Genomic DNA, 72,089 nt, shown 5'->3' with positions numbered 1-72,089 from the left:
GGCCTCGTTGAATAACTATCGTCCTGTCTCCAACCTTCGCTTTGTAGCGAAGGTTGTTGAGAGTGTTGTGGCGCATCAGCTTCCGCAATTCCTGGATGAAGCGGACTATCTGGACCCATACCAGTCCGGTTTCAGACCCAGTTACAGCATGGAAACGGCATTGGTCGCACTAGTAGATATATATATAGACTATGTATATATATATATAATATGAATAGTAAGAACAGGTAGCCCTCAACTTATAACCATTCATTTGTCAACCGTTCAAAGTTACAACTGCATTGGAAAAAAGTGACTTACAACCGGTCCTCACACTTATGACCATCGCAGAATCCCCAAGGTCACATAAACAAAATTTGGATGCTCAGAAGCTGGCATGTATTTACCACAGATGCAGCACCCATTTGTTCCTTTCCCAGCTGCCTTCCAACAAGCAAAGTTAATGCAGGAAACTGGATTTGCTTAATGACTGCATGATTCACTTAATAACCATGACAATTTTTTTTTATAAAATTGGGCATGATTCACTTAACAGCCACCCTGCTTAGCCCTGGAAATTCGGGTCCCAATTTGGTTATAAGTTAAGGACTACGGGTATTCTTTTACGAATTATCTCTCATTTTGCCACTGAAAATATCAAATTTACAGTCTATTGATAAAACATGGTAAATAAATATGTAAGTGCAAGCAACTATTCATTTCCTACAAATAAGCAACATACGAGACTAAAATACTTTAAGATGTAGTAAACACACACATACACCCCCATTGCTGCAGCATCTTCAGAAATCAAGATGATCAGAATTGTCTCTGACAGAATTGTTAAAAGCGCTAAGTCGTAGGCTCTTTTAAAGGAAGCCATGGTGCTAATCCAAGTTACATTCATGTTGCCTGAATGATGTGGAGGGGAATTTTTACCCAAAAAGTGGCGGAGGGGGAAGAATTACAGGTTAAATGAATAATTGGCATTCTTGAAGGGGGAAAAAAAATCTGACTTGGATTTACTACTGCTCTAGTGCCATCTGGTGGACAATGTTTTGAACCTTCAAATTTCTGGTGCCTGACTCTACCATGCCACCAGCCACTCTTTTAAGATATTCTATCTTCCAAAAGTGTCTGCATTCATATTAACGCACTCCCTGTATCAGAGATTGCACATGTAGGCTTTCTTTTCTTTAAGGCATTTGTGTCTTGGTGAAAAAAGAGATAGATTTCTGCTCTATAATGTCATGCATTAATGTCATGCATTAAAAGTTCAAAGGAACTTTTAAATTTGGGATTTTGTAGGGAAACATGAAATGGAATAGAGGTGAGTGAATGATTGCTTTTGCACAGAAAATCCAGGCATGTCTGAAAGCAGCCCTTAAACTCCTGGCCAAAGCATCAGGATAAATTGCCTTTGTCAAGAATATTATAAACATGATAGATAGATAGATAGATAGATAGATAGATAGATAGATAGATAGATAGATAGATAGATAGACAGACAGACAGACAGACAGACAGACAGACAGACAGACAGACAGACAGACAGACAGACAGACAGGATAAACCTTATTATCATTTTTAACTGTGAGCACACTGGCAATCATTAAAAATGATATTCTGTCTGCTTTCAAAAGAAAGTATATATACATACATAACACCTATGTACACATACTGTATACATACATACAGATACATACCTACACCCATGTATTAACTATTGTGTTAATGTAACTGTTATATTAATGTATATTAACATTAACTGTTAAAGATGTGAGCAGTTCCATAGGCAGAAGGCCACAAAAGCTATCAGTGGTCTCTGTAATATGGCCTTAAACAAAGCTTAGCTATATTTGCTTTACTTTAAGCAGGCTGAAGGTGACATTTAGACAGTATGCCATCTACTGTTATTTCTGGTTAATTCTTCCAATTTAATGGGATGAAAATTGCACTCAGTTTAATAGAAACAGCTATCCTGCCTGGTATGCTAGACACCTTCATGTTCACCAGCTCCTATCTTTTGGGGGAGGGGGCCACAGTTTATAAATACTCTCTGCCCCCAACTCCTTAGCAATTAAACTTTCTGGAGGAGAAATAATGAAGACCAGAATACAGAACAGTGCTTTGAATTATCTCTCTGGATAAAGATAGCTTTTTCATGATCAGCAAGGTTTGTTCGTTTGTTTTTTTTTACTGCACTGGCGAGTTTCCTTCAGTCCTTAGCCAAATAAGTTTTAAATACAAATTTAACTTTAAAAAAAAAACCACTCTTGAAATAAACAGCAAAATGACAACTAGAAAGTGGATTATGGAAAGTTAAAAATGGATTAAGGATCCGTATGGATTTGAAATAAGGTTTTGAAATGAATTATAACAATCTTTCCCACGGGAAAAAGCTGTTGTTTTGAATTCTTTTAAAAAAAGTGATAGGATGGGACTTTGAAGACTGTACACGAGAGGTAACTAGAAGGAACAAATTATATTTAAAGGAAAAGTGAATTTGACTTACTAATACAGCAATGGGGCAAACGATGGAGCAAAAGATAAAGCAAAATACTTTAATGTTGGAGAATATTTTTAAATAATGGACCCAGGAATTAATTTTAACAATGTCTGCCATTATAGGTAGATATATAATGTTTAAAAGATGATATGGAAGAGGATCAAATTTTACCAGACAAAACTGAGACTGGTTTGAATGAGGATTTAAAAATGATAAACTGCAAGAATAATATATTAAGTAAAAGATTCCACACAGAATATACAAACAAAACCAGTTGGTCTTTTCACAATTAAAAGGGATATACAAATAACAGACCAAAAGAGTGACCTGCATAACTTTCCACTATTGGATTTACAAATAAGAGCTGTAAAGTTTTGGAGAATTTCATGAGAGGGGACAAAAAAAAGAAGAAGAAAAGAAATTAAATTCTACGACATTATTTGAAGGGATTAAAAATTAAGATTATTAAAAGTAAAAGGAAAGAGACTATAACATTGGTTTATTTGATCAAAATTAAATTAAATTAGGTACTTCAAATTCCCCTTTGGTTTTTAAGTGAGTCCCTTTCGGTTGTTCAACAAAACATCACAGGACGGCCCCTTGCAATTTGACCATTAGCTCTGCTTGTTGCAAGCTGGGTGGGAAACATGCATATAACAATCACATGACCGTGGGACGTTGCAGTGCTTGTAAATATGCATTGGTTACAACAGGGGTGTAAAACTGCCGGCCCGTTGGCCGGATACGTCATCAGGAAACTGCACCCACCCCATTGCCGGCAATGGAGAAAAAGCTCCGATACGTCGTGCAACGTCACGTGACATGTCTGGATTTCAATGTGCCTGAATGATGATTATATGACCCCAGGATGCAGGAGTGGTCATAGCTGCAAGGATTGGTCACAATTTGATAACGCTGTAAGTTCAGACAGTTGCTTAATGAGGCAGTTGGTAAGTAAGGACTGCCTGTACAACTACACTCAGTACCATGTGTTGGCTAAATTAAGCCAGTTGGGCTAGAAACCAGGAGACTGTGAGTTCTAGACCCACCTCAAGTCATGAAAGCCAGCTGGGTGACTTTGGGCCAGTCCCTCCCTCTCTCTCAGCCCAACCCACCTCACAGGGTTCTTGTTGGGGGGGGGAAGTAGGAGGTAGGAATATTGAGTGTGTTTGCTGCCTTGAGTTATTTATAAAAAATAATAAATGCAGGATAAAGAAATCTGAAACAAAAAAATAAAAAATAGTGCTGCTGTGTTTATGCAGGCAGCACGAATCTCCCAAACAATTCCTGTTTTTGACCAAGGGTTGCTGTTTCAAACAAGAGACTCAGATCTTGTGCTCTAGCCCAAGGGGTCCCCCAACCTTGGCCACTTTATGACTTGTGGACTTCAACTCCCAGAATTCCTCACCAACCTTGGCCACTTTATGACTTGTGGACTTCAACTCCCAGAATTCCGCACCAACCTTGGCCACTTTATGACTTGTGAACTACAACTCCCAGAATTCCTCAGCCAGCATGGCTGGCTGAGGAATTCTGAAAGTTCAAGTCCACAAGTCATAAAGTGGCCAAGGTTACGGACTCCTGCTCTAGCCTTCTCTGGAGGCAACCCCCATAGGGGGAACTGCTTCAACTCAACAACAAAACAACAGATGCATTTACAAGGGAAGTTTGAAAATACCTCCCTTTAAGATAGTTTCCAATCCAACTGATAATCAGTTTCCTGGTCAGAGTTTCTGGCCCGGGAGATGAAAACTGCACAACTGGTAGTACAAGTAATCCTCGACCTATGACCAAAACTTGTTTTTGCTATTTAGACAGTTGTTAAGTGAGGTTTCCCCCATTTTATGAGCTTACTTAGCGCAATTGTTTAAATGAATCCCTGCATTGTTTAAATTAGTAACATGGTTGTTAAGTGACTCTGGCTTCCGCATTGACTTTGATGTCAGAAGGTCACAAAAGGCGGTACTGCGGCCGTCATAATTGAGTCGGTTGCCAAGCATCTGAATTTTGATCATGTGACCATGGGGATGGTGCAATGGACGGAAGTGTGAAAAACAAAAGTCACTTTTCTCAATGTCGTTGTAACATCGAACAGTCACTAAATGAACGGTTGTAACGGCATTCTTTACATTTAAGAATTATTGTTGCTGGGGCACCTTTGGTTTTGCAAATTTAAAGTGGCCCAAGGATTTTACTTAGGAATCCTGAAAGAGCAAATTATAATTTTTTAGAATGGAACTCTCAGGCCTGGTATAATAAATAGTCTCACTGTTATAAACATTAACAGCGGGGAGCCTTTGCGTTATTTTCGTAGTCTCTTGCGTGGAAAGGAGACAAGGCTTCTCAGGGGCTGAGTCTGGACATAAAAGGGAATGCCAAAGGCTCTCTCAATGAAGTATAGTGAGTGAAGCCTGGTCCTCTTCAGCCTGATTCCTGAGGAACAGCTGAGGTTTCTTCTGTTCTCTTTCATTATGATACATAACCTTAAGGCAGACGTGAACCAGATATTCAAAGAAGCAATTCCTTGGGTAGCAGGGTTACCTCAGTTAAGTAGGGCACATCACAACCACACACCGCAAGCTGGCAGCTATAGGATGCCTGACTGATATTCAAGTTAGGGGAGATGAAGATGCCAAGTTAATTTAAGGCTTTTGAGTGATACGCTGGAGGAGTCTGCTCTAGAAATACTGGATGGGATGATGAGAAAAACTGAACTTGATTTCATTTGCAGTCGGCAAAATTATAGTGAATACTGTTTCCCCCCCCCCCCAGTTATATATTTAGGAGTTTCTCTTGATTGTTGGATGAAAAACTACAATTTGACCATTTTTAGAGGTGCTTAGCGGGTGCACAAGAATGCCTTTTGAGGGCTACATATGTTTCTTCCAGAAAGCAATAGCATGAAATTTTCTCCTAGAGTTAATAGCTATAATCCTTTTATAGAAGATATGGTCCTCAAATTACAACATTTACTAACCATTTGACTTTACAACAGCACTGGAAAAAGTGGCTTCTGACTATTTTTCACACTTATGACCGCTGCAGCATCCCCATGATCATGTGATCAAAATTCAGATACTTGGCAACTGACTCACATTTATGATGTCGTGCAATGTCCCGGAATCATGTGATCACCTTTCTGTGACTTTCTGACAAGCAAAATCAATGGGGAAGCTAGATTTGCTTAATAACCGTGTCACTAACTTAAACAACTGCAGAGATACACTTAACAACTGAGGCAAGAAAGGTCATAAAATGGGGCAAAATTCACTTAACACTTGTCTCACTTAGCAACAGAAATGTTGGGCTCAATTGTGGTTGTAATTCGAGGATTACTTGCATTTCTCTTTTCATCTTTCCTTTTTCAACCCCAACATTTCTCCTGCTGCAAAAACACGCCGATTGGAACAGTTTGATGAATTTCCTTTGTATGTCTACCTTTCCTAATTTCAAAATGTTTCTAGATTTGTTTCTTGAAAATAATAATAAGTAATGAATCTTTGGCTATTGGAAGGGAGGTACCCTGTGCATGCACAAGAACCCTGAGTCCTTTCCCAAGAAACGGGATTCCTTTTTTTCCTGCCTCTCAGGTTTACAGCATCCGAATGGGAAAGCAATTAGCAATACTTCCTAAAGGCTGCACACGAATTCTAGAGGTCAGTGTTTTGGCAACAGCCTGTCCTTTCAGTAAAGGCAACCTATTTTTACCTGCTAGGGGCTACCCAGCATGCCTTGCTAAATACATAATTTCCACTGCCAAGAACTTGAGCCAACATGAAATCAGCAGAGTGCAATGTTCTGGACAGTTGTCAAGGGAACAACTCAGAGGCCTGACACAATGGATTCTAGTTTTCTTGCCTTCCAAAAGCCATTTCTCTAACACACACACACACACACACACGTGTGTGTGTGTGTACACACAAACACGTGTATATATACACATGTACACACACATATACATGTACATACATATACATACACAGACATATACAGTATATATACATATACATATACATATATTCATACATAGATACATATACATATATACCCCCCACACATATATACACACATACACACACACATATGCACACATACACACACATATATACACACACACATATACACACTATATATATATACACACACACATATATATATATATGTTCGTATGTGGATCTTTGGTTATTCGGGTTTTTCCCCGTGTAGAATTAAAGGTGTTGGGGCGACGTTTCGACGGAATCCCATCCGTCATCATCAGGCTGGTGGCTTCTGCTTCCTTCTTCTGGGAGAAGCATGTGGCTGTTTGTTCCTCTTTTTTAAACTGCCAGAGGGGGTGTGTTCTGTTGGTGGAGGTGTGCTCTGATTACTCCCCCACCCAATCAGAGCACACCTCCACCCACAGAACACACCCCCTCTGGCAGTTTAAAAAAGAGGAGCAAACAGCCACATGCTTCTCCCAGAAGAAGGAAGCAGAAGCCACCAGCCTGATGATGACGGATGGGATTCCGTCGAAACGTCGCCCCAACACCTTTAATTCTACGCGGGGAAAAACCCGAATAACCAAAGATCCATATATATATATATATATATATATATATATATATATATATATATATATATATATATATATTTCCTGCGTAGTTGAAGGTGTAGGAGCAACATTTTGACGGAATCCCATCCATCATCCTCAGGCTGGTGGCTTCAGCTTCCTTCTTCTGGGAGAAGCATGTATATACACACATACACATACATGATGGGATACGCAGCCTCTCTTTCATCTGATTGTAAGATGATCTTGAAGGTTTTGGTCCACGATTTTGGAGGCATACTGCGTATCCCATCAACCTGAGTATTCCAGCTGTCGGGGTCCAGGAGGAGGGCCTTCTCTGCTGTTGCTCCTGCCCTCTGGAACAACTTGCCCCCAATGTGAAGTTGGCACCAAGCCTCCTATCCTTCCATAAGGGCCTAAAGACCTGGCTCTGCCAGATGTTCTGGGGCCCCAATGGGGGACCTTTACAATGGAGGTGGTTGATCTAGTAACAATGGATCCCACCTCCCCCATTCTGCCCCTGCCCTCCCCATGTGTCCTTGATTTTTAATTCTTGCTTTCAGTGTATTTATGTTTTACTGTCTATATACCTTTTTGACTGTAAGCCACCCAGAGTTACCTTATGGTAATATGGGCGGGCAATAAATTTTATTTAGGAATGAATGAATGAATGAATGAATGAATGAATGAATGAATGAACGAACAAACAATTGGACCTGACAAAAATAAAACTGAACTTGAAATAGAATTTTCTACAAATGATGATCATAAAATAGCTAAAATGTATGAATTGTTATTGAGTTTTGAAACAGATGAAGAACAGGTTGAGGTTTGGTAAAATGAGCTGCAATTTTGGTTTTACTAAACATGGATCAATGGATGAAAATGTGGGGAAGTGGTGTTACATTTACATGGTGTTATAATTTAAGAGAAAACTTTTATTAAATGATGTAATGAAGGTATATAGTGCCAGATAACTTGTCTAAAATGTATAAAGAAATATCAGATCAGTGCTGGAAATGTGAAAAGGAAGAGGAGACTTTTTATTATGCAGGATGGACGTGAAAAAGCAAGAAAATAGGATATACAGTATATTCATGCAATGATGCAAAAATATTGTGGACTAATATCATGATGAAACTAATATTTTATTGGGTCTTATGAATAAGGTATTAGAAAATAAATATGGGAAATTAATACTGTAGATGGCTAACTGTGGCAAAACTATTGTATGGAAAAAGTTGGAAAAGCAATGAAATAATTGCAGTGGAAAACTGGATCACAACCAATCTTGCGGAAATGGCAAAAGCTGGCTAGTTTGGCCAGAGAAAAAACAATAAAGACTTCTTTTTTTAAAAAAAAAAGACTAGAATGTAGGAAAAGAGCAGGTAGAACTGGGGATGGAATTAAATGTGTCATCAGCCTAGAGTCATTATGTTGTCACAAATGGTCCAAGTCCAACCCCTCCTGAATTCCATTGACCCTTATCTGGTGCCAATTTAGTACTGAAGTTTAGTTGATAGGCTTGAGTAATAAATCTTCTGAACTGCAACTTAAATATGGTCCTGATCCTTTGTGCCTGACATGGAACCCTTATATGAAGTTTTGGCTGAAAGAAAAAAAATGAATTGATGGTTATGAGATTTGATTGAACATGAGCTGAAAAACACGAGATGTTTTTTCCCCTAATTCCTTTTTTTGTTCTTTTCTATCTTCTTGTTTGTTTTGAATAATTTTATTACATTAAAATTCCTAACTGAAAAAGTAAACTTTCAAACACAGTTGAGCACAGTCTAGGAACTGAATCAAACTGATTAAGAAATGAGTTTGTGATGCATAGATAAACAAATAAATGGATAGACTGACATCGATAGAGAATGGATGCTTTACTAAGGTGTAGGAACTGGTCCTGTTAAAAAGCAGTTACTATCCTGATCTGGAGTCAGGAGTATAATTTTAAAACAAAACAAGCCAAAAACTGGATAAAAGAAATTCTGTTGTTTGATGCTTAGGGGGAAAAACAACCATAATCTTGGCTTTGATGATTTTACTTGTAGCTGCTTTGGGCCACACAAACCATCCTTGCAGAGGTAGAAGAAGGCCTCCTTTAACGTTTCTGAATGCCAGTTGGACTAGTTCAGTCTTTCTTCCCTACCATGGCAACGAGAAGCTAGTGTGAATTTCGGGGGGTGGGGGTGGGGGAGATCAGAAAGACATAAAATGGGTGTGTATGTACATACATGAGAGAAAAGGTATTGTATGTTGAGTAGATGGGCCTATACGAGTAGCTCCCAATCACATATTCTCGGGATCAAGAAAAGCTTTGTGCCTTGAAGTCTCAATCAGTTTGGGATCTATGTTCTTAAATAAAAAACGATCTTGTAGATGCAGCTAATCACAGTCCATAAAAGAGGACAGGTTTTGAATGAGGAAAGTGAGGGCTGATCCTCTAAGCAGGGGAATGGGTGACAAGGTCTGCTGGCTTTGTTTGTGGACTATATTTTACACTGGGAATTTAAAAGCTGGCATTGTGTTGCCTGATCTTGACCAAATTGCTTCGCCTTACTCCCTTTTTCTAAAAACCAGAATAATAGAGAGTGATTTCACAGAGTCCCGAAAGCAATCCAGCAAAGAAGGAATGGGCCTATCTGAAAATTAATGTATGATCTGAAAATTAATGTGTGAAAGAATAAGTTACTTGGGCTTGAGAGGGAAAATGAATTACTCTAATTGCTACATGTTAAACTTACGTGGTTTAACATGTTTAGTTTTAATTGCTTATTGTGTGGTTTCAATGATTTGTACGTAATCAGACAACAAACTTGCATGTTACTTACATGAGCAAGAGAGCCCTTTTGAATAAAAAATTAACTTTTTTTTAAAAAAAGTCTGGAATGTAGTAAAAGATCAGGTAGTAAAATTTTGACTACTAGCTACACTGTGGGAGTGGGGTGTCTTTGTCTCCCAGCAATGCAATTTTTAAAATTTGGTTTGATTTTCATTTTATCAACTTGTGTTCTGTTTTTATAAAATCTTGACTGTTGTAAGCTGCCTTAGGTGTTGGGTGTTGACCAAGTGAAAATTGGGCAGTACAGAAGCAGGTAAATAAATACAGGTGTTGAAAGGGCCCAAGACCCTGAATTTTGTGATTTATGCATAATGTCTCAGTCCAATTTCATCAGAAACAGTGATGAATATTCCCAATATGATGCTTGAGCCAGCCCTGTACCTCCTTAACTGTCACATCATCCCATCCATACACAACGAGATGGTTAAATCAACCAGAATATTCTGGGTCATAAGCTTGGTTGAAATCAAGATATCCACAGCATTTCTCCTATCTGTTTAGGAAGTCGAGCTGATAAACCCACTGTTTAACTTTTTCAACATCAAAATGCTTCCACCCTCTGGGGAGTACTTAGGAATTGTAAGAAAGTACCAATGCAAATTAAGGCAATGGATAATCTGGTAAGACTTGTTCGCATGTTGACTTCAGTAATTATAGCTTTGTTTGCAGGATGCTACAGTCAAATCTCTTACTGATCTGCTCTAGAATCTTGCAAATCAGACTGGATTGTAGTTTCTAGATATTCCTTTTCCTTATTTCTACTGTCTTCTTGGCTCTTCTCAGATTATTCCATAATTCCTAAAAGTGTAAAACATGCAGTCCATTTGGCCCTAGTAATTTAAACTCATTCAAGGTAAATATACATTTCCTGTTCATGAATCTTTCAAGTCTTGAGCTTCAATCCTGCCCTTTCATTATTTTCTGCTGGGATGTACATCCTCTTACTGGAAATAATAAGAGTCAAAATAAGAGTTGGGAAGGTGTTTCTCTTTTATTCCTAACATCCTTTGCCAACTCCAGCTTATTCTGAATTTAAACACTCATGAATGCAGCATATTTTGTCAAAGAAGCCACAATGAATTTACACAGCCATAAACCATGGTTTACAAATTGCAGTTGCAGTGTATGCCTCCCAGCATACACAAAGGACAGCACAGCAGGAGGCTGATGGTGCAGATCAGCAGAGGGGCTGGACAGCTCTGGGTGATGACTGCTCACTCAGGATAAGCCTAATGACTTAAGCTGTTGACAGCCCCAGGCATGGTCAGCCTGATGGGAAGCCAGGATCTACACCCATTGTCACCTGCACTGGTAGGAAGCCCAGGTTTGAACTGATTGGATGCCATCCACCTGGGCAGGTACAAATAGACGCCAGGCTTCCCTGTTTCCCCAGTTCGTTCTGCTCAGAATAAACTCATCTTTACCCCAGCTCTGTGTCCGTCTCTATGTGAAGCACGCGACTTTACAGCAGTAACTGGATTTTACATAACACATTAATTCAAAACTAAGCACCTAAGCTCCCCCCTCCACCTTGTTCCCTTCCTCTCCATCTATATCAATTTTAACTAATTTAAAGTCATTACAGGTAGTCCTCAACTCATAACAGTTCATTTAGTGACCGTTCAAAGTTAAAATTGCACTGAAAAAAAAGTGACTTATAGCTATTTTTCACACTTAGAACCATTGCAACCTCCCCATGATCACATTATCAAAATTCAGGCACTTGGCAACTGACTCATATTTATGACCTCTGCAGTGTCCTGGGGATCATGTGATCACCTTTTGCGACCTTCTGACAAGCAAAGTCAGTGGGGAAGCCAGATTCACTTAACAACTGTGTTACTAACTTAACAACTGCAGTGATTGACTTAACAGCTGTGGCAAGAATGGTCGTAAAATGGGACAAAATTCACTCAACGAATGTCTCACTTAGCAACAAAAATGTTGATTATTACTTACAATTATGATTGTAAGTTGAGGACTACCTGTATTTATTGTTTTTATTGGTTTTAGTTATTGCAAGCTGCCTAAAGCCACTTCTGGGAAAAATGAGCGGCATATAAATTGAATAAATAAATAAACAACAATAAAGCTATGCAACATCTACCACCGTACTATGGGTTGGAACAACACATGAACCATGAAACAGATCTAACCCAGTTTACCCTGGCATCACATGCATAGGGATGACAGGGCGACAGTATAAGTGAGGTCATGCATGTCATAACATCATTCTAACAACTGTGACATCACAATAGCATCTATTGGATGCCCATGACTGCATAGTCTCAGAGATCAAACCAATCAATCAATCAGAATAGAGGTGAAAGGGACCTTGGAGGTCTTCTAGTCCAACGCTCGGCTCAAGCAGGGGACCCTATACCATTTCAGACAGATGGCTGTCCAGTCTTTTCTTAAAAACCTCCAGTGATGAAGTCCCTACAGCTTCTGAAGGCAAGTTGTTGCACCGGTTAATTATTCTCACTGTTACGAAGTTTCTCCTTAATTCCAGGTTGCTTCTCTCCGTGATTAGTTTCCATCCATTGTTTCTTGTCTTGCCTTCTGGTGCTTTGGAGAATAAGTTGACCCCCTCTTCTTTATGGCAGCCTCTCAAATACTGCTACCATGTCACCCCTAGTCCTTCTTTTCTCTAGACTGGCCATACCCAATTTGCTTGAGCTTGAAGCATTGTTTGGCTTACTTTTTTCATTAAGAACAAAGACTGTGTATAGTTCTTCATGAATGTGATGAATAAGGCAGAAAAAAAATAAAATGTGAGAGAAAATAAAATTAACAGAACTATCTAGGCAGATTCAGGCTACTGAATGTTTAACCTTAATAATCTAGATTTGAATCCTTAATGTATTCAACTATGTTTGTGAAGCTGAATTAAGGATGTTGATTTTCTTTCTTTTTATTTTTGAAATGGGAGAAATCTTTAATAGTTACATGACAGGTGAATAGCACTGAATTTAGCACCTGCTGTTGAGTAAAACTTTAATCGTTGTGTAATGTAAATTTACTGTTGTTTTCAAAAATGAAATGGGAAGAATATAACTTTTTTTGTTGTTAGTCAATTGTGGAAAAAATATGGCAGATCTATTCATGCCTATTTGTAACTGAGGGGTGAATGGGAGCATATGCAGGCTATGGGGCCCTCTCTTCCTGTCCAATTCATGGTTTAAAATGTGTGAAACCATCTAATAGTAGTTGAATCGGCAAACTATAGTTAACCAAACAATGACTTGCAATAGCACAATGTGTGAATCCAGTTGCTACCTGAATTTGTATGTCAAACTAACTCTAGTCTTTGAAACAACTAACAGGACAATGTACCTAGAATGGATTTTTACATTTTTTCTAAGCTACGACATTGTAGGTACAGAAAGAAAAGGCTTACTAGCTACTGTTGAGAAGTCTCTCATTCCCTTGTACAGTTGTTTACAGTTGCCTGGGCACATCATTACCCATTGGGCCACACTTGATCAGGCCTTATGGCCAAACACATCCACTCAGTTTTAATTCTACCTTTTATAAATTAATCACATTTAGACTACTTGCTTGTAATTTTCATACATCTGTTGAGCAATGTTATTTATATAACCTGGACCTTCTTGTAGTAGAGCTTGGTCTTTCACCTTTTTGCTAAGAAGGCAAATTTATCCTCTTCCACTGAGGATAAACTCGTCCACAGTGAATGAGATGGTACAGTATTTTCTAAGACAACAGGAGGAGATCCACTTCCCGATGACTAGCAAGACCAAGTAAGATCCTAAATAAATGTGAGAGGTGACTCAGAGGCCAGAGTAGACCTACTAGGGATAGGCTGTAAAAATACCTGGCAACTATAAATTAGCAGACAAGAGTCAGATTTTTCTGTCGCTCAGGAGAAATTTTCCCAGTTGATATAGAAGAGAGATTTAAATTTAAATAAATAAATGAAAAAATTACACAGCAGAATCAACCATCATTTCCACTTAGAACGCAACTCCTTCATACCAGAAACATGGCTCTAGGGAATTTACATTTAAAAGTACTTTCATTTCTTGCCTTTAATTTTTTTTAAAAAAAGCATGAGATGTACTGATCAGTCCAACTCTCACAGTCTGACTGACTCAACTGGCCTGTCTGAGCCTATTTTCTAAGCTTGTTTTGCTCAGACAGGAAATGGTTGTTTAATTTCATAGAAATTAGAAAGTTCAACCACACCATTTCTCTTTCAAGATTCAACTTTCTTTCTCAGTTGTAGAAGTTTACATAACAATATCCATTTGTGTGGTTTGACTGATTAGTTTATAATCCACCTGTCTGCTTCAGCAAGTTTAGAAAATCCTTAATTAAGAAAATACATTAATATTTCAAATCTTCCAGAGTTGACCTTCTGATAGAACTTAAAGGCAACTTGTTTATTTTATTTATCCTTATCTTTAGGAAGTTGTGTGTGCATGCAAGTTAGGCAATTTATGGAGGCAAAGTTGAAAAATAAACTTTTTTGTGCCCTGTGAATATATTACTTAGGGAAGCTACAATAGGAAAGGGCAATCTGAGACCCCATGATATCATGTGGCCCTGGAAATGCTGGGTATGGCTTCTGAAGTTCTCAACATTTATTAACTGAATTCTGATGTTTAATGTTGTAAAAGAGGGAATATACTATAGACATGACTGAAGAACAACTAGATTGTTGGGGGCAATTAAGCTGACTTTGTAATAATGCCGCTTGGGGTTTGTGTGAAAGCCCTAATAAGCAGGCATATACATAGAATGAAGGCTACTGCTAAGCTTGTAAGCCGCCCTGAGTCTTCGGAGAAGGGCGGGATATAAATGGAATTAAAATAAAAATAAAATAAATATTGTTGTTGTTAGTTGCGAAGTCGTGTCCGACCCATCGCGACCCCATGGAAAACGTTCCTCCAGGCCTTCCTGTCCTCTACCATCTTCTGGAGTCCATTTAAGCTCATTCCTACTGCTTCAGTGACTCCATCCAGCCACCTCATTCTCTGTTGTCCCCTTCTTCTCTTGCCCTCAACCTTTCCCAGCATTAGGCTCTTCTCCAGTGAGTCCTTCCTTCTCATTAGGTGGCCAAAGTATTTGAGTTTCAACTTCAGGATCTGGCCTTCTAAAGAGTCAGGGTTGATCTCCTCTAGGACTGACCGGTTTGATCGCCTTGCAGTCCAAGCACCATAGTTCAAAGGCCGCAATTCTTTGGCGTTCAGCCTTTCTTATGGTCCAACTTTCACAGCCATACATTGCAACTGGGAAAACCATGGCCTTTACTGTACGCACTTTTGCTGGCAGGGTGACATCTCTGCTTTTCAGTATGCTGTACATTTATGCTGTACATGTAGTTAATTTGACTTAAATGTACATGAGCCTTGGTGGAGCAGTGGGCTAATGCCTCCTTAAGTAACACCAGCTGCCTGCAATTAGTGCAGGTTCGCATCCCACATGGCTCAAGGTTGACTCAGCCTTCCATCCTTCCGAGGTAGGTAAAATGAGGACCCAGATTGTTGGGGGCAATTAAGCTGACTTTGTAATAATGCCGCTTGGGTGTGTGTGTGTGTGAAAGCCCTAATAAGCAGGCATATACATAGAATGAAGGCTACTGCTAAGCTTGTAAGCCGCCCTCTTGTAAGCCGCCCTGAGTCTTCGGAGAAGGGCGGGATATAAATGGAATTAAAATAAAAATAAATAAACAAATTTAAAGTAAATTAAATTTTTGTCCCAGCCTCAAGTATCACGTTTTGGAGAGTCTGGCCTTTAATACATCCCTCAAAGTCATTTGGTTTAGGAGAACATAAGAAACCCAAATGGTGGAAAATAAACTTGGGAATAATTGTGCTTAAACACTGCAGCTAAAGTAGGTTATCAATATAAGATAATATTTGTACTCAGGGTTGAACTGTGGGGTCGTTGGTGCTCTCTGAGCTTGCTTGTTTTCTTGCCAATGTTTCATTACTCAACTAGATAACATCTTCAGTGCTAGATGGGCCACTTGTATATAAATAGAGAGCAACCCCTTTTAGCACTGATGATGTCATGGTGTTTGGAAATGAAACATCTGCAAGAAAACAACCAAGCGCAGAAAGCACCAAGGGCCCTATGAAGTAGATTAACTTAACCATTTTTTATACATGTTCTAAACTAGAAAACACGTTAGGTCTGCAGATAAACTATTTCAGATGTGGCTTAAGAGATAATTTTTCTTGAAGTTTGTTTTATGGTCATCCAATTTCCCTTAGATTTTGATTCACACAGTACCACCTACCTTTCTTCAATTGCTGCTCTCCAATTCAAGCAGGACACTGAACAATCATAGGATTCTTCCCTCTGTTTTTGATATGATGTAAATAAACAAATCAGCTAGTATATTTGCATAAATTAATTGATGAAGCCAAGGAAGAAAGCAGCATTGCTCCGTTTGAAAATTAGAATGAATGAATAATATTTATATTTTGCAATCACATAGGACTTTTGATAATTTTATTGTATAGGAATTTACAGCCACTAAAGCATGCATAGTCACAATACTGAAAAAATCAAAACTTCAAAAGCATGCATTCCCTTCCCCAATTCAGTCATTGTCCTTTTGAATGGTGTGTAAATATGGTTTATTTCTATGTGTCTATTGATGGCTGATTTGTCTGAATGACAAGCTTCCAGGAATTCCCTAGCATTTTTAGTTTTAACTTGGTCTAGGCAGGGATCCCCAAGCCCCGGTTTGTGGACCAGTACCGGGCTAAGGCATGCCACCAACCGGTTCGCATAAACAAGCAAAGCCCCATCCATGGTATGCAGGCAGCACACAAAACCACACACTCTCTGGTCCGCGGAAAAACCTTTCTGCACGGAACTGGTTCCTGGTGCCCAAAAGGTTGGGGACCTCTGGTCTAGGATGCTCATAGTTTCCCAGTTGAAACTATGGTTGAGTCTGTCCCTGTGTTGTGACATTAAGGAGCTTTAATTGGGTTTGCTGACTGCTAGTTGGTCTTCATGTACATGCATAACAATAGACATTTAGAGAAAAAACATATTTACAAACCATTCAAAGAGACAATAAAAAAAACTAAGAAGAAAATGGCCAGAACACATCCTCTCCAGGAACCAATACCCAGATAAGTAAGGATTAAACAGCAGACAAACAATCTAGTAGAAAACAATATACTGATCAAAGAGGAGAAAATCATACCTCCACCAACACTGGCATGGCAAGCTACCATATATAAATAGGGAGCAAGCCCCCCCCCACTCACACCGATGATGGTACCTAGTCAGGTAATGAAATGTCTGCAAGCAAACAAATAAGCTCAGAGAGCACCAAGGACTCCACAGTTCAACCTTGAACTACATATGTTCTCTTCTATTGAGCAGCTTTTTCTGAGGGCTTGGCGACTCTCCCTGTGCTATTAGCATTTCTGATCATGCTCTGCACTTGTGGCACTCAAAAACATTCAAATCATGCAGACTAAGTCCTTTCCCTCACACATGCCCAAACTCAGTTCAAGCCTCTCTAGGCAAATCCATTCCTTCAGCTCTCCATTCTTCTATCCCTAATATCCCACCGCTCTGATGCCATCTTAAAAACATAACTGTGAATCACAGTTCAAGTGCCCATATAAAAGACGTTGATGTTCATTGGTGGTGTTTTAAGGTTGTGGAAAGGATTGTTTGGACAACATCAGAGCTGAAGGGTGGAGGACAATTTGTAATATTCAGCAGAAAAAAAACCAGTTGCAGGTGGGGAGGGGGTGGGGGCAATTATATGCTTGGGTGTGGCAAGACAGAGAAGAAATGGGTGTGAACTCAGACACGCTCCCAAAAATTTTCTTTGGCCACCTCACAAGTAAGAGTCATGCTGCAAGTCAAAACTTGAGAGCGATGCTTTTTTAGATTCAGTTCCCCCCAAAAAGCTCCATGACCATTGTAAAAGTAAATATCAAATCATGCAACAGATGAGGTAAAAGCAGACTGATCCCTGGAAGTGCTAATAATGAAATTCAAGTTTAGATATTTCAAGTACATAATATGAGGCAAGAGTAATTGGACAAGATGCTTGGAAAAATCAAAGACAATTTGAAAGACAAGATAACCAAAAGTAGTCTCCAACCTCTGATAACGTTTGTTCAGTGACCATTTGAAGTTACAGTGGTACTGAACGAATGGTGGTTATGAACTGTCCTTGGACTTCCAGCTGTCCAAGCACTCTGCACTCTGGGCCCTTGGCAACTGGTTTGCATTTACAATACTTATATACATTTTCTCCAGGATAATCTTTTTTAAAAAAATAAATCTTTATTTACATTTCGTGTTAAAAACACACCATACACCGAGAAAGACAAAAAAAACATTTACAATATACAAAAAACGAAGAAATCAAAAAATTGAAAACCATTTCAAAAATTTCACATTATATCTACTTCTAAACTAACAATTATATTCCACTCATTAAGTCTCTTATAACCATCCAACTCCAAAGCTTATTCATTAACAAAGAACTATATCACTTCATTTTTGACCAACCTCCAAGCCACCCTCATTTCTTTAATCTTTTATCCATCCAAATATACCATTTATTCCATGATAGAAATGCTGGTGTCTCTTCTTTACCCTTCAACTTCTTGGTCAATGTGTCTGCTTCCGCACAATCAAGTATTCTCCTAATTATAACTTCATCCGGCGGGGTATGATTTGCCTTCCAAAATTGAGCATACCCCATCCTTGCCGCCATTAAGATATGTAAAACCAAATACCATATTTCCTTCTTAATATTTCCAGGCCTGGAGCCAAGCAGATACGTCTCTGGTTTAAGATCAACTAAACACCCTGTGATTTCCTCTATCCATTTTTGGATCCTCATCCAATATCTAACCACTTCCGGACATGTCCACCATAAGTGATAGTATGTGCCAATCCCTTTACCACACTTCCAACAATCGGCCGACAGTCCAGGATAATCTGTTCCCAACCTGATCCTTCTGGTTTTCTTAACTTTCCACCCATTACTGTTGGTCATCCTTTTCTTTCCTTCCACCTTTCCCAGCATTATAGACTTCTCCAGAGAGTTACGTCTTTGCATAATGGGTCTAAATATGATAACTTGAGCCTAGTCATTTGTGCCTTAAAAGAGAACTTTGAGTGGATTGGCTTGATGACTGGTTGGTTTTTTCGGCCATCCACAGTATTCTTGGGAGTCTCCTTCAATAATAAAATTCGAAAGTATCAATATTGGTTCTGTCCTGCTTCCTCCATAAAGTGTCACATGAAAACCAGTGTATATCTTAAAATAATGGATCATCATCATAATTAGTTCCTGTGCTGTGGTGGTGCAGTGGTTGGAATGCAGTATTGCAGGCTAATTCTGCCGGCTGCCAGTAGTTCGATCCTGACCAGGTCAAGGTTGATTCAGCCTTCTATCCTTTCGAAGTCAGTAAAATGAGGGCCCTGATTGTTGGGGGCAATATGCTGACTCTGTAAACCACTTAGAGAGGGCTGTAAAACACTATGAAGTGGTGTATAAGTCTAAGTGCTATTGCTGTGCAGAGTTCATTGGGCAGCAAGTATTTTCCAGCAGTTCCAATCATTTGCAGCATCTTCAGACATTATCTTCTATAACTGTTTGGTGCCAAGTTTTCTGAGGCTGGCCAACATAGTGCAATTTTTGGATGCCAGTCTTTAGGCATACATAAGATATGGCCAAGAAACCACATTCAACATTCATTCCCAGTTCTCTATAGGTGTTCTAAATCTTAATATTTGCAGTACCTCTTCTTTAATGATGTGATCATGATATGTGACATGAAGGATTCTTTTCAAGCCGGGTTTTTGGAAAACATTTAACCATTTGTACACCTCCATGTTTCACAAGCATACAAGCCAGTTGGTACAACAACATTCTGGAAGAGTGTTATTTTTGTGGTAGTACCTATGGGTGCTGTAGACCAAATTGGACACAGGGGTTGAAACATGGCAGCTGCCATTCCAATTTGATAATTAATGTCCTTATCTGTACCTCCATCAATAGACATATGGCAACCAAGATAAGTATGGACAGTTGTAGGCATATTATCCTGAGCACTTCCGACTTGCATAAACTTAGTATTCTCAAAATTTATACATAAGCCAATCTTGTAATGGACACCTTTTACATTTTGGAATCAGCTATCAACAGTAAAGGAACCAGCAGTCAAGGAAAATACCATAGATTAGCACTTGGTATAGCAGCACTAAAAGGCAAAAACTAACTTTTTTCCATATATCACAGATCTTGATTTACAGGCTTTCATGTGACATTTGACAGCACAGCCCAGATGTGAGAGATTTGGGAAGGAAGCATTTTAAGAATATCATAATGAGCTTACTGTAATTCTGGGTAGAAGAAACAGACTTCCCATGTAGTGCAGCTGCTTTGGAATATGGGAAGTTTTGCTAAAAACAACTGAAGTGTTTTAGAGGGTGTGCATGAGTATTTCTAGGTTCAAGACTATGTAGATTGATTAGTGAAGCAGACCTTATAACTATAATTCAATGTGTTTCAAACTCGGCTACATTAAGTGGTGTGCGCTTCAATTCCCAGAATTCCCTAGGCAGCATGGAGAATGTGGAAGTGACCTCACAACACCAGTCTTTTATGAAAAAAGCAGGCAAGGTGTCAGCAGAGAGGGGATGGAATATGCAATATAATCAGAACTCTATCCTGTTGCCCTCTTGTGGTTAATAAATTATGGGGTGCTGAAGAGGCAGTACTGTTGAATTTAAAACTCCCCCCCCCCCAAAAAAAATATCAGGGCATAAAATTATAGATCCTCTGTTTTCAAAATTTGCTTCTTGTTTGTATTTTCCAATTTACTTCCTATTTTTTGCTGCTTAGTCTATTACTAAGCAGCTGTTGGCTCTGTTTGAAAATAGCTTGTAGCATGTCACAAAGAATTTGGCTCCTCTTTCGGTAAGGCAGCTTCTTAGGTAAGTTATGACACAGTCAGTGTACAAGCAGTAAATAAATGCTATTTTCATTCTGTGGCCATAAATAGATCCGGCAATCTTGTTTTGTAGCTGTTGAAAATGGTGGCTTCACCCAAACACTAAATAGTGATTAACGCAATAACTTTATTCTAGGGAGCCTTGGTGCTTTAGAAATTGACTGAAGGTTCTGAAGTTTTTAGCTCCAGCTTGTAAGAAAATTACTTCTTAAGACTTGTTCTCTCTTCGTGGTGCATAAGTAATTTACTAACTGTACAATAATACGAAACAGCAAGCTTATTACCACTGACTGCATAAGCCCTGGCTCTTGTACACATAACAGAAGCAATGACATGAGAAGATATCACATAGAATTTTTTTAAAAAATGGTTATGTGTTTGTGCCACATTGCTTATGCTGTTAAACATTCTTTAAGGTTTGCTAGATGCTTACTTTGCTATGAGCAGCAACTATACTATATTTACAGCTGAAGAGCTATGCCAGAGCAACAAAAGATGTATTCAGTAGTAAGTGAATTGGTAAAAAAAACCAAAACACCACTTATATTAAAGAAAAATATCATTACTGTAACTGTCAAATCGTAGCCACTTCAAAATGTATACAGGGGTTTAAAGGTAACATTCCCAAAATGGTTACTCATCTGAACTCTTGGCTAGTTCTTTCAACTCAGATCCAAAGCTCCCATGGCTGACCTCTCTTTGCAGTCATGTGACTGTGATGTATGTTTTTACAAAAAAAAAACAGTGTTTCAGATTTGGGCAAAAACTCCTCTGATAGCAAACAGTGGGTTCATTTAACAACCGTGGTATTCACTTCATGATTGCTGCACAAAATTGTAAAATTGGGTCGGTCACATGACTGCTTTAGGACCGTCATAATTTGCGATCATGATGCCAGGTTACATAAGGGTCATAGGTCAAATATTACCTGTGATGGAAGGGGGTGATGGTGAGAACAGCTATGCTAAAAAGCCTAGGAGTGAAAGAAAAAGAAAACTGACCACTAAGAACGTAAATCACAGATATGTGTATCTGCCATTGTGTATTATGAAGGTGGAAGATGGTTCTATGCTTTTGTAAAGTCGTGTGCTTCACATAGAGACGGACACAGAGCTGGGGTAAAGATGAGTTTATTCTGAACAGAACAAACTGGGGAAACAGGGAAGCCTGGTGTCTATTTGTACCTGCCCAGGTGGATGGCATCCAATCAGTTCAAACCTGGGCTTCCTGCCAGTGCAGGTGACAATGGGTGTAGATCCTGGCTTCCCACCAGGCTTCCCATGCCTGGGGCTGTCAACAGCTTAAGTCATTAGGCTTATCCTGAGTGAGCAGTTATCACCCGGAGCTGTCCAGCCCCTCTGCTGATCTGCACCATCAGCCTCCTGCTGTGCTGTCCCTTTGTGTATGCTGGGAGGCATACACTGCAGCTTTCATGCAACCTGACCACTCTATTTGTCTGAGTGGATTTTATTTTATTTTTTGCTGATATTATCTTCACTGTGTTTTATTTATTTTTTATTAACTAACATTATGTGAAGTTTGCCTTCCTTCTCATCCCCTTTAAAAAAATACAGTTGACACTAGAACCTTACAACACAATCAACAAATTGCAACAGGAACATAAAAGCAGACATTGTGCCTATCATTAAGCAGTCCTTTCTCTTTAACTTACATTTATTGATGACTGGAAGCTTCTTACAGACTTTTTGTGTAAAAATTTAAAAGGAAAAGAATTTGTGATTTATGGTTTTGATGTTTAGACAAGATAGATTACAGAACAAGAAGTAATACGATGTAACTTTAGATAGGTTAAAATGGACTTATAAGTGATGTAAAGAATATTGGAAGCTGCTTCCTTATATCTTTTTTCTTTCTCTTCTGTTTTTCTTCAACTTTTCTTCTTTTCTTTTCTTGCACTTTTTTCTTTTTTCTCTTATTTCCTTATATTAGCTTGTTAGTTTTTCTTGTTTAAAAGTTCTAATGAAAGTTATATACAAAACAATTTTTTCTTTTGCTGGAAATAAAGAGTCAAATGAGCTTTAATTTGGAGCACGTGGTCTCCAAAGAAACACATTGTGAATTTTAGTTAATACTAAACAAATGGTATTAATCCATTATAAATTTATATCACCCATAAATTTGTTTATACCTTCACATTAACTCTAATATTGTAAAAGAAATTTCCTGCTGATCAACTCACTTTATCACTATATCAGTCTTCTCCAATTTGGGGTCTTCTACAGATTTTGAACTAGAGCCTATTACACATCAGGATAGGTTCAGATTTTTGGTTTGGGAATGTTCCTTTTCATGATATTAAACCCGAGCGATTCCTAGATCATTAGAGGTGTTTTTGATGCTTGTGCTATGATTTTTGGATTGTCATGTTATAGTTGCTTGCCGGTGGACCTTCTTGGCAGCACTAACTCTGTGAAGTTCTTTCTGATATTGGGAGATATTTATGATGTCTTTTTGACACTAGTGAAAACCCATCTGTTCATCTAGATCCTCCCTGCAACAATGTCTTCTACAAATGGTTTTAATTTTACTCCTCCACCCACATTTTTCATATTCATACTGTGGATACGATTTATGTCAGATGGCTTAATTTGGTATTGTAATGTATTTTAATATAGGGAAACAATAGAAAAGCATATTAAATTAAAATGTTGATTCTAATTTTGAAAAGCCGGAGCAGAAAAACTGACAGAGAAGGTTGACTTATATGTGGATGACTTATGCACTGATTCTGTGCAAAGGACTCTGGAAAGTTAGGGTGCGAGATGCATTTGGCTCTGAGGCTGCTGATTACCTCTTCATGAATCAAGTGAATACTTGGGGTTACGCCAGTGGCATCTGATCTCAGTCACAAGTAATACCCTGAGTTCCAGGGCACATTGAAAATATGTAACATTTTTAGACAAACAATTGGATGGATCAGGAAAAGCTAGAAAACGCAGGTCTAAATAGAAGCTGTTTTTTTTCCTGCTGCAGCCGATTCCAAAAATCGGGGATGGATTACAAAGCTGACAATTCTCCCATTTTTTTTCTGATTTCTTTCTAACCATGGAAGGGGTTGAATTTAAAAATAAGGGCTTTCTTTGTTTCTTTCATTTTTCCTGCAAATTTCAGATCACATTGCTTGTGGTCACAAGGCTGGAATGTTTGAGTCCAATGCTTTCTTTTCATCCAGAAAGTGGCAGATGCTTCCCAGTGAATTAAGTATAATTAATTGAACTATATGATAGCAAAGCAAGAGCTGGCATTCATTGTGAACTTGCTGAAATGCCAGCTTTGGCCAACATCACTAACTGCCGGGGGACGGGGGGGAGGGGGAAACATCACTTCATTTCATTTTATTAAATTTGTATACCGCCCTTCTCCCGAAGGACTCAGGGCGGTGAACAGGGCATATATAAATAGCAAATACAAAAGTTAAAAGGGAATTAAACAAATAAAAAACAATAACAATATAAGAAACCCATTAAAAAACCCTAACGTCCCCCATCAGGCCAGACCAGCTTGTTCAAATAAATGGGTCTTCAAACCGCGCCGGAAGGAGCAAAGGTCCGGTGCCATCCGGAGCTCAACCGGCAGTTGGTTCCATAGAGCCGGAGCACCCACAGAGAAGGCCCTCCCCCTTTATCCATTACCTTTAACAGATACAGTGATTCATTTAACAACTGGTGGCAAGAAAGGTCATAAAAGTGAGGCAAAACTCATTTAACACCTGTCTCACCCAGCAACCGAAATTTTGGGCTTGATTGTGGTCATAAGTCAAGGACTATCTGTATTGCAGAAAGTAGTTGGGCAGCAAGTAGATACAATGCAAGCCACCTTTGGCGATTGATAGTTGAATTTCAGTCATTCTTCCAAGTCTCCAGCAATATTAAATATGTGTTGGGATGAGACTTGTCTGTTCTAGTTTGATCAGTGTTCCTTGCTAATTCTGTGACAGAGGTTTGCCAATCAATCTAATCAACCTCCTGAAGGCAGCAGAGAGTTTTGTATCTTTTGGCTCCCCTTTGGTGGTCATTCGGATTTGTGAAGCTCAGATGCAGCTACTAGATAAACACTGAACAGCCATAGTTTGGTGAGAGTGTAAGAGGGGTTTGGTCTAGTGTAGGGGTAGGCAACCTCGGCTCTTTTATGACTCATGGACTTCAACTCCCAGAATTCCTGAGTCAGCATAGCTGACTCAGGAATTCTGGGAGTTGAGGTCCATGAGTCATAAAAGAGCCAAGGTTGCCTACCCCTGGTCTAGTGGTTAAGGCACTAGACCAGTGATGGCAAACCTTTTAGAGACAGAGTGCCCAAACTGGAACCCCAAACCCACCTACGTATCATCGGGTGCCAGGTGGGTGTGGCCAATTGGGTGGGCGTGGCTGCAGTGGTAATGGCAGACTGGGTGGGACTAAAAAGTTCAATCAATCAATTCCAATTTTGCGAGAACTTTTTTTCCCCGTGAGAAGTTGAAATTGATCGATTGAACCTTTTTTTTTTGCACACGGCGGTGAAGGCCTAAAGCGAAAAGGTTTTATAAAGCCCAGCTGAAGGCCTAGCTAGGGCAACAGCGTGCGTGCCAAAGGAGAGGGCTCGGTGTGCACCTGTGGCACCCGTGCCATAGGTTCACCACCACGGCACTAGACTACCAGGAGAATGTGAGTTCTAGTCCTGCCTTAACCATGAAAGCCAGCTAGGTGACCTTGGGCCAGTCCCTGTCTCTCAGCCCAACCCACCTCATAGGGTGGCAGTTGTGGGGAAAATAGAGGAGGAAGGTGTCTCGGATATGTTTGTCGCCTTGAGTTATTTGTGAAAATAATAAAGGTGGGTTATGAATAAAAAATAAAAATAAATTGTGGGGTTCTCTTGGGTTTTTCAGGTCTCATTCTTCGGCAGTAACCTCTCTATAGCTCAATAGGTCAACATTTCTTTTAAAATATACTGATTAATATTGCTGCATTCTCCCTTGCAGCCAAAACAAACTAGATCAAGTCCATTGTTTAGGGCATATTTATCCAAACATGTGCATTATTTCCTTAATGGACCTTTAAAAAACTTTCCTGAATGTCCTGTATTTTTGTACATTATTTTTTAAAATTAATATACACTTTTCTGGGCAAACTAACTTCAGTAATTGGTGCTATAACACATTAAGAATAGAAATAAAACAATATACATATTTTTAACTGCAGAACTCAGTGGAAAAATTGGAGGGATGCAAACTTCAGAATAGTAGGGAATTTTATTTTGTGTTTTTGATTGAAAATGAAGTTCTGTTCTGCTCCTCCTTACAACCATAATCTAGATGTGCTTACTCAGAGGTGGGTAGAATCTTGCTTCTGAGGACAGAAAAACCGTGGAAAATGGAAATAATTTATCCTGTGGAATATAAATTTGCTCAGCGCTAGATAAGGTCAGGGCATTCACAAGGGGCTTTTAAGCATGCATAAATATGCAATAATGAATTTGGTGGGTTTTTTTATGTTGTCAGAAATGCCTTCATGCTTTGTGCTACAGCAGAGTAACATAATTACCTCCAGACATCTCTCCACAAATAATTCCTTTCATAGTGACTCAGTCTCACATTTCCTTTACCCACATGCTTAAAAATGGCACTGTTCTGCTTTATTATTATTATATGGTATGTTTAATGGATAGAAAAAAAGATATAAATGTGATGGTACAGTACAGACTAGTTACAAATAAATCATAGTGCCTTTGGTAACGTTCTTAAAGCACTCCATGAGCAAAGCATTGTGACTGTACAATAAAAACCTTGTCTGGAAGCGTCCCAAAACAGATAAAGAGCATGCAAAGCTACTGGAAACAGAGTAAAGCAGTTAATGAGAAGAAGGTTAATAGGACAGGAAAAGTAGCAAAAATTTTATATACGGTAGCTTGTAAACCTGATGGTTCATGCTACAAAAAACTGTAACACAAATTGCTAGCTGTTGTAAAATAAAATTGGCTAAACATCTGCATAAAAGTGGAGAAAATCAGTACCTTGGAAATAAAACAGACAAATAAAACCCAGAAGTGACAGATAATGCCTTCCACTTTTCTACAGAATTATTAAAGAGCAAAGTCTAAATTCCAATTAACTTTAGTATGTAGAGTACCATAGGGTAATAAACAGGACAATAAAACATCAGTTGTAAATATAACAATACTAATACATATATTAGATAGTAGAAAAATGGAAACATTATCTCATCTAAACTGTTTTAATAGTGTCAGAAAAGACTATAATGAAATCATACCATTATTATATAAGACTTACTAGAATGAATCTAAGTATTCACCTAGAGAATGGTCTATATTTAGTTTTTATGAGAACCATGTAACAACAAAAAATGTAAGCTAACATGTGAACTAAATTACAATTAAAAAGCAAAACTCATAAAACATTTAAGTTTTTTAAAATATAAAAAATATGCATTTTTTAAAAAGATACTTGTTCAAAGAGAGACATTATAACCCAATTCAATTTATACAATAAAAATGTAATTCCTCAATACCGTAGTCCTGTTTAGCAACCACAATTGGGACCACCAACTTGGTCATTAACTGAAATGGTTGCAAGTGAAACTATGATTGTGCTTATGATCTTTCCTTTGCTTTAATGATCTGTGAAGTTCATAAATGTAAGGATTGGTCCAAAGCTACTTTTTCATCAACACCATGAACAGTAACTAAATGAGGACCACCTGTAATTTATGCAAAGTAGCCAGAGGAAATAGTATTGATATCCAATAGCTGGGCCATATTACAAATATTATTCTTTTAGTAGAATTTATTTTCACTCTTCTTTAAACTCCCACCATACATACCTAGAGAATGCCCCAACACATGATAACAAATTTGGTAAGCTAATGGAAAAATAATCTATCATAATGGGAAATCCTTTTCTGGAAGATGAAATAGTTCTGCCTCAAGAATAGTAGCTATATTAAGCATTTGTGTTAATGCTAACTGGAAAAATACTTGGATTCATTTTCATGTCCCTCCTGCTGCACCATGCACCAGTAACCATTTTAAAGTGACATGTCCTCACAACATTGCTGTCATCTCATCTCATCTCCAGCCCAAAGCTAAAGCAGCTTAAAGTTGTCTTTCGCTGCTCCAAACTCACATTGTGTTTTCCTTCTTCCCTGAAGACAGTTTTTAGCAGAGAGAGAAACTTCTTCCTCTTGTAGATGCTGTAGTTGAAGATACATCCAGGGACTTGAATTTGCCCTTTTTCAATGCTTTTCTTTAGGTTGCTATGCATCAGTTAAGGAGATCAACTGGCAGTTGTTTTTCCCCACTCATAGGTGGGGAAAGGAATGAAACCTGGGAATCCATTAATCATCTTCTTTCTCTTGTCCCAAATGAAAATAGGACACCAACCTCTCTCAGCAACCTTGCTACAGTGGCAAAATAGGACTCAGTGGTGATGGCACCAGAATTTATGTCTGCAAACTCTTCTTCCAGCTCACAGACTAAGTTAGAGAATTTCAGCGAAGCTGTGCAGCTCTGCTTTTTGTTAGCCAACACAGTCCAAAGCAAGCTCAGGTAATTGATATCCTCTATACCAGGGGTCTTCAAACTCGGCCCTTTTATGACTCATGGACTTCAACTCCCAGCATTCCTCAGCCAGGTACGCTGGCTGAGGAATGCTGGGAGTTGAAGTCCATGAGTCATAAAAGGGCCGAGTTTGAAGACCCCTGCTCTATACATTGTGGACAAGGGACTCGTTGGCTCAGTGGGTTAGGACGCTGAGCTTGTCGATCACAAGGTCGGCAGTTTGGCAGGTCGAATCCCGAGTACCGTGTAACAGAGTGAGTGCCTATTACTCGTCCCAGCTTCTGCCAACCTAGCAGTTTGAAAGCACGTAAAAATGCAAGTAGAAAAATAGAGACCACTACAGTGGGAAGGTAAAAGCGTTCCGTGCGCCTTTGGCGTCTAGTCATGACCACGGAGACGTCCTCGGACAAGCGCTGGCTCTTCGGCTTTGAAACGGAGATGAGCACCAGCCCCTAGAGTCGGAAACGACTAGCACACATGTGCGGGGAAACCTTTACCTTTACCTTTTATACATTGTGGATTATCATTTTCAAAATATCTTCAGATTTCTGTGCAGCTGGAACAGATGGAGGCTGTAATAATCAAAAACAGTTGAAAGTCCAAGATCCTTGGAGCACATTATGTCCATTTTTATATATACTGTACTATTCAGTTTTGCATGAGGTCATTTGTCTGTTAGACTCATAAACACAGCTTCTCATCCCTCATTCCCTAGAGTGCATTTAGATTAGTGTTTTGGCATGCATTTTAAATAAAGCTTGTGCAGAACCCAACTTTTAAGAATTAATCAATTGCAATACTAGTTGTTTGACAAAATGCATAAAAGTTTTGCCGTGACCTATTTGATATTGTCCCAGACACCTCTGCACATTATGGGCAAGTCTACAAGTCTCTTGGTGTTTGGTTTGAGGATATTGTAGTTGGCTAACAAGATGCAGCCTTCTTCTCATCCCCAACATGTAGCTAAAGCCAGCTGACTTTGAATTTTTCTGAGGGTTTAGTGGAGTATGCAGTCTTCCCAACGCAAACATTTCTACAATTATGTGGTGTTTTGGCAGGATTAGAACTCACAATCTCTGGTTTGTAGTCTGGTGGCTTAACCACTGCCTATCTAGCCTGTATTGAATATGGAATACAGTACAGCCTGGCAGTTTAAGCAGAACAAATGTATGCTTGCGTAGTTTGAGCTGCCTTGTAAGATCCGTGTATCTGAATTTCTGTGGGAGCTGTTTATCTTATACAAGGCAACATAGTTGAAAACTGTGAAAAACATAAAGGATTAATTATTTGTTAATCTCAAATTGTAGTTTAAATGAGATAAAATAAACAATTTTGTTCTATGTTGAGGTCATGTGTATTTTCTAATCCATGTTACTAAGCATATTGTGGAACTTCAAAATGGTTGCAACTCTTAAGATCTTCTGGTGACAAGAATGTACTGAAAGAATATGAGGGACTACAACTGTCCTGTTTGTCAGCACACAGCATAATTTAATAGTATGAAGCTATTGGCTACAGTGCAATCTTACACACATTTACAATTGTACTGCAAACTTGGTTTCCTCATAATGCTAGTTTTACATGTCAAAAAACAGAAAAGCCCAGTGGATATGGCTAGAGAAAGGAACATTTTCCTTCTGTTTGTTCTGCATAAGAAGTACATTTGGAAATATCGGTAATATTTGTATTTATAGCTCTGAACGCAGGTGTCTTTTATATACCCATAGCAAAATCACGTGTAATGTTGCCTTAAGTATATTTTCTTAAACGAACTGAGCAGAATTCACATGCTAAACTAAAATGTAAGTGGCTAGTTTGTGACTGAGGACTGTAATTTAGATATAGCCGTTACGGTTCCTTTTAGGTTCAGAGGGTTGATGAAACCCATATAATTGGGTTAATTCAATCAGTTATGCATTAATGTGTCTATAAGCCCAAGCCTGGAATCGTTGACCTTTCAGGTTTTCAGCAAACTGGGTCTTTTACTTTGTTTTATTTAAGACAATGCACTTTAAGGAGGAAAGAAGGGAAATGAATGTCATATCTTCTCAAGTCTTTTTTTTTTTAAAAAAAACACACTTTCGCTGAACACATTCTGAGGGAAGAGATTGCCTCGGGAAACAAGACTTCATCGCCTTATTTCTCTGTTTCGTGATGCCTGCTGGGAATTGTGGTCTTTCTTTTTGCCAAGGACCGGTTCTTCTCACAGACGGGGAGTTCAGCCTTCAGTTCCCAAGATCCTCTGCGAGAGCTGGCGGCGTCTAGTTCTGTTTCCCGGATGTCGCTTTCGCCGGAAGAGAAGCGAGTTTCTGTGGGGGCCGGCCATCTTGTGTGGGCAGCAAAGAAGCACGTAGGGGGTGGGCCGGGGCCTGGGCAGCATCGGAGGAGGATCCCACCCAAAGGGGTCCATCATGCCCGGACACCTGCAGGAAGGCTTCGGTTGCGTCGTCACCAACCGCTTTGACCAGCTCTTGGACGACGAATCCGACCCTTTCGAGGTGATCCAGGCGGCCGAGAGCCGCAAGAAAGAGAGCACCGGTGGGGGCGGCGGCGGCGGCGGCCACCAAGGCAGCCGCGGAGGCGGGCCGGCGGCCCAAGCTAATTCATCCTCAGGCGGCGGCGGCGGCGGCGGCGGCGGCGGCGGCTCGGGTCAGGTGGGCTCCGGCGGAGGGAGCGGCAGCGCGGCGAAGCAGCTGCGCAGGGAATCTCAGAAGGAGCGCAGGAACCCGCTGCCGCCCTTCGCCTCTTCGACCGGGCCCGGAGGCGCTGGGGACCGGAGAGAGGATGGAGGCGGGCAGCCTGGCTCCGCGCCTCTCAGGAAGGAAGGTGAGTGGCGGGCCGCTCTCCTCTTCTGCGGGAGGCGGCGGCGGGGAGAGACGACTAGGGCTCCCCACAAGGTCAGCCTTTCTATCGGGCGGGCGGAGAGAAGCAGCCGAGCCTTCCCCACCCGTCAGGAGCAGGTCTTTCCCCTCCCCCCAGCCCCCCTTCCACCTAGCACAGGGGTCGGCAACCTTGGCTCTTTTATGACTCGCGGACTTCAATTCCCAGAATTCCTGAGCCAGCTATGCTGGCTCAGGAATTCTGGGAGTTGAAGTCCGCGAGTCATAAAAGAGCCAAGGTTGCCGACCCCTGACCTAGCACGTGGTGCTGGAGCGGGTCCCCCTCCCCTCTTTTTTTCCCGCTTGTCTGGCCGGAGGCAGAGAGGTGCCCGTCTCCCTCACGTGGAGGGCATGGCGAGCTTGCCTGCCTGCTTGCTTGCCCCGAGCTCCACCCTGTCCAGAACGGCCCCCCCCCTTCGTGTTGACCGGCCGTCGTGGGAAGCGCGCGCCTGGTGCAAGCCGCGCGAGCTCATTAGGCGAGCCTTCCACGTTCGCTGCTCGCGGGGGACGCAGCAGCAGCAGCAGCAGCCTTGCCGGAGGAGGGGGGCAGGGTGGGTGGGCGCGCGCGCGCCGACCTGAGTTTGGGTTTCTCCTCGCGGTGGGATGGCCCCGGCCAGGCCTGTGGAAAAAGGCTCGGGGGAGGCTGGGAGGCCCTTTCCAGTCTTGGAATGGTGGCTTGAGAAATGGAGGGCGATTCTGGCCCCCTTTCAAGTTTAGTCATCCTGCCGGTGACCCCCGTAGAAGAAGAAGGAAGAAGAAGAAGAGGCGGCGGCGGGGGCGACAACCCCGCTGGACACGGGTTTGGGGAGGAACGGAGTTTGAGTCTCGTTTGTACCTGGGCCACGTGCATTTATCTCCCGCATGTTGCTGGGCTGGTCGTTTTTTTTTTTTTTTGATTTCGGTTGTCTGCTGCCGCCTACTTAAAGAGGCTGAACGAATAAGACAAAATGGAACTGCTGAGGTGAAATGACTGACTTGACTGCCTCGGATTCTGGACTTGTAACTTGTTTTTTTTTTTAAAAAAAAAAGATTTTCCACGTTGCTGGCTTTTTTTTTTTAATTTATTTCTCCCGTCAAAGGTGATTGAATCTATGGTTTGTTTTCCTGATTTGACTGTGTCCATAGAATTGGGGCTTATTTTTAAGGTTGAAAGGCTGGGGAATCTGTGGACCGTTGTTTAAACATCTGGCAACAGTGTGTAAAATTGGACTAAAAAGTGTTAAATTTCACCGTGCTTTTTACTTGATAAAATACTTCTTTAAAGGAAATAAAAGGTGCTCTTTGAGAATATTAAATAGTGCTAATTATATGGTTTTAGCCTTACTTTCTGCAGGAGACTGAAGCATGGTAGTATTTCTAATGGCACCCTGCTACACCAAAAAATGTTTTGCTTATAATATATGTTAAATGATCTTAAAGATTATTTAATAGTTATCAGTCAAGTGTCCTGTGTAATGGAGCACAATTCTCAAAACCAGTCAACCTGCACTGGCAGTTGCAGAAAAGAAAGTTAGATTAGGACAGGCAATAGGAGTAGGAGGTGATTATGAGATTAGTAATTGAAATATATTGTTCTTAAATTTATTTAACAGTCTTGTATACTCCAGAGAATATTTAAATATTCAGATAGTAAAAATATTCTTCTTGAATAAAACGGTTATTAAAATACTAAACCAAGATTTGTAATGTTTTAAACTTTAATCTGGGTGTTTTTCAATGGTTATAGAAATTTGCCAGAAGCAATTTTTTTTGTAGTTCTCTGATAATATTTGAATATGAAATTGGCTACAAGACAGACAATTACAAAAGGCTCAGTTTTCAGCATATCTTTACTGCCATCTACTGGCTGTCAGGATTTTTGCAGCTATGTTGGATAGCTGTACATTCTGCTTGAAAATTTTCATGAGTAAGACATTTAATTTTGAAAAGTTGGGCTGATAACTTTGCAACAATGTGGCAGTTCAACATTAGCACTTCTGTAATTGCCTTGATTTAACATTGCTTGGAGTTTCTGCTTGTAATTTGAAGAAATAAAAGTATGTTTGTGTTTTTATCTAGATTTTTATAGAAACTCCATATACTTATGGAGATGTCTATTTTTGGAGAATTTTGGGTCAGTCTGTATAAACTTTTGAGGAATTTTTTATACAGAACTGATCTGTTTGAATCCCACTTGTTTTTAAAAGTTTGGATTATATGTTCTTTCAAAGCTTTGCCTATTTTCACATATGATAGTCTGATAGAAACCCATTTTATGACATTCCATTTTTACTTTGACAGTAACTAGTAAAAAGATTATGTTACAAAAGCTGCCTTGGTTAGATAAAAGTATACATAATGGGGACAGTCCTTATGCAGTTGGGTGAAATATAAATAGCACCTAAATAATTTCAGAAAAGATTTTTTAAAAAGAATTAGTTTTTTTTCTTTGTATATATCATCTTATAGACATCTCCAAATGGTAGAGAAGGCAAAGGACAGGCTTACATGCTGAATTCTATGGTAACTTTAAAGATGGTAGAATAGTGGCAATATATGAATGAAGAAAAATAAATCATCTTATTTTCATAATGGGTTGTATGTAAGGTTGTATACAGATACTTTGCATATATTTCTATATGAAAATTGCAGCATAATTTCTAGGCATTGTAGAAAAGAGTAGGATATTAATGGTAATATTATTTGTAATATAGTAAGTAGGTTCTGCTTACAAGCATCAAATCTATCCAATTTAATATAGATTCAATAACCTTACATGGCTCTATAAAAATTCAGTAATGATTGTTCATTAGATGAGCTATTCTAATTGAATCAGAATGCAACTATAATTTAGGCACTTGAAAGAGAAATGTTCATTTACATGAAGTTTATTTCACCTGCATATTTTTTTTATCCAATGATTGGGATTGTTCTAAACATTATTGAAAAAGTTTGGTGTATATCCAGATTTTGAGGTACCTGTTACATATGATTGGATGTGCATGATGCAGTTTACAAATGTCTAATAAGTGTTCATTAAATCTAAAATGCTCAGTTGAGCTGCATGGAAATGGTTTCCTTTATACCATCCAATAGAATATCTTTATATTACTAGCAGATATACAATATATACAAGGGACGCGGTGGCTCAGTGGGTTAGGACGCTGAGCTTGTCGATCAGAAGGTCGGCAGTTTGGCGGGTCGAATCCCGAGTGCTGCGTAACAGAGTGAGCACCTGTTACTCATCCCAGCTTCTGCCAACCTAGCAGTTCAAAAGCACGTAAAAATGCAAGTAGAAAAATAGGGACCACTACGGTGGGAAGGTAACAGAGTTCCGTGCGCCTTTGGCGTCTAGTCATGCCGGCCACATGACCACGGAGACATCCTCGGACAAGCGCTGGCTCTTCGGCTTTGAAACAGAGATGAGCACCGGCCCCTAGAGTCGGAAACGACTAGCACGCATGTGCGGGGGAACCTTTACCTTTACCTTTATACAATATATGGCAACACCATTAATAATAGGAAAGTCAAAAATACTATTTTGCTTTTATTCTGTACAACAGTTGCAGCAGTGAAAATTATAGGTTTGGCCTTGGATCCAGACTAAATTAATTCAATTTTAATCCAGCTGAGATAAAAGATAAGTTATGTCTGAAACATTAGTCAGGAACTAAAGCAAAAAGGTAACATAGTCCTTCAGAAAACTAGTATGCCTTGGCAAGGCAACTAAGAAATGCTTTCCAATTTCTTTGGATTCAAAGTGGCAAGAGAAAAGTAAACTTGGCCTGATTAAAAGTGAGGGGAAAGCCAAGGAATACTTCACACATAATGGTGACTAGATAGGTGTGAAGTTCAGTGTCAAGCATTCACTGGCGCCCTTTAATCAGAAGTAATAAATAGTATGTAGCTTCAGGACTTGGCTTGGTCTGAAATGCAGGCTTACCATATTAAAAGATATAGTCACTAATGATATCCCTGTTTCGGATTCTGGGATTCTTGGACATTTCTCTTTCAACACATCCTGTTGTGCCTCTGAGTATTAGGCATGGCTAATAGTTTTCATAAGCAATATTTTACTGATATTTCTTGTTCTCCTTCTAGCAACTTAGAATTGTTTTATATTGTGATATATGTGACAGTTTTAGAACTCCTTGGTTTAGCATTCAGCAGAACTTTTGAATCCAATTCATAATATATGAGTGGATTTATAGCCCATAATATTTTGCCAACGATAGTATTATTTGAAGCCACCATTGTTCTCAGGAAGAGGAAAAGCCAACTTTTAATATAAAAATCATTTCTGTTTCTTTGTTTGAATGAAACTTTGGCACTGTTAGCCAATTGGTTTCAAGCAGTGTGGCGGAATTATTGTGAAGGAATTACTGGCACTCTTGACAGCTCCCAGGCAAAGAATAAAATATATTGCATGCTGAGACCTAGTGCTTTCAGTTGCAGAATGTTGCATGTTGGGAGGGGATTACTGTAGCAGATTAGTGCATTACTACAGAGATAATTATTTCTATGAAGTCATATTTCCAGCTTCGTTATCACTTATAAGTGAACATCTACTTTCTGTTATAACGAACTTGATAAGTATTAAAGCAGAGGAAGAAATGGTGGCTCTCCCACTTCCTAATTGTAACTTATTCTCCACATCCTATAAAGATTTCTGAAATAGAAATTATTGATCAGATTAACTTAATTAAATCTCACTATTTTCTTAAATAAGGAAAAAATATTCTGGAATTAGACTGATCTCTCCCAAAATAAATCTTTTGCAAACTATTCCAGTATGCAAGACTGCAATTAGGGAAACAAGTAACTTGATTGTTTCACTAAAGAATACTACTTGTGAATTTTATTTAATGGAAACAAGAATGAATATTTTAATAAATATTGTTTCATATGTGTACGAGATTAATTTCAGCTTTTCCAGCTTGTAGCTTGAAGGATTATAAATACCTGTAGAGCTAGTTGACCACAATTCCTATAAGATAATAACTGTAAGAACTGCTAACAAAATCAGCTATACAATACAGTCTTCTATCAGAAAACTATTGTTTATTACATGTTAATAATACCTATATGTTAAAAGAATACCAGTTGCTTGGTGGAGATCAGTAAATAATTGACTGATGCAGATTCCCTTCTATTTTAGGGATAAGACGAATTGGCAGAAGGCCTGATCAGCAACAGCCTCAGGGAGAGGGCAAGCCTATTGAGAGGAGGCAGGAGAGACGGCCTCCTCGTGAACGACGATTTGATAAACCTGCCGAAGAAAAGGGTGAAGGAGGAGAATTTTCTGTTGATAAGTAAGGATTGTGCATTTTAAGATTGTTTAGAGGGGACGGTTGTGTGTTAGGATAATCAACATATTAACTTACTGATGAATGTAATTCAAAGTAACTTAATTAGGAAGCACAGAACATTTGCTTTTAGAAAAACAGGTTTCTTCATACATTTTAATTAAAATATTGTGAGTCACTTAATTTCAAGTAGACTGTGACAATACTTTTTAAAGCATATTAACAGTTTAAAGAGCCTCACATAGTCCCTATTCTATTTCTGCTTTTATAATAGACCCATTATTGATCGTCCTATGCGTGGTCGTGGTGGTCTTGGAAGAGGTGGTCGTGGTGGAAGAGGACGTGGAATGGGCAGAGGAGATGGCTTTGACTCTAGAGGCAAACGTGAATTTGATAGGCATAGTGGAAGCGACAGATCGTAAGTCTTAAAAACTCTGTGGCTTCTCTTTCAAAATATATTCTATACAAATATTTTGCAAATTTGCCTTTGAATTTCTGTATCCCAGCACTATTGTGTTAACTCAGTTTTGTTAGTTCTCATTCACATTTCAGTGGTCTAAAGCACGAAGACAAGCGTGGTGGGAGTGGATCACACAACTGGGGAACTGTCAAAGATGAACTGACGTTAGTATTTTATTTTAAGCTTATATTTAGAATAAATTCTAAGCAAAATTATACATAGCTTTAAGATTACAAGATGACATAATGAAAATACAGAAATTATGTTTAATGTTCCACATCCTTAGCTAGAAAGCAGTAGTCACGATGAAAGGAGCATAAATCTTTTTTTGAAAACCTAATATTATGCAATAGGATAGAAATTATCATTTTGAGGCTGATGCCAACTGTATGTCTGCTAAACTTCATAATCTCACCTGTATTTTATTAGGGCATACATTTTTTAGAAAACAAAGGAATATATTTATTTGGGGAAAATTTGAACCTTGAGAAGGACCTTACAATTTTTCATAAATTTAAACTTTGTTTTGGCAAGTATGTTAGAAGTACTAATTGGAGTCAATAACTTATTTTAAACTCTATAGTGACTTGGATCAATCGCATGCGACAGAGGAAACACCAGAAGGAGAGGAACATCCCCCTGCTGACTCAGAAAATAAGTAAATATTAAATTGTCACGTTTTCTTTTATTACCTAAACAAAATTAAGTTAGTGATGATTTCTTTGTGCTGACCTTGGAATGCATGAATCTTGGGGAAAGAGATGCTGCCTAGGAAACAAGAGAAACGAGAAGGGGAGTCCCCAATGGCTTAATAGCCAAAGGAAGAAACTAGGAATGGTCTAATTCAGGGGTCTTCAAACTCGACCCTTTTATGACTTGTGGACTTCAACTCCCAGTATTCTTTAGTCAGGCACGCTGGCTGAGGAATTCTGAGAGTTGAAGTCCACAAGTCATAAAAGGGCCAGGTTTGAAGACTCCTGGACTAATTGATCAGATGGTGGTTAAAAGTTAAAAGATAGCAGTGGGAAGTTTGTACCTTTAAACTTGCAAGATTGTGTTGATGTAGCTTTTGACTTTGGTTGTTGGAAGCCAGCATTGAAGATTGCAAATGGTGATTATGTGACCGTAGAATGCTGTGATGTTAAGTGCAGACCAGTTGCAAGAACCATAACTGAGGATCGCTTTTAAGTCCCTCTCAGTCAGCACCATTGTAACTCCCAAAGGTTATTGAATAAGTAGTTGTAAAATGGGGACTATCTGTATTTAAACTGTCTTATATAAGTTGATCATATCTAGTGTTTTTGACGTTTACGTTGGGGGGAAAAATAGAACCCTCATTTATGGTACAGACCTATTTCAGGGTGACAATCCCATATGGCAGCAAACAACCAAAACACAACTCTCCATTTCTAAGTAAGCAATAAAAAGATTCATTAAGCACGAATACTACTGTTTTAATATGTGAAGAATCAAGGAAAAAGAGTCTGAAAATGCATTTCTAAGTGGCTGAAGAGGGGAAAAATAGTGTTGCCACTATCCTAAACAGGTTGTTCACTCTGCTGTATATGTATTACAATTATGTGTGCTATAATCAGTTCCCAAAATGTCCGTGAGTAGCATTTAAATTGATGAGCAGATAATCTTGACCTATGACCATTTGTTCTGCGACCACCCAAAGCTATCGTACCACTGAACAAATGTTTATAACTGCTCCTTGGAGTTCCAGCTGTATTGACACCCCACGGCCACGTGATTATGATCTGCGCACTTGCAACCAGCTCACACTTACAACCAATTGCAGGCCCTGTGACCGTGTGATCACCATTTGCAATCTTCCCTGCCTGTCAGAAAGAAAATGGGGAAGCCAGCAGGGAAGCTGCCAGGTTGCTGGAGTAAATCTCCTCCGCCTGCGGACCTTTCCCCATCCTCTCTGTGCTGTGCCTCCCTGGCAGCCTTTCCTGGACCCCTTCCTCCCCTGCTCAGCAATAGCTACTTATCCCTTTGTTGGCCTGAGATTTTCTGCAGGCTTCCCCATTGATTTTGGTTATGGGGAAACTGGCAGGAAACTGCCTTGTCTAATGCCATGGCTGTTGGTTAACAAGTGGGACTGCCAGGTGATTGCTGTTGTTAAATAATGCACTGTGCTTTTACTACTACATCATTTAGCGACAGAAATTCCGGTCCTAATTGCCATAATAAGTCAAGACTACCTGTAGTTTTGACTGAAATCTTCTGCCAAATTAGAAATTGGCAGTTTTAAAAAGGGTTGTAAAACTTAGCCTTGCTACTATTGTGCATAGTCTCACTGTTTAGCGTGTCTCTGTTATTAATGTGGATGTACGTACAAATCACAAAATGCTCCACTGAAAGCAGTTTTAGTGCCCTTAATTAGTTATCGCTTTAATACATAGAAAAAAGAAGAAAACATTTAAAAAATGCAAGACATATTACATATAGAGGAAATCATTCACCTGATATTTAAATACATCATGAAATCTTATATGGAGCCAGGTCATTGGCAGAAAGTTAACACGTGCTTTTTGTTCAATATTAGTTACACTGCCTTGGATAACAAATTTCATAATCTGTAAGATTTTGTTATTAGTGGCTTTTGATGTTCATAAATCATGGAGTTATAGCAGGTACAGTGTAACAACTATTTCAGCCAAAAGGCTAGTAATGTACCATACTTTGGCTTTCTATGATTTAGTGAATACTCTGTTTCAAGGGCATAGAGCAGAAATTAGTACACATAAAATGGGAAGAACTTGGGGTGTGTCTGTGTCTGTGTGAATAAAATATACCTCTACTTCAAAAGAATACTTATTTCTGGACTTGTATATAAAGGATTTAATGGAAATTAAGAATGATTGTGGGCAATTCTTCAATTTGTACTTCAATAGTATGGAACTTCTAGTTTGTAGCTAATGGTCAGCACTGTATTTATCTGTAATGAGTAAATCAGGATGCTACATATCAAGCATTCCAAGAGAATATCTGTAGCTCAGGATTGAACTGTGGAGTCCTTGGTGCTCTCTAAGCTTGGTTGTTTGCTTGCAGTCATTTTATTACTCAATGCACTAGTTGGGTAATGAAATATTTGCAAGCAAACAACCAAGCTCAGAAAACACCAAAGTCTCCATAGTATCAACCATTGTTTTTGAACTTGAAAGGTATGGCTGATAATAAAATTGAAAGTAATAGCAACATTTCATCATCAGAATAAAATTTTGTGGTAAAAATATATTCAGGCTGTATGTGCTGTTTTTAGGTGTTTTTCAATTTTTTTTCTTGTGTTTCGATTTCACCCCTTAGAAACTCTTGTGTTTGTGTTAAGTGCTTGACATTCATATTTATCATAGGGAAAATGAAGTAGAAGAAGTTAAGGAAGAAGGTCCTAAAGAAATGACTCTTGATGAATGGAAAGCTATTCAGAATAAGGATCGTGCAAAAGTCGAATTCAACATCCGTAAACCAAATGAAGGTGCTGATGGACAATGGAAAAAAGGCTTTGTTCTGCACAAGTCAAAGAGTGAGGAGGTAGGTACAAATTATTTTTATTGTATATTTATACATATAAGAATAATTGGCTTAAGACAATGTAGCCATATATTTTCTAAATCTGATTTCAGAAAGAACAGATATTTGGTTAACTATTGTCCATTTTACTTTGAAACACAATTTTGTATCTTTTGCAGTTGAAAAATTAAAAAACCCAATGAACAAAATCTTGCATTGTAATACTCCAGTGTTTAGCCTTGTGTGTAGCCCTCATAGACTTTCTAAAAAAATCATTTTGGGCTCGATTATGGTCATAAGTCAAGCACTACTCGTATCTTGCATCCTGGGCTTTTGCCTGGTTAATTGTAGAATAGTTTCTCATGTATACATATTCACATGTGGGAGTCATTATCTTCCTTTTGTTTTTATTCCTTGCCCATTGACGTACAACTTGCTTCAGACAAAGGGGATGACAGAAATGCAGGGGAGTCAGCTGGAGTCTAATGAGGTACTTTATGGCTTATCTTTACCTAATGGATAAGGAACTCTCTATGTTCAAATTTGAAGATATTTTTAAAGAAAACCATTGAAAATGTTAATAAAGCTCTTGATGAATTCATTAATACCTTTTTTGTAACTAGTTTGATTGCTGACCAATCAGGATTTGTTCCTTTTTGTGCCAGCCTGCTTGCCCACAAGTTCAAATAATGTTAGTTTCTCAAGCCCATATTTTTATCATGATGACTGTATACATCCATGGCAATACTCCGATTCTCTAATTTTTTTTCCTGAAGAACAAAATTCTGACGGGATTTCAGTATTTGATTCCAGTTATTGGTAGGTTGATCTATGTTCCTTTTTCATTATTAGATGTATTCAGTAATAGCTGCTAAGGAATAGTACTAGGTAACATTGTCACAGCATCTGCTTTTCCTGTTCAAGTAGTTTGCTGTGGCTTATGTAGCTGAAACCATTTCAACCCAATGCATATTGCCAGACTGTGTTCTCCCATTCACAGAATAGGATGCTTCAAGTTCTAAATGATACTGTTATTGGACAAGGGATAATAGCGGTTTTTGCACTCCTCTGATTATAAGGCTCCCATTTTATTTGAATTTTAACTGTATAATTTTCTTGGTTATGGTTTGCTTGTATATTATGTATATATAAATGTGCTCTGGGCAATCTCATCATAGTGCGCTGGAATGGGATTTTGCCCAGAAGTATGGACAAGATGGTTTCCATCAAGTCAACTATTTTAAAGTATGCTTGGTATCAGTTGATATTGAGATCTGGCATTTTCTTTTAACTATGTTTGATCTCTAGAAGATAGGACAATTTTTAATCAAGTGTATAGTTTTTTGTGTTCTGATTCATTTGCTTTATAGCTAGGTAATTGAATCTTCTCTGCAAATCCAGAGCTCTAGGCTGGAGTTCTGGCATAATATTTCAGAGTATAATAATTATAGGGTTTCATAACTTCACCTGTTAAAAATGCAGTTTTGACACACAGTTTTGTGTACATTCAAATGTGGTTCACGTTCCATTCTAATGTTGATTTGTCTGGTTTGCAGCCTACTAGTGTAAGTAATATGAATGAAGTGCTATATAATTTTAAGCCATACCAGTTAAACCTGAATTACTTGATTTTGTTATAGACTCATGCTGAGGAGTCTGTAATGGATCACCATTTCCGCAAGCCAGCAAATGATATCACGTCCCAACTGGAGATCAATTTTGGGGATCTTGGTCGTCCTGGGCGTGGTGGTAGAGGTGGAAGAGGTGGTCGTGGACGTGGGGGAAGGGCTAACCGTGGAAGCAGAACTGACAAGGTAATAACTGATTTCAATGAATGAAATGTCAACTTACTGAGGCCAATGTTTTATGGAACTGAAGTGCTTCTAAAATGGTGCACAACGTTGCAAGTCTAGCTTTGCACAACTTTGTAAAAACAAAGTTATATCTGAAGGAGTAAGAAGCTACTTTTGGGCAGATGATTATGTAATAGTTTTATGACTGAAATGTCAAATACATTACCTTTTCCTCAGTTTCGCTTAAGAGATTGGAATAGGGTATGAGAACTCGATAACTCCTTAAGTGCTAGAGGGCTTAATTATTTCTTTTCCACTTAAGTTGCAGCCGACACCCCTTCCTCCAAAATTGTAGCAAGAGGAGGGAGGAAGTTAAGCCCTTTTGCATGCACTAAAGCTGCTTCTTTTTTTTATATTTCCATGATATGTATTACATGATCTCAGAGTTACAGATAACAGTACTTTCTTTCAAATATAAATTTTCTCATTCATGAAATTAATTTCTTTATTCCATTCGGTTATGCATTCTTTGAAATTAAAAAAAAATGTTATCGCAGATAACAATAAAATGTCTTAGTTCCAGATTTGTATATCCCAAGCAGGAAAGAGATTATGTTACATTGTATGCATTTTTCTCTTTGTTTCTTCTTAATTTTGGGTTTGGGTTTCAAATCTGCGCCAGAATTTCCACTAGCTATTCAGAGCAATTTGAGATTTGGGGGATGGAAGATGGGCACTGCATTGAAAAAGTGCCAACTACCCTGATTTCATCAACAAACAAGTGTTTAATGTTCTCACTTCAGCAACATATATACTAACAAAAGAATGCTTAATAAATAATTGTGCTTGTTCTCTTTTAGCTGGTTAAAGAGTTTGATGTGATCCACACACCCAACCAGGTTGGTGGCTTGATAATTTTATAACATCTTATGAGTACAGTAATGCTAGGGCTAGTGCTCTTCCTACATTTCCTTCCCTCGAGTATAGTGTATTCTTTTAAGCAGCAAATCATTTTGAGATCTCTGCTCCTCTGACTTTGGAATTATTTTGCCAAGGATTCTTTTACTATCCCTTGTGACTAATCTTCACAGAGTTGAAGTATGTATCACTGCACCTTGTAATGTTAAGTGTCAACGTTTTAGTTAAATGCTACATTCTTTCTGTCTCCTGCCCTTCATCTTCATTAATCATAGTCTCTTGTTATTTTGAGGGTCAAGAAAACCTTTTCTTTATGTAGGTCATTCACACTGTGATAATTTTATACCCATGTATACCCATGGTTGGTTAACCCTTGCAACTGTTTACGATAGCAAAATGGGTACTTGATGATTTCCCCTATAGAAAGGATATTGCATAGAACAGACACCATTACTAAAAGGGGATTATGTTAATAAGTAATTCACGTACAGCAATATGTGCAACTTACTTGTGTAACTTTACTACTTTCTGTATGTTTTGTTTGTTATACATATTCAAATGTCTTAAATACTAGAGCTAAAGAAAGTGCTATATTTACTATCAGAATGATGGACCCCCTTTTTCCTTTCAGTCAAGTGCTTCTGCTCCTGATGTTGATGATCCAGAAGCTTTCCCGGCTTTGTCCTAAACTGGATGCCCTAAGCCAACCCTGCCTCTTGTTGGGCCCTTCTCTACAAGGCTTGCATGCTTAAGGATCCTAAAACCAACTTAAGATATTAAAACGGGGACTCTCATTCATGCCATTCACACCTGAAGACTGAATTTTACCTGTTTTGAAATGAACTTCTCTTGCTACACAGAAGCAACAATATGGTAGTCAGTTTTGTATTTAGAAATGTAATGGTAGCAGGGATGTTTTCATAATTTTTTTCAGAAATTATGCATTCTTCATGGATACTTTTTTGTATTGCTGCTTGAAAATATGCGTTTCCAAACTTGAAATATAGGTGTGAACAGTGTGTACCAGTTAAAGCTTTCACTTCATTTATTTTATTTTTTTTAAAATTAGGGTTAGATGTGCTTTCCCTAAACTACAAACAATTATAACTCTTGCACACTATATTTCTTTTAATACTGCTTAGCAGATGGTTTTCAGTCCACGGTCAGCTGGGATATGTATAAAAATAATATGGAAACTTGTTAGTACTGTGTGGAAAACTAACTTCTGGAGTATTTTGAGTTTTTAATACTTAAGTCAAACTTGGAAAGTCCATTTTCTTCTATCTTTGCTAGTTTGTGTATTCAAAATCTTTATACAAAATTGATATCAGATACTTGAAAAATAATCAAAGCACATTGGTTTATATTCTCAATGCCTGCTTGTGAATCCAGCAGCTCCGGTTGGATAATTGGCCTATGCCATTTTTTAACAAAAACAATCCATGTTGCACCTCTCATTCACCCTTTCTTCAAGAAAACTAGTTGTCTGTTTGGTAAACGTTGTTAAAACTTGTTAATATTGTTGCTACCAAAAATATTCTGTAGAGTGGAGCAACTTTTTTTCAAGACATGGAAGCTTGGGAACACAGTGGTATCTTATTTCTTAATACAGTTGGTTTAAACTACAGTTGATACACTGTGGCAGTGCTATAAATCTACATTAAAATGCATCCTCTTGGGTGCATCTAAACACTGTTCCACTAGCATGCAACCCTGATTCTGAAGAAGAAACCAAAGGGCACTGTATACTTCTTGGGAAAAGGATTATTTGACTTGTTTAAATTGGAGAACCGAGACCATGAAAGTGGGACAGCAGTAGTCTGCGTGGGACAGAAACCAAACCTCACCACCCAATTGAAATCTGGATCTTGCTCTATGGCTTCAGCTTTTGGCCTTGCCTAGCTGAGAAGTGAATGTTTTATTTTTTGATGTGGGGGGTGATTGTAAGCTCTCCTTTCCACTGTAGAATTTTCTTAATATTTTAACTTAATCCCTGTGAACGAGAATGTTACCACTTTCAAAACATGAAAGGACTTGAGCAAATAATAAAAAAGGACTACTTTGCCTTTCTGTCTACAACACTTGTTAGGAGATCAGAACTGAAATATCCATTTATTTCAAGGTTTTGCTGAGTATCTAGTACAATTGGTGGGTTTCTTAAGGAATTGGAAATAATATCCCTTTTTAAAAAAACAACCATGGAAGGTGGGCAAAAAGTATTGAACTAAAGCATAAACAGTATTGAGATGGTGCATTATCTGAATAATTTTTGTGAATATTTATGTATGCAAAGGTTACTACATTGAATCCGATTCTTGATGCGTTTAAATTTCAGCATTGTGATCAGGAAGTAGGGACGGAGAAGCGGATTTTTAAATGAGTCCAGTATTTGCCATCAAGGAAGATTTTAAAGCACACACACCCTTCAACCCTCTTCCTTTCCCCAATGTATTGGTTCTTACTTCCCAATTACTGATTTTGGAGATAGTCACATTTCTTAAGTCAATAGGTGCATTGTTTTTCCCCCCCATCCAAATGCATCTCATAGCACAGATTTTTTTTTGGAAGATACTTGGTGTTGTCTGTATCCTTAAAAAAAACCAACCCAATTCTTATTTCCTGCACAAATATGCTAGTGTCCAAATACATACTTATTAAGTATGTTGCTGTTCATGAATACTCCCAATCTAACTCTTTTGACTTCCAAACTTTAATTCTGGGCAGCCATATTTGCAATGCCAGTTTGGTACTTGACGCGACATCTTCAGCTTCTAATACAGAGGCCCCCAATCTTTTGGGCACCAGGAACCGGTTCTGTGGAGAAAGGTTTTCCCACAGACCAGAGGGGGTTGGGGACCCCTGTTCTAATGTAATATAGAGTCAATCTAGAAATGCTGTTTAAAGATGGCCCATTTGCTGGCTTTTAGTAGCTGTGTACTTAACTTGTGTTGAGCTGTGAAAATGCTTTCATTAATATTGGTGCATTTTAGCAAAGTAAAGGTTTATTTTCATGCTCTTTTACAAAAGTGCTATTAAATTGGCATTGTGAATGTTTTCAGTCCCAGGCATCTTGCCAATTTTCTAGCTGAAACCATCTACATGTCTTTTTCAGGGAATGGTCCCCTTGCGGTGGAGCCATTAGCAGCTGTGAGCATAGCTTTAGCAAATAATTACTCGCGTAGTTAATTTTAATATTAGCTATTAAATGAATTGGGCTTTGTATCATTCTCTTGCTTGTTTGTGTTGCTATTGCACCATTTTTTTTAGAGCAAGCCTCCCTTAAAATGTGATACTAATTATGATTGATTTATTAAATGTTTGAGCATGAAAGTTCATCTTGTTCCAGACTACTGGCAGAAAAGTTAAAATGAATAAACTGAAAGAGCACAAGCCCTTCTAAGGTAACCCCTAAATATTAACTATATGTCTATCGTGGATATACATTTTGTTAGACAGATACTGCGTCTGATCAGATGGTTACATTTTGCCCTGAAAATTACATACTATCCTGTTGGCTTAATAAAAGCAGGACTGAGGCTTTTGGCTGTCTTGAGTGCTCAAAGTTTAGATACATATTCACTCTTGATTAAAATGCTAACTGCAAAATTACTGGTAAGAAAATTAGGGACTGTTAGTGACCTCCTACCCCCCCTAACTTTGATTTGAAATGTAATATTTCTTTTAAAATGGTGAGATCTTAATATGGTAATCTTTTATATTTTAACAAATGTGAGCTAAATGTCTTCTTGCGCAAGATTAGTTGCTTAAAGAACAGTTGCTTCATCCTTCTCTGTAATCCGGGAGAAGATTTAAAGAGTTATGAATAGCAGTGGGGAAGCATCAGAGAAAGTATCTGAAGATGAGGAGATTGCCTGCCTGCCTGCGGTTCAGGTGCATTGAATGTGAGAGAGTGCTGGTGTGGGTTTGTAACTTAATATTTACAAGTACTGTGTTTCGCCGAAAGTAAGACCTACCCCCCCAAATAAGCCTTAATTTTGGGGCGAAGCACACCTAAAAGACAAGCTTGGGTGGGGGTGGGGGGCTACCCCATGTGCCCTGCACCCACTTACCTTACAGCCAGGCCTCTCTGCCGGCCCACTTCTGTGGAGTCCCCAGGGCTGCATTTTGCAATCGGAGGCCTTTCTGGAAGGCCACTGCAGCCGAGAACTCAGCTATGGATTCAATCCATACTCGGTTCTCAGCTGCCGGTGGCCTTCTGGAAAGGCCTGCAAAATGCAGGCTGGAGCTCCATTCTCAGCTGCAGAATGAAGCTGCTCCTTCAGCCGCAGAAGAAGTGGGCCGGCTGGGCGGGGCTGTTGGTGCCCGAGGTGGAAGAGAGACATTTTTCCCACCCCACCCCCCAAAAAGACCTGGTGCCTCTTGGAGGCCCCCCCCCAAATGGGTCTTATTTTCGGGAAAACATAGTATTTGCCTCAATTTTGCAATTTCTTAAGCAAAAGGATGCATGGAATAAAAAGGTATAAGATGAAAATTGAAAGGTAAGAGGCTGAAGCTTAAGCTGTTTTTATAAACACCTCTTATTTGTAGGTGAAATGCTGTGTGAGTGAAGCTTTTTTAAAATTATCTTTTGGCTCTTTTCCATATACAATGTGGAAAAAATTAAATAGGTGGGCAGAGTGCAGGCAAACTTTTTTAAAAAATGCTTTGGAAGTGGAGAAGAAAAATTGAATCACAAATCCCATTGGGTTGGTTTGGGGGGAAAAACAGGATAATGGTGTCAACTCTTCAGAGTATCCCCTGTAATAGGTTAACAATGTTTGCAAATATTTACAAGGATCATTCTTATCCCTGTATTTTAGAAATTATCTCTGGACATTCTGTGGCCTTAATCTTGAAAAGCAAATACTAGTGCATGTTTTCTTGTCAGTTGTACAGTGCTGTATATTACAGTTGATTGTATGAAGTGCACTTAGTCTTATATACAATCTGTCCTTCAATAATGTATATGTTACCTTACATATTTTAAGATAATGGGACAGCCTGCATTTTAAGAGATTTGTCATCTGATCTCATACATACTTCCATTTTAATGAGATTTTAACTGATGCTTAAAATCACAGCTGTTTGGAATGGGCAGGTTTGTTACATAGGTTTCAATCCCACATAGAGTAAGTCTCAATAAATGCAGAATGTTTTCTTTCTGATAGATGTAGCAAAAATACAATGGGCTCTGCTCTGTTTATGCAGAAGGTTATTCCAGATTACTGCTCAATTAGAAGTTGGTTTAAAATACCACTCTACCTCCAACTGATAGAATTAATTTTAATGAAGTTATTTTGTAAGTGTCTGGTACATTTCGTAGAATTGGATGTTATGGATCAGTAGTAGTTTAAGCACAGATTTATTCCTGTGAATGCCTCATAAAATGCAAAATATATATATATGGTTGCATCTAGCTTGGCTTGGATTCACAAGTTCACAAGGTTTTCTCCATAAAAACCACAATTTTGATCATCCAGAAAAATGGCTAACATTTTCAACATTTGTATAAATGATCTTCAGGTACAATTGCCTTCTCCCATTTTGTTTTATTCCACATGTATGTTGCTCAAATCAGTAGATCCTGGATCAGTTTAGGATTGCATTTCAGCAAGTTCTGAAATCATGACTACGAATTTGTGTTTTACGAAGAGGATATACTTACAGAATTTCACAGCTACATTGACTAAACGTATCACAGTAGAAGCTACCCATATATTTTCTTTAAAATCTATGCACATTGCACAAAATACAATTAAAAAAAGCAACATTCGCTTTCTCTTTGTTAACCATTTAAATTATATCTGGCTCATTGGAGTGAATACTGCATTCTACTTGTCCAGAATATAGTTACCTTAGAATAAATTGGTTTTGGCATTTTTTAAAAATCTTAAAACATCTGTGTAGTATCCATATTGCAAAAATATATTCTGTAGTTAACATCGATGGATAAGGAACTATTCAGGACTGAATAAAATCACAATAGGTTGAACACTGAGTGACAAACACTTGTGTTTTGCAGGATTTAATATCAAAGTGGACTATGTATAATTGCATGAAATCCTCCAAAAACTTTTGACTTGCAGCTTTGAAAACAAGAGGCAGTAAAATGTATCTTCCACAAATTGTGCTGGGAAGTCTTACATCTACCTAAAAGCAGCATTTTATAAAATATTTTTACTATATACCTTGGGAGAACACTTGCCTGTTTCAAAACCTGAATATTGCTTTTACATTTAGTAAATGAATAACTAGTTCTGGCATTTATATAGAAGCAAAACTGCAAATTTCCAGCTTATTGAAAAATCCAAAGTATTGTATTGCACAGAATATAACCTGCTTAAAAAGCATACTTCTATTAAGAGGTGTGATTAAAATGTATATACATATGACCGTGGAAAAATCAGCTCCTTTCTTTTGTTGCATTGGACAACTAGCTTCTGGAAAACTACATTGATAAAAAAATTGTCAGAGTGCTTTGTACCTTTTATGAAATTTTGTACAAATTTCATAAAATTACAGTCAAATGTAGAAAACATTACTACATAGGTCTGCTATAAAACTAAGATTGAGATTAAATCTAAAGGAAGATTTTTCTTTAAAATTTAAAAGGAGTATGAGAGTAAACTGAAGCAATGTTTTTCAATTAATTAAAAGAGCTGGTTTGGTATAGTTGTTAAGGCAACAGGTGTAGTTAAGGTTACAGGCCGGAAACCAGGAGATTGACTTCTAGTCCTGCCTTAAGGCAAAAAAACTCAGCTGAGTGACCTTGGATAGTCACATTCTCTCAGCCCTTGGTAGGAGATAACGGCAAACCACTTGAAATCCTTGCCAAGAAAACTGCCAGGACCTGAGTCTCCTGAGAAAATGATTGGATGGAAGGAGGGAAGGTCCTTTTGATTTGGGAAACGAAGGAACTCTTGAGAGGAATCCGGGAGATCTTGAAAGGGTGAGGTGCAGCAAGTGCATATAAGGCAAGTAAAATGAAAGGCTCACGGAACAATTTATGGGCAAAAAGTTTGGGGGAAAAACCTTGCTATTAAAAGCGTGGGTCTTGGACTCTGGGAAGCAGCAATTAAAGATGCTACGCCATTTTGCCGAATGATCAAATATTGGAGAAACACCTGAAAATTCTGGCAGTTTCCTCTAGGAAAGCATTCAAGATCCACTGATTTAAATCCTAAGGTTCTGTAAATTATATGTCACTACAGGTGGCAACAGCTGGCCAAGGGTGCTTGGGAATCTATGCAGGATTGGACCTGTTAGTACTTGGACAGGAGACTAGTGCTGAAATACTAGTGGTGCAGGCTAGACCTAGAAGTTCAACAAAAGACAACAGTGAAACTCCTACTATTGCCAAGAAAATTTCAGGGGTCCTTGAAGTCACCAAGAGTTGAACTGAACTCTGGTTTCATTTAAAAGTTTATAATTAGAAATACATTCTAGACCAGCCGACGGTCCACCCATTTTCTGAAGGTAGAGAGTAGTAGTTTGTCCAGAAACATACTAAGGAGCTTGTGCAGTTAAGTATGTGGTCCTCTGCCACTGCCAAAACGTGGCCATTTGATCTCCAGACTCTTGTGGTACAAACTCAATACAAGGCAAGGTAGCAAGACAGGATGAACTGTTGCCTTTCAAATGATGCGGAATGGCTTTGTCTTGTTTAAATTACAGTTAGGTTTACTCTTAATATTGCAGAGGGAATACTTGCATCCCGAAAAAGAATTTGAAGCAGTTTCATCATGCTTTGGTGCAAAAGAAAAAGGTTTGGGCTTGCATTGGGCGCGCGAGTTGTGTTGGGGGTCTCCCGATACTCCCATGTTACACCTCTGCTCCGTGAGCTGCATTGGCTTCCAGTTGCCCTCCGGGTGAGATTCAAGGTGCTGGTGATGACCTATAAAGCCCTAAATGGCATGGGCCCAGATTATTTGAGGGAGCACCTGCTGCCAGCGTCAATTTCCCATCGTCCTGTGTGCTCCCACAGGGAGGGCCTCCTCAGGGTACCGCCGGTCAAGGATTGCCGACAGGCTATCCCCAGGGGGAGGGTGTTCTCTGTGGGCGCGCCAGACCTTCGGAACCGTTTACCGGTTGAGCTCCAGATGGTTCCCAACCTTCGCTCCTTCCGCCGTGATCTAAAAACTTATTTATTTGAACAAGCCGGCCTGGTCTGATGGGTTTGGGGTTTTAATATTGATTTTAATTTATTGCATCGGGCACAATTATTTAATTTTTTTTAACTTTTGTATCTTGTATTTTTGATATTTATTGCCCTGTACACCGCCCTGAGTCCTTCAGGAGAAGGGCGGTATATAAATCAAATAAAAAAATAAAAAATAAAAACTGATGAAGTTGACACGAACTGTGAAATATGTCAGGCATGTCAAACTCGCGACGTCTCGGAACTTTTCCCCATTGCCGAAAATGGGATGGGCGCGGTTTCTCCGTGATGCTCCGGCCCACGGGCCGGCAGTTTGACACCCCTGAAATATGTCATAGTAATGTTAGCCAATAGTGCCCCAAACCTGAATGAAAGTTCAGGGGATTTTCACATCACGAGATCCCTAAGAATCAACCTAAATCAAACATTAGGATGTGAACTATAATTCCGAGTGCCAACCTTTGAATTCTTCCAGTGAGATGGATTATTCTAAAACCGTTCCTCAAGTCCTCTTCTATCACTGGCAGAAGGGAGCTCCAGGAGGATTCACATTTTCAGTGTGACAAAAATGCAGTAGCTCTGCCCCATTTTCTACCACAAATGGAGATATTTATTTTTTTAAAAATGATTCAGCTTTCTAGCAAATGATGTTCCTATTTCTTCAAATGAATTCACTGATTAGCAGTTGAACCTTAAATTAGAAATAAAATGTACTTGGATAATTCAAGAACATTCTTTTCCGATTTAGAGGAAAAACTTAAGTTCAGTCCACCCCCAATAATTTCTAAAGAATGAGGAACATTAAAGTACAAGCCAGGCTCCAAAGCCTGCTCAGGAACATTGCCTTTTTTGGGGAGGGGGGGTGGGGTGGGGGCAAAAGCGTGATTTAAAATTTGGTTTCATCAGTTCAATGGTTGAACAAAAAATCATGGGTTAGAAAATGTGTCAGAAGATACTTTACAGCTCATTCCTCATCTGTTTGTATTGGGCTCTTGAACTGCTTTAATTTTGATTTTTCTAGTTTTTGGTCTTTTGGTATGGTCATAGCCGACACCACTGTGAATGAGTTTTTCCAAAGAAAGCACCAAAGGCATTCCGTTCCAAAACATGTTAAGCCTGTGCTTTAAATTAAGTGAAAAAGCGCCCTCTGTGGTATTTCAATGCTCAAATAAGCTCTCTTCACACTCTCCTGCTCCACTTCCCCTGAAAATATGGGAACATATTTTGCCACCAACATAAAATAAACTGGGAGGCTGCATTTCATATCTTCTAAGCTGGAAATATAACTGGGGTATTGTAAGTATGCAAAGGGATGTGGTGGCTCAGTGGGTTAGGATGCTGAGCTTGTCGATCAGATGGTTGGCAGTTTGGCGGGTCAAATCCCGAGTGCCGCATAACAGTGAGCGCCTGTTACTCGTCCCAGCTTCTGCCAACCTAGCAGTTTGAAAGCACGTAAAAATGCAAGTAGAAAAATAGGGACCACTACGGTGGGAAGGTAACAGCGTTCCGTGCGCCTTTGGCGTCTAGTCATGCCGGCCACATGACCACGGAGATGTCCTCAGACAAGCGCTGGCTCTTTGGCTTTGAAACGGAGATGAGCACCGGCCCCTGGAGTCGGAAACGACTAGCACGCATGTGCGGGGGAACCTTTACCTTTACCTTTAAGTATGCAAACAAAAATGAATGCTCTCTTTCCAATTGCTTCTTTGGTGTATTTTTAATTTTGGTCTGAAATTGCTGTTACGGTACATAATATAAGCATTGTAGATTTGGGGATTCACACATAGTAGGTCTGAGTTTGTATAAAAATCATTTAGGGGTGTTTCAAAACCTAAGTTTGTTGTGTCAATCCCACTCATGCCCAGGTGTGCCCTTAAGGGCTGGTACTTTGTACCGTTTACCTGATTTGGCTGCTGTTCTCATGAAATCACAAGAGTCCCAACACTGGTGTTTCAAGAGGGTGCCTTCAGATGCAGAGAGCTATGATCTCTTGTAATGAAGAGGTGTGGGGATTGGATTCTCTCCTCTCTACTGAAGATACCTGTAAAGAGTCGGCCAAGTGACAAGTTACACCTGTCAAAGACCTTGTTTTTCAGTTTGTACAATTGCCATGCTGCTGCCTGTCCTACTTAGTTCACATATAGTTTTATTAAGAGTTTTAATTATATTACTATAAACTATGGTACAAACTAAAAGAGAATAAAAAGTAAAAAATGCAAAAAAAAAGGAAAGAGAAAGAAGAAAATAAAAATAAGAGCGTAAGAAAAAGAAAAATATCTTAAAAAGTGATTCCAGCCTTCATCAGGAACGTAAACAAATTTAGTGATTATGGTTATAAACATTTATCACTTTATCCAAACTTACACCTCTTATCTGTAAACAAATGCACGCAACATCATCTTTTCAGTCCAGGTGTTACCAGAAAATCCCTAAAGGTTTCTAATAATCTTGTCTTGTTTTAACATTGATGAAAAAACTCAACTTTATAATCTTTCTTTTTATTTCTGACCATCTTAATCTTTAGTTCATTCAAATATAGGATTTATTTTTCTCCATTTCTTCTTAGTCCCATCACACACAGTTCTTCAAGGCTTTAATAATCCTCTTTTGTAAATCTAGGGAAACATCCAGGCCTTTTAAATTTTTAATTCTTGGCCAGTTTCTTTAGTAAATCCAGTGAAACATCCTTTTTTTTTTAAGTAATTGACTTGGTCTGTCAGTTATACATCCATTTTTGAAACCATCTATCTTGTAGAGATAAAATTTGTTCTACATCTGTCACTTCTTCAGTGACATTGAAGAACATGTGGACACCTATTCATAGAAGCAGAAATAATGACTGAGATGGTTGAAATTGCAGCTAGCATTTTCTGAATTCATTTTTCAAAAGCCTCCTTCGTGTACTCATTGTTATAACAACGAATTTTGCAATATTCTACAGACTTGTGAATCTTTCCTCTACTTAAAAATGTAATCCCCTCTAGTGTCCAGTTTTTGAAATCATGAAATTGCTTATCTTTCTTTTGTCTTGTAAAAAATCCAGACAGAACCTATTTCCCACGAGAAGCGTTTGGGAGCCCTCTACAGTAGGGGGTCCCCAAACCCCCTGGCCATGGACCAGTACCGGGCCGCAGCATGCCAGCAACCAGTCCACACAAACAAGCAAAACCCCCATCCATGGGATGCAGGCAGCACAGAAAACCAAGCCCCCTCTGGTCCGCGGAAAAACCTCTCTCCACGAACGGGTCCGTGGTGCCCAAAAGGTTGGGGATATCTGCTCTACAGTATCACAAGAATAGCACTTCCTGACAGAGCATAAGTAGTCTTAATGGTTAAGAGCAACATTCTCTGCATCTCTACTCTTAAAAGGGTCCTCTGTGAAAAAATTGCAGTCCATTTTTATAGCATCCAGAGTAAGTTTTCCACCCAAAAATCCTGAGTTTCTTCGAAAAGAAGTTATAGGGAAAATAGGTAATGAATTGAGTTCAGATCCAGAGCTGTCTTCCTCAGTAGTCATAATGGCAGGTGTGATGGTTGGCAGGTAATCTATTGTGGCATCCTCAAGTGGATTAACCAAGCACTCAGAAAACACTTGGCTTTCGTTTGGATCCTCTGGTATAAATTTCTTGTACAGAGATGGCAGCTGGCGGTTCCCAGTATTATCTTTTATCTTGCTAGTCAAAGAATTGCAGTTGCTAGTTCTCATAGATAGTCCTTCTGCCTCAGTATTTTTAAATATGTGCACATCCATAAAAGCTAGGCACTGTCTTTTATTTGAGGCTTCCTTTATTTGTAGAGTTTCAGGGTCTTCGGATCTGACTGGGTTGCTTAAAAACTCTGTAGAATTTGAACTTGATTCATCATCCTACATGAAGAAATTGGGAGAAAAAAGTGGGTTTGATAATATAACATACCCCTCTCTTTTTTTTAAAGCAAACATTTTTGCACAAATGTCACCTTTATATAACCGGTCGGCACAATTTGACATTCTTGTATAAAGTGGGGGTTTTCACCACAATGTTTAACAGATTCTGAGGTTTATATGAAAATGTCACATCCAATAAATTTGGCTTGTGCTTTTCATTAAGAAAATCTATTTTCGATAAGAGGAAACCTTAGCAAACTGAAGCTAAATTATTTATATTTTTATTCTTCTTTAAATATCAGCAAATTTAAGGAAGATCAATCAGCTGAGTTGGAATTATCAAGTAGGTTGGTCTACCTTTTTAGATGTAAATTCTTTCGCCCATGTAGAGTTGGCTGGATCTGGAAACCAACCAAATACCAGAGCAGAAAAGAGAGAGAAAATCCTAGTGGGGGGAAAAACAACAACAATGCAGCTGTTAGTTTTAAGCGAGGATAATGCCACAACTATGGGGTGTGAAAATATCTCTAGAATTTATTAAACTAGGCAGAACTATATGAGACTCTTCTGGCACAAGAACAATACATTTGCTTGTGAAGATGGATGGAGGTTTCTGCCCTATAAATTGTGAAGATCTGATGTGACCTGCTTAAGGTAGCAGATCTGTGTTATCTTAAAAGTGCAGAAACCTGCCCATTATTATTCTTACAAGAATTTTGCTATTTGATTTTTCTGTCTTGTGAAAGTGGGAACCAGTTCCAAAGTCAATGTGGTCTAGTGGTTTAAGGCAGCAGTCCCCAACCTTTACAGCTCCATAGACCGGCATTGGCAGCCGGGGGGGGGGCGGGATGGTTTCACGCACACAACCTATTCCTGCACATGCACAAATGGAGCTTTATATACTCGCCTGCTGCTTGCACGGACTGGGGATTGAGGACCGCAGGTTTAAGGCACCCTTAAACTCTTGAGTTTTAGTCCCGCCTTAGGCATTAAAACTGTCTGCATGACCTTGAGCCAGTCACTCTTTCTCAGCCCAATTCATCTTACAGGGTTGTTATTGTGAGGAAAGTAGGAGAAACAAGTATTAGGTATTCTCCAAAGCATTTGAGGGCAAGACAAGAAGCAATGGATGGAAACTAACCAAGGAGAGGACCAACCTACGGAGAAATTTTCTGACAGTGAGAACAATCAATCAGTGGAACAGCTTGCCTCCGGAAGTTGTGGGTGCTCCATTACTGGAGGTTTTTAAGAAGAAATTGGACAGCCATTTATACAGAATGTTATAGGGTTTCCTGCCTGAGCAGGGGGTTGGACTAGAAGACCTCCAGGGTCCCTTCCAACTTTGTTATTCTGTTTGTTCAACACCTTATTTATAAAAATGCAATAAAGGTAGGATATAAATTAAATAAATGAATAAATATTTACTAGTGATTACTTTTCTCTCTCTTCCAAAAGCAAGTTTTAGAAGGTGGTCACTTTATAAGCGTTTGATGGGCACCCTTCTCTACATATCTGGATATCTCCACATATCTGTATGTTTTCCTAAGCCTTTTCTGGTTGGCATTTGGGCTCCTAGTGGAGTAGCAGACAATAGAGGGGCTGCTACAATAAAGGAAGGAAGAAGCAACTAACAGCTAGAAAGATAATCATAGAGCATCCGTGTTTAAAACAGGGTCTTTTTGTAGCCTGCTTCTTTGGCTCCCAAAGATGAAACGTTATAGCAATGTTTGGGTATCTATAAGGAAATGTATGGGCACATTGGAACCCATCAAGACAAAGTGCAGTTCAAGGTGGAACACTTGAGCAGAAGCATCATGAAGAATGAATGTACCTTTTAAAATTAATTAAAAATCATTCGACTTAACTTCACCATACATGTCTCAACTCATTCTGGATATTTTTACAACCAAGGGAGTACTTTCCCATATGAATTATTTATTTATTATTTATTAATAATTAGCCTATTTAATTCCATTTTTACTATGTTCTTATTTCAGGTCACTCTACATCTAACAAACACTATCGAAAGAAAGCCAGTTTGATGTATTGGTTAAGGCATCAAACCAGAAACCAGGAGATTGTGAGTTCTAGTCCAGCCTTAGGTCCAAAACCGCTGGTGACCTTGGGCCAGTCAGTTTCTCTCAGCCTTGGGAAGGAGGCAATAAAGACAAAGAAACGTCTGACAACTAGACATGATTGAACAGAAAAAAAAACATCTAAAAAAAGTTGTGATCACTTACTTTTGCCGAACAATGGGTATACAGCAAACGCAGACTGAAAGTCCAATAATAATTAAAATAGCTACAATTGGAACCCAGTCAGAAAAATCTATAAATCCATCTGCTACGTTAAGACAAAAGCACAGGTATTAAAAAAATACAACTTATATTAACCAGAATTTAAAAATCTGATTTCTTTTTTAAGACATTTATTGAATTTATTTAGTCTCTTACTATTGTTTTGGATGAGATCCATGATGCATTACTCTGTAAGACATATGTGTTACTACAGGTAGTTTCAACTTACAACTGGTTGCTTAAAGACCATTCAAAATCACAACGGGCTCAGAATGAATGGTTTGTAGCCCATAAAGCATTTTTGGCCATTCTAAAATGTCACACCACATCATCACACACGACCACATTATCACCAATTGCCTGACCAGTTGTTTTTTGCTGGTTTCTGGTAAAACAAACAAACACCCTACCTATTTGAAAGAATGGCTTCACATTTATTACTGTGACATTCACTTAATGATTGCTGCAAACCAGATCGGGTCATACGGGTGCCTCAGCTTACGACCATAACAACTTATAGTGCGAAATCTGGTCCCAATTGTGTTTGTAAGACGAGGGCTACTTGTTTATTAAACCAGCCACCCTGGAACTTTCCTATATATTAATCCCAACTTTTCAGCTGGAAAAGATAATTTAATAACGTTTGCAGCTTATTATCTAAAAATCCAACTTATTTCACCTAACATTTTGACAGATGACAATGTGCCCACCATGGTTTGTTTGAAAAAACAAACAAACAAACTAAGCCATTATTCATAATGATGAGATAGTATAATTACTTTTTACGTAGATCAGCTCTTCGTTCCCTTTCGGGCTTTCCCCAGCATTTGTAGAAGCCGTCATCCAAATAACATAGGAAGCACCAGCCTCTACATTTTTTATACGAAAGGGCTGTGGGCCTGGTTTAGAGATCTCTGGAAAAATAAAAAGTTGAAAGAACAATTGTTTCACAGCGTAAGCTATTATCAGATCAAGGTGCATATCTTTGCCTTTGTGATTTTAGGCAGTGTCCATTTCTTTGGACACAGAGGAATACCTGTAATTCCTGATTGAAAGCTGTTGATAGATGAGAATATTTATAAATCAGGGTTGAAATGGTGCTTTCCGAGCATGCTAGTCTTCTTGCAAACATTTCGTTACCCAGCTAGGTAACATGCTCAGTGCTAGAAGGAACTAGAGTTTGCTGTTTTTTCAGGGACTTGCCCTGTCAGTATTGGGAGTGTTCGTCTTGGTTGTTCCTTGATTTGGCTATTGTTTACTGTTAGCTTATTTGTCTGATCTGCTAGTTCCTTGACTGAAAGTTGCCCACCCCCATTTTGTTAAGTCAAGGTTATTAATTTTTATCAGGTACCTACCATGGACAACTGGCGGTACAGAAAAGAATTGTTTCTTCAAATAAATCTTGTATCTAGTGATACATCCCATCCGCTGACGTTCTGGAACTTCTCTCCAGGAGACCAAAATGCTCCCATTTTTCACAGCTACATTCACAATCTGAGGTCCTGCTAATGGGGCTACAAAGGAATTCTTTGTGAGAAAGTTGATTATCTTAGTTCAGAGTTCCCCAGCATTTCTGGCTTTGCGGACTGCCGGGGGGGGGGGAGAGGGGATGGTTCCATGTGAGCGGCCAGCAAGTGCATGCTTGTGTGCATAGCTCCATATGCATGAGCAGTGTGCACGCATCCCTGCCGCTCCCTTAAATGGAATGTGTAAGGATGTGCATGTGACTTGCCGGCCCTTTCCATGGCCCGGTTGCAAACCCCTCATGGCCCACTAGAGGGCCACAGCTCCCAGGTTGGGGACCCCTTTTCTTAGATGATCTCAGACCTTAAACCAAATCACCAGTTACTGTTACCTTTTGATGAGATATTTTCTGTGGTCACAGCTGCTTTTCCTGCTCTGGCCTGATACAGTGCAAACACACTGATGTGGTAGCATACGTTGGGCTTTAAATTCTCTAGAAATTAGAAAGCGCTGGAGTCAACTCAAAATGAATTTTATTTAAGCTTATACTCCTGGGTACTGGCTCGGGAAGGTTGGCTTGGCTCATCAAACTGAGCTGACTGCAGTGCTTCACAATTGTAGGAGGAGAGTGGTTTTATTTTTTTCAACATGATGTTTGTAAATCATCAGTTTGTGGGGTAGACCAGGGGTAAGCAACCTTGGCTCTTTTATGAATCTTTTATGAATTATTGCTTTTGACCAAGTTACAGCCTCATAAAAATGCTTATGTGTTATAATGATTCAAAATCTTGAATAGAGGAATGTGGTGTTATCTCTTCCTCTGAGATTTTCTATAATTTTTATTCATCTTGCTGACAGTTCTATTTTCTATCTGATATCAGTAAGTCATGGCTGGCTCAGGAATTCTGGGAGTTGAAGTCCACGAGTCATAAAAGAGACAAGGTTGCCTACCTCTGGTATAGACATAGACTCATTGTTCTAGATTTAAACAACCATATCTAATGGCGCTGCTAGAAGCTAACAGATTCTCTCCCCCCCCATTCATTTTTTCCCCTCAACCTTGGTGGCTATTAAGCTACATGGACTTCAATTCCCCTAATTTCTCAGTCATTGCTTCTTGGTCCTCTATCTAAAGGCCACATGTTTCAGGTACGTTTTCTGGCTCTTAGATAAATTTAAAAAAGATCAGAACTTTGAGGGATTAAAAGTGCATGCAAACTTGTTTCTGCTGGATTTATTGTCATAAGAAAATATTGTCTTGTTCCTTAACAAAATTAAGCTTTTTCAGAACAAAAGTATAGAATAAAATCAGATGCAAAAAGCATTTTTGTAAAATTATCAGTCTGTAGATGAAAAACCTTGGGAAAAGACTTTAGGGCAGAGGTTTTTTTAATGAAATATCGATTTTGGTATATATTTCTGGATATTATTTTAAAATAGCAATCCCCAAACAGTACTCAGGACTATAAGCTTAAATAAAATTCAATGTAGGCAATCCTCGACTTACGACCACAATTGAGCCCCAAATCCCCATTGCTATGCAAGATAGTTGTTAAGTGAGTTTTGACCCAATGTTCAGCCTTTCTTGCCAGAACTGTTAAGTGAATCACTGCAATCGTTAAGTCAGTTATATCGTTGTTAAGTGAATCTGGCTTCTCCTTTGACTGCTTGTCAGCAGGTCACAAAAGGTGATCACATGACCCCAGAGACACTGCCATGATCATAAAAAGTTGCCAAGCCAAAGTTGCCAAAGTTTGATCACCTGATCATGGGGATGCTGCAACGTGTCATTAAGTATGAAAACAGTCATAAATCACATTTTTAAGTGTTGTTGTAACTTCAATGAACAGTGAACAGTCACTAAACCAATGATTGTAAATTGAGGATTACCTGTAATCCATTCCGGCATATTGTCTATTACAGAGGTCCCCAACCTTTGGGGCACCAGGGACCGGTTCTGTGGAAAGAGGTTTTTGCGCAGACTGGAAAGTGCATGGTTTTGTCTGCTGCCTGCATCCCATGGATGGAGCTTTGCTTGTTTGTGCGGACTGGTTAATGGCATGCTGAGGCCCAGTACTGGTCCATGGACCGGGGGTTGGGGACCCCTGGTCTATTGCACTGAGTTGGGGAAGGTTGCACTGACTTGCTGTGGCAATGCTGAACTGTGACTTAATGTGTTACTTTTTAAAACAAACATTTGTTTGTAATTGCTTGTCTAAACTTTCTCATTAGCAATGTGTTTTCCCTGTGACATGAGCTTACCTTTTATTACTGTGCTATTAGAAACAGGAATTTTAAACCATGTTGGAGAGGTGTTCCTGGGATACTCTTGAGGGACCTCTACCCATTCAACTACATATCCATTGATGAATGAGGATGATGCTGAAGGTGCTTTCCATTTAACAACGATTCTCTCGTCCACGAATGTGGCAGAGACCTGGTTAGGTGGTAGCAGTTCTTTGAAGAAGAAGGAAAAAAAATAGTTGTATTCAGCTCAACTGGAATGCAACTTCATCAGTGCTGGAGACATTCAAATTTAGAAATGGAAATACTCATAGAGATGCTAATAAGATGGAATAAGATTTGGAACTCCACAATGGGACTATAAGTGATCAGGGGCCTGTAATATTGACCTAAAGTCAAGCTATAAAAATGTCATTAATAGGTAATGCAAAAGAAAATTAAACTGAATAACCCTTATCTGTTCAGTTGTTACTACTGTACTACATTATATGGTGAAGCAATCTGTGAACTAAGCCTATTTAGTAAGAATCAAAGCAAAATCCACCCCCGGAATTCTTTGTGTGGCCAATAACTAATATTCAATTAACTTAGAATTTAAGTTCTATAGGAAAAAAACGTACCTTACCTTTAATTCCCAATTTTGTGGTTATGTAGACAGATGGGGATACTCCCCGCGAATTCTTAGAATTAAGTGATATGTTATAATCCATCTTTAGGGAGATGTGCGAGAAGGCAGTGTGGGTGGTCATACTCATTTCTGCGTTTCTAGGTGGCATCTGGTTGAGGTTTTGAAATATCACTTGATAGCAAAAGTTTTTGCTTATCGTTTCTGATACATTTACTGACTGTAAAAAAAAATGAATATTTTTGCATGTCAGTTCAGTGTGTTCTTCCATGTCCCAATACAGGACAACTGGATTAGAACCAAAAAAACACCGGGTTAAAAAATTCACTGTCATGAAGATGTCTCCTTCTCTGTTTGATTTTCTCTATGGCTGGCCAAAGAGGGCCTAAAGTAGAGAAGGGGGGGAGGCCTTCTGTAGCTTTCTGGAAGAGATGAAGAAAGTACTTTTCGACCCCCCATCTGTCAAGGCTCCACCTTTGCATAGGAAAATGCAGCAGTGATGACTGCATTCTTTCACAACTATATTACGGTATGAATTGCTGATGCCTCCTTTTCACCATCTCCTTTTTTAAAACCAGGATAATAAGAGGTGTACAGAAACGTTTACCTTCCAGAAGAGAGTAATGTTCTGCATTTTGGAAGAGACCTCCTCCTTTAAATACCAGACATCAACAGGTTCGAACGGCACTGGGAACCAAGAAAAAGAGCTTTGCAATGTAATGTTTATATCAATTTGGGAGCAAACTTTGCCAAGTGTTGGGCAGCTGGCAGGAAACCAATGGAAGAATGCTACGAATGCTTGGCAGTGAAGGACTTACTCCTCCTAACAAAAGAAGCACGTCATGATTTAGCCTACCCAACTAGGAAATTTCCCCAAAGTTACCAAAACTCAGACCAGAGATAGAAATTCTTCCAAGCATGACATCGGTGGATCTTGATAGTACATTTAAAAGGAGAGATATCCACGTGCCCTGCAACACCAATTTATTTTCTGTTTTTCCCCCCAGATATCTATAGGCAGCCCTCAGCTTACAACAGTTGGTTTAGTGACCGTACGAAGTTACAACAGCATTGAAAAAAAGTGATTTATGACTGTTTCTCATACTTTATGCTCACTGCAGCAACCCCATGGTCACGTGATGAAAATTCAGAAACAGCTATTTGTTATCCAGGGCACTCAGATTTCCTATGCTGGGTCTGCAGTGGCTTAGAAATGGCTCTGTAGTTATGTTATGCAAAAGTTACCACCCTTTGCCCAAATAGCTATGAACAGTGCAGGTGGCACTGTTTTCTGCATTTTTGACAGAAGCTCAGTTCTTAAACCTTGCTAATTCAAACTACTTTACTTCTAGCAACGTGAGAGTACATTTACCAAGCAAAATTAGAGACCAACATTCATATTATTATTAGTGTTGCTCTTATTTAGACAATTTAATGGTTTTCGGATGTTACAGAATTAATGTATGATATCACTATTTCATATAGGAGCAAACCGAAAACGTACAGGTAGTCCTCAACTTACAACACTTTATTTACTGTTCGAAGTTACAACAGCACTGAAAAAAGTGACTTATGGCCATTTTTCACACTTAGTACCGTTGCAGTATCCCCACGGTCAAATGATCAAAATTCAGACGCTTAGCAACTGATTCATATTTGTGACGGTTGCAGTGTCCTGGGGATCATGGGATCCTCTTTTGTGACCTGACAAGCAAAATCAATGGGGGAGACAGATTCACTTAACAACCGCCTCACTAACTTAATTGCAGTCATTGACTTAACTGCTGTTGTAAGAAATGTCATAAAATGGGGCAAAATTCACAAATGTCTCACTTAGCAACTGAAATTTCGGGCTCAATTGTGAAATGAGTGACTGCCAGGGTTTGTCTAGAAATGTGTTTATCTGCCAATAAACAAAGATTTAAGATTAATTTTAAGGGATAGAAAATTCCCACAGACGACTAGAGGAGGCTGGACCAAAGCAACCTTCCTTATTTGTCCTTGAAAATGGAGTTTGACTGCCATCAATCCCCACCATTTTGTGAATGAGTAAATGCTTGTGGTAGCTATTTTGTGAAAGTGCTTTAGACCTCCCCTCTCTCCCTTAGTTTTTTAGGACATAAAAATACTTTTTTTCATTTCTCCCTAAATCCCTATGACATTATAGCCTGGCCTGAATTAGTTTATCCATAACTTATTTTTATGTCAACAACAACATAAATGTTAGACATGTGGAGTTATTATTTTACTACCTGCTTCTGTTTGAAATGCTGGGCTCCAGTCACTCCATAAACCTCTTTCCAGAAGAAGCCTGCAGGAAACTTGGAACTCATATTTTATCTTTGGCTGTAGGTCATGAAGATCATACCTTCTAGTATTTAGATTTTCAAGCTAGCATGAAAAGAGATGAAAGCACGCATTTACAACTTAATAAAAGCTGTTTTTCTCTGGTAATTGCAATTCCACTGAGAGACAAAGAAGCTTTATTTATGCTCAACAGAACCCTGTAACGATCCTGTAAATGCTATAAGATGCCCCAGTTGGGCACTGCAAGAGACATACGTGCTCTTCTAAATTAAATGCCAGACATTTAATTTACATTTGTTCCTAAATACTTGCTGGGACCAATGCTTCATTATTCTGTAAACACAAATCTCCATTTTGTTTCTTCTCTGTACAGAAGTGTGAGTCTGCTTTAAATTTGTCTGTCACTAATGAACATTACTAGGTCTGTTAGGATGGGACAAGGCAGAATTGTAAAACTATTTTTATCATTGGTTGAATTCAGACATTGCACATGTTTTTCTTTACTGTTGTTACCTGAAGATGCCACATTGATTGGATCAACACATCATGCTCCTATTACATCGGTATACAGTATATTGCATAAAACATGCCATTGATTTCTTTTCTGTTGGATGCTTACTATGGGACTGAAAAAATTGACATTATATCTGAGTATGACTAAAGCATCACATTAGTAATATAGGAAATAATGAAGTACTTACATAACCATTAAAAATAAAATATCCTTATTTTCTCTCTTTATTTGTACTGTTATCCAAAGACTGTAATAAAGTAATTTCATTTCATTTCAACGTTCCTACCGTAATCCAGGAATTACTGTGAATTGGTTGGTATCTCAGTCTAAAGCACTGTGTTTCTTGCGGATCTTGCCATAAAATGGTACAATTTTGGGGAGCAAAGGCATCACATGTTACTGTGAGGTCCACAGGAGGGTGAGGCTTCACTGTGTTGTGATGATCAGCGATGCACCAACATGAACAAAAACACCACATTATTTTGGAAATAAAATTCTGAACTATAAGAATCACAACACTCTAAGAGTCCTCAAGGCCAGACTATCTAATCTGGTACCTTGTTACATGCAGTAACATGTTAGATGCTCTTGAGAAGGCCATAAGTGGGAAATGAGGACAATACAACCACTAACTGATAAACTTGAAAATTATATTCAGCTATCCACAGTCTATAATCATGGAAGGGACACATATTCCCATTGCTTTATAGAATCATTATTTCCTTGTTCCAACCATCTCTCTGTAACTTTACAGATAGTCCCCGAATTTACAAACATTCATTTAGCAACTGTTTAAAGTTACAACAGGACTGAAAAAAGGGACCTACAACCTTGCACTATGACCACTGCAGCATCTCCACAGTCATGCGATCAAAATTTGGGCCCTTGGCAAGCGGCATGTATTTACAATGTTTGCTGCATCCTGGAATCATATGATGATCATTTGTGACCTTCCCAGCTGGCTTCTGACAAGCAAAGTCAACAGGGGTAGCCAGAATCACTTAGGAACCAAGTGATTCACTTAAACAACTGCAGTGGTTTGGGGGCATGCATTTGAAAAGCTAAGTCCAAAAATTCCAAAAGCAGTCTGGGTGAAAAGCACACAGGTTTCTATTTGCTTATTGTTTAACGATCGGTAGCAGAAACCTGACTTTTTAGTAATTTTATCCCACCTGAGTTACTCAAAATAAGACACATGAGAGAAGTCCCCCTCATTTTCTCCCCATTAACATTACCATGTAAGATAGAGATAATGGGCTAAGACAGGGGTAGACAACCTTGGCTCTTTTATGACTTGTGGACTTCAACTCCCAGAATTCTGGGAGTTGACCTCCATGAGTCAAAAGAGCCAAGGTTGCCTACCCCTGGGCTAATAAATGAATCAATGCCATACAGAAAGTTCCATGACCAGATGGGGAGTTAAACTTAGGTCCTCTCTGACTGCAGTCCTATTTAGGCCCTATATCACAACAGGCTTCCTGGAATCTTATTCTGTATGCAGGCATTTCTACATCACTTTGGTTTAAACACCATCAAAAGGCCACCTCCAAAGTTAATTTGTCAAGGGTTGCAAAATACTATTAGGAAAGGGAGCAAAAAGGCTTTCGCTTCAAGAGTTGCTTTATTTAGTTGAACTGACCGACTGGTTAGAAATTAAATCATTACATAGAGCCTTGGTGGAGCAGTGGGCTAATGCCTCCTTAAGTAACACCAGCTGCCTGCAATAATTGCAGGTTCGCGTCCCACCAGGCTCAAGGTTGACTCAGCCTTCCATCCTTCTGAGGTAGGTAAAATGAGGACCCAGATTGTTGGGGGCAATAAGCTGACTTTGTAATAATGCCACTTGGTGGGGGGGGGGGGCGCGAAAGCCCTAATAAGCAGGCATATACATAGAATGAAGGCTATTGCTAAGCACATTGGTTTGTGCTTAAATTGTAAGCCGCCCTGAGTCTTCGGAGAAGGGCGGGATATAAAGGATTAAAAAAATAATTACTCAAAATATTCTTTCCAGTAATTTATCAGAATTCCTTATAATTACCAATGTCTATTAATGTGAAGTGCATTGGTTCAGAAGAATTGCTCCCAAGTTTATTTGTGGCTTCAACCACAATTGTATAAGTAGTTTCAAAGTCCAGCTTTTCTCTGAGATCTACTGTGTGATCTGTAGTGCTAATTTTTTCTCCCAAGGCTGTTCCATTTGTTATCCTGCAACAAAAAAGAAACTGCCATAAACAGTGTGAACAATCTTCCCTTCTCCTTCCCCTTCTCACCTTCCTTCCTTCCTTCCTTCCTTCCTTCTTTCCTTCCTTCCTTCCTTCCTTCTTGCCTAAATTAATTTTACACCTATATAACATTGTATGACAGTGACTGAAATTATATTACCACTTAAATGTTCAGTTCATAAGTAAGGGCTTTTTTCTTTGTAGATAATTTGAACCCGATACTTTTTATTATAATATCCAGTTTAATCATTTACTCTAATATTTCAGTTACTTTAATCTGGTTAATTTTACTTTGCCCTAATATTCAGTTTAGACTTCCATGTGATTAGTCAAAACCCCAATGCCTGCCCCAATGACTTACTGACCAATCTCAAGTATAGAATCATAAACTCAGAAACATAACAAAATGAATAATAAAAATCCTGCACAACTTTTTCTGAAATCTGCATTTTATATATATCATGAAACCAAATCAAATCCAGAAGCTGGCAAAAATTTCTTTCACACTGTGTTTTTGCATCTGAATTGTGAATCAGATATTTTAACCAGTGTTACAATTTTTTTTGGCATTTTTATTATCTCAAAATTCTTTTACATGGTCTCCATCCCAAGCATCTAAGAATTGTGAATATTTTTGTGATATAACCCGAGTCTATAGCACCAAGAGATATTTAACATGGGCCAAAAAGGGGAAGTGTGTTATCATAAGCCATGATATATGTCTACAATTGGATAAAATTACATTTTACCAACCATCAAGAAACTCTTCTGATGGGAATAGATGATTAGGGAAGGGAAGAGAATATTTTTTTATTCCTGGATTTTCTACTCACAATATAAAGATCTATGCAATTGTGAGGGACAGCCATAGGTTTTAAAGCCACAGAGATTAAAGAGGAAGCAACAATATCAGCTGGGCCGAGTTTATTGAAGGATATCTAATCTAACTTTATTCTCTGAGCTATCCATTAAGGTGAAGGATGTTATTCTTTTTGTAGAGTTAAGTAAGGTTCGATTCCTCATGGATGGACTATGCCATCCTCTCCTTTGCCTCAGACTGTATAATATTTTGAATTACTCTAATAATGGGATCAAATCCTTAAAAAGAAACCTTGCAGAGCAAAGATCGATGTCGGGTGTTTATGCCCTAATGGTTAACAGTCATGGTCAATATTTTGATTAAAGCTAGCTCAAATTCCACTCATTTCATCCCAGTGGTGCATAAGAAAATGAAAAAAAAGATGAAATAATGAAGCAAAATTGGTCAGATATAAACTTTTTTATAAGGGAGACAGAACTTACCATAATGTATAGATAGTAATCAGATAGGTATAATATCCTTTATCCCAAGCACAAATGGTGCGTCCATATTTTCCATACTGAGTGCATGATACATTTTTTGGTTGATCTGGAGCGACTTTTAAAAAAGGAAAAATGGTCGGTCTGAGATAGGAAATGACTCTTTTGGTTTGAATTTTTGTTTTTTGTAAAAACTCTTGTGTAAGAGTTTATATTTGCATTTGAATACTTCCAGTGTACAGTAAATCTCTGCATCAAAATCTCTTTTCAGGAAAGGCTGGCCACGTGTACAATAAAGTGAGTTATTATGATTTCATTCTATCTTCCCCATTAATTTGGGAAATACAATATTATCAAAAATAATTTGGTTTTGTAGTGGTTTTTTTATATAGATCTGATGGGCATTGCATCAAAGCAGTGGTGGTAAACACAGATATGTTCATGCACGACTCTTGTTCTTCTCACTGCAGTCCTATTCTTACAAATGATCCAGCTAAAGTCAAACACTTTATAGCATAAACGTGGAAAAAGGAAAGGCTATACCTTATTTTCCTAGGCAATTGATTTCAAATAGAAAATAGAACTGTCAGCGACATGAATAAAAATTACAGAAAATCTCAGAGGAAGAGATAACACCACATTCCTCTATTCAAGATTTTGAGTCATTATAACACACAAGCATTTTTATGAGGCTGTAACTTGGTCAAAAGCAATAATTCTCTTTTGTCTGACGGACATATTGAACAAAGCACCTATCTCACCAAAATCTGCCTTTCCTCAATTACTTCTATTATTCTAATATTATTTTTCCCCAATTAAATTATCCCACCCAAAGGCTCTATTTCATTATGTCTCCTTGGCTACATAAAACCATGTATTTGTAACAGACCCATGTCTCCAAAAGTAAATAAATTCCCTTCCCGTTTTCTTCCATTTAATTCAACAAAAGTTTTAAAAAGCTGCTTACTTCCAACAAAAACATAAATTCCACATATGAGCTGTAACCTCGATCCTTTGCACTTGCATTCAAACGTCTGCTTCCCAAAAGCATTCAGTAGAATCTGGGTCCTGATTGAAGGTTTCGGAGAGCTGCTGCTACTGATAATGGAGTCGTTTTGTAACAAAACTATGTTACAATTCGGACTGTTGGAACTCCTGTTTAGCCAGCAGGACAGATCCACCGTTGATTTTAGTGACAGCTCTGTGCCATTTGCACTCATGCCTCCCCTGGAAGGCAAGAGAGAACTCAACAAGGAAGGCGGTTAAGGTGCAGGATTTTTTTTTGTTTTGTCATTTCACTCTTTTGTCATTGTTTTATTTATTGGTTTTGTTTTTGCGAGCTGCCCAGAGTTGCAGCCATATAAACGGGCAGCTGTATAAATCTTTTAATAAACCAGGGGTTGCCAGAAAGAAGAGGGAGTCAAGCTATTTTCCAAAGCACCTGAAGGCAGGAGAGAAGCAATCTAGAACTAAGGAGAAATTTCCTGACAGAACAATTAATTAATGCTCCAACACTGGAAGTTTTTAAGAAGAGACTTGATAACCATTTGTCTAATTCAGGGGTGTCAAACTCAATTTCATTGAGGGCCGCATCAGCATTGCAGCTGCCCTCAGGGGGCCGGGTGGGTATGGCCAGGGTGGGCGTGGCCTACTGGGTGGGCGTGGCCAGCTCTACATCATTCGCATCAAGGGTGCCTATGGGGGCCTGGGCAGGAGTGGGACAGATCTGAGGGTCTCTGGCAGAAGGAGGGTCTCTGGGCCAGGGCCAAGGCAGTGGGGGCCGTTCCCTCACTGTTTCCAGGATGGCTTCTCGGGCCACATGAAACCACTTCACGGGCCGGATCTGGCCCCCGGGCCTTGTGTTTGACATGTCTGGTCTAATTCAACCAAGGGTTGGATTAGAAGACCTCCAAGGTCTCTTCCAACTCCATCATCATCATCATCATGACCATCATCAAATATTACTTCTTGCAACATAAATAAACTGGTTTTGAGTACCATATGTTTTGCCCTGTGCCAGTAAAAATGCTTGTGTTGGATGCCCCCAACATGGCAAACAAATAGCTCAAAAAGGGACATCTACAGGAAGTAAAAAAGAAAAAAAAATCACAGCTGCAGCTGGAATCATCTTGGTTTTGTTAACAACCCAAGGCTCCCATTAATCTCATCTTTACTCTTATTCCACACCTTAATCCTGGAGGCTAAATTCAAAGTCTATCATCAGGGTAAAGTTGCTATCTAGTATTTTTCAGCTGGTGTCCTCCTCCCCAAAAAATGTTGGACTCGGGGTCTTTTTAAGTGCAGGACCCAATTATTCTTGGGGTCCCAATTGAACAGCCCCTCTTATCAAGTATAGTTCAGATTTTGACATCCCACATAGATACTTTAGGTCCCTCCATCTGTTATCTGGGCTACCAAGTTGGAGAACATAATATTGTTATAAGTTGCAAGTAAAAGGCAGCAGAGAAGCAATATTCTGCTCTCGGTTTCTCTGAATCATCTAAATGTCCTTGTTGGGCTTTGGTGCCCATTGTGCTGACTGACCTATATTGATTGGGGATTACCGGAGTAAAATATAAGGCATAAGGAGCACCAGATTGAAGGAAGCTGCTTTAAAGTTGAAGCCTGCTCTTTTTTTTTTTTAACTTTCTGCAAAACCAAGTACCTATTTTCTCTCTACTTTTGTCTCGGTTTGTTAGCCGTGAAAATATTGTTGGGCAAAACAAGGGATCTCCTGCCATTGCCCTGTCTTCAAATTGCCTCCTAACCAAGCTTCCAGTGTTTATGAATGTAGGGAAGGAATACAAAATACGTAGTGGCTTCGCTTGCCCATGAGCTGCAACTTCCTGGGTGTTCCTCTTTTTTTTAGCTATTGAATGGAAATCACACACACTTCTCTGAAATGGTTGCACAGGTGAGTAACTTACACCATGAGATAGTGAGATGTGGGCACCCAGAGAGAACCATGGAGGTGGAGAGGAAGAAAGGGCTCTGCCAAGCTCTAATGCTGTCATCTCCACCCATTCTTATCTCTGCTTCCTCCCCTTTTTAACTTAGAAGTAGATTTGGAGTCGATAGATCATTATACATAGAACTTTTAAGGGGGGGGGGAATTCATGCAAGCAGTGTAGCTTGAACTTGGACTTTCCTGACTGAAATTCTCACTGTTTGTATGTTGTGTACCAAAAATAGCAGAGCCACTACCATTTCCTTTGCATGTGAAAACTGAATGGAAGATGAGGCATGCCACAACACAGCTTTTGCACGTCACACAAGGCAGGGGTATTACAGAGGGTTTGCTAGAACACCCAAGCACTGCCAGAAAGGAGATCGGACAAGCCAGAAAATGCATGTTTGCAGGGCCCATCCTGATTCTTTACTAGACACAACTAGAGTAGAAAGCCTTGGAATGGAACAAGGTTTCAACTCTAAAAAAACACAACTAAAATACAAGAAGCTTACTTCTCCAATAGCTGTTTGTCCACAAAATAGTCTGCCTCTGCCTCGGCGGATGTCACAACCAACTGCAGAACAATCATAAAAGGAATTCTGCAGGGTGGTTGTAAATAATTTTAGTTAATAATTTCAGCCACCTTTAAAACACCCTATGGCAGGGCTCTCCAAACTTGGCAACTTTTAAGACTTGTGGACTTCAGCTCCCAGAATTCCCCAGCCAGCGCCTGCTGGCTGGGGAATTCTGGGATTTGAAGTCCACAAGTCTTAAAATTGCCAAGTGTGGAGACCCCTGCCCTATGGGCAGAAGGATACAAATATTTATTTTGGATTGTTTTAAAGTGTTTTTATTGTTTG

At 39.0% G+C, this 72,089-nt stretch overlaps 2 protein-coding genes across 4 annotated transcripts; one reads left to right on the top strand and one right to left on the bottom strand.

Moving 5' to 3' along the window:
* The first annotated feature begins 30,720 nt into the window (after window positions 1-30,720).
* Window positions 30,721-61,488, top strand: SERBP1 (SERPINE1 mRNA binding protein 1). Of its 3 annotated transcripts, XR_014492309.1 has the most exons (12): window positions 30,783-31,256; window positions 36,447-36,600; window positions 36,869-37,012; window positions 37,129-37,218; window positions 37,638-37,712; window positions 40,417-40,594; window positions 41,016-41,063; window positions 42,214-42,387; window positions 43,227-43,265; window positions 43,916-44,157; window positions 57,305-57,672; window positions 61,352-61,488. XR_014492309.1 is itself a non-coding variant. In XM_083361127.1 (10 exons), exons 1-10 carry the CDS (start codon window positions 30,842-30,844, stop codon window positions 43,970-43,972), a joined length of 1,374 nt encoding a protein of 457 aa, XP_083217253.1. In that variant the 5' UTR covers window positions 30,721-30,841; the 3' UTR covers window positions 43,973-45,351. The 3 variants fall into 3 exon arrangements, 2 of the variants coding, with proteins under 2 accessions (XP_083217253.1, XP_083217252.1); XM_083361127.1 differs by lacking the exons at window positions 57,305-57,672; window positions 61,352-61,488 and having other exon boundaries at window positions 30,721-31,256; window positions 43,916-45,351; XM_083361126.1 differs by lacking the exons at window positions 57,305-57,672; window positions 61,352-61,488 and having other exon boundaries at window positions 37,147-37,218; window positions 43,916-45,351.
* Window positions 53,109-69,629, bottom strand: IL12RB2 (interleukin 12 receptor subunit beta 2). Its single transcript, XM_083361130.1, has 14 exons — window positions 69,247-69,629; window positions 68,283-68,397; window positions 66,797-66,963; window positions 65,045-65,187; window positions 64,190-64,328; window positions 62,545-62,624; window positions 61,938-62,157; window positions 61,331-61,525; window positions 59,460-59,561; window positions 58,960-59,118; window positions 58,384-58,518; window positions 57,548-57,650; window positions 55,665-55,752; window positions 53,109-55,307 (listed from the first exon to the last, which is right to left on the bottom strand). The coding sequence occupies exons 1-14, from the start codon at window positions 69,497-69,499 to the stop codon at window positions 54,768-54,770; spliced, it is 2,439 nt and encodes an 812-aa protein (XP_083217256.1). The 5' UTR covers window positions 69,500-69,629; the 3' UTR covers window positions 53,109-54,767.
* Window positions 69,630-72,089: the final 2,460 nt, after the last annotated feature.

The sequence above is a fragment of the Vipera ursinii genome (genome assembly GCF_947247035.1).
Source record: "Vipera ursinii genome assembly, chromosome: 3".
Taxonomy (NCBI): domain Eukaryota; kingdom Metazoa; phylum Chordata; class Lepidosauria; order Squamata; family Viperidae; genus Vipera; species Vipera ursinii.
Note: the sequence above shows the minus strand (reverse complement) of the source record. Positions and strands in the feature narration are given on the sequence as shown.

Coding starts and splice junctions, on each gene's coding strand:
- SERBP1 (XM_083361127.1), top strand. CDS start 30,842: ATGCCCGGACACCTGCAGGAAGGCTTCGGTTGCGTCGTCACCAACCGC. Junction 37,219..37,637: donor ACTGTCAAAGATGAACTGAC/GTTAGTATTTTA, acceptor TAAACTCTATAG/TGACTTGGATCAATCGCATG. Junction 37,713..40,416: donor CCTGCTGACTCAGAAAATAA/GTAAATATTAAA, acceptor TATTTATCATAG/GGAAAATGAAGTAGAAGAAG.
- IL12RB2 (XM_083361130.1), bottom strand. CDS start 69,499: ATGAGTGCAAATGGCACAGAGCTGTCACTAAAATCAACGGTGGATCTG. Junction 68,398..69,246: donor AATTTATGTTTTTGTTGGAA/GTAAGCAGCTTT, acceptor CTTTTTTAAAAG/TCGCTCCAGATCAACCAAAA. Junction 62,158..62,544: donor ACATTACTCTCTTCTGGAAG/GTAAACGTTTCT, acceptor TTTTTTTTACAG/TCAGTAAATGTATCAGAAAC.